General features: G+C 43.5%; 3 protein-coding genes across 5 annotated transcripts in view; 2 read left to right on the top strand and 1 right to left on the bottom strand.

Moving 5' to 3' along the window:
* nhej1 (nonhomologous end-joining factor 1) overlaps window positions 1–6,140 on the bottom strand; it is a 17,657-nt gene extending 11,517 nt beyond the window's left edge. Inside the window, exons 1-6 of one of the 3 annotated variants that reach the window (XM_080021702.1) lie at window positions 6,051–6,140; window positions 5,603–5,756; window positions 3,927–4,130; window positions 3,381–3,599; window positions 1,968–2,106; window positions 1,691–1,749 (exon numbers count right to left, since the gene is read on the bottom strand). In XM_080021702.1, the coding sequence (XP_079877828.1) occupies window positions 1,691–1,749; window positions 1,968–2,106; window positions 3,381–3,599; window positions 3,927–4,112 (603 nt within the window). In that variant the 5' untranslated portion in view covers window positions 4,113–4,130; window positions 5,603–5,756; window positions 6,051–6,140. Of the gene's footprint in view, window positions 1–1,690; window positions 1,750–1,967; window positions 2,107–3,380; window positions 3,600–3,926; window positions 4,131–5,602; window positions 5,800–6,050 lie in introns of all 3 variants that reach the window. The other 2 variants (XM_080021701.1, XM_080021703.1) reach the window with 2 other exon arrangements.
* Window positions 6,141–14,793: 8,653 nt separating this feature from the next.
* On the top strand, window positions 14,794–53,638 carry rpgrb (retinitis pigmentosa GTPase regulator b; the record flags this gene model as incomplete). Its single annotated transcript, XM_080023926.1, has 14 exons — window positions 14,794–14,847; window positions 15,249–15,374; window positions 15,601–15,693; window positions 16,656–16,718; window positions 18,470–18,628; window positions 19,937–20,086; window positions 20,750–20,908; window positions 21,381–21,536; window positions 23,949–24,073; window positions 44,497–44,694; window positions 45,902–46,088; window positions 46,891–46,985; window positions 47,829–47,888; window positions 53,414–53,638. Exons 1-14 carry the CDS (start codon window positions 14,820–14,822, stop codon window positions 53,636–53,638), a joined length of 1,824 nt encoding a protein of 607 aa, XP_079880052.1. The 5' UTR covers window positions 14,794–14,819.
* Window positions 53,639–54,031: 393 nt separating this feature from the next.
* Window positions 54,032–56,879, top strand: LOC307244986 (uncharacterized protein; the record flags this gene model as incomplete). Its single annotated transcript, XM_080020397.1, has 3 exons — window positions 54,032–54,281; window positions 54,467–54,576; window positions 55,901–56,879. 3 exons carry the CDS (start codon window positions 54,032–54,034, stop codon window positions 56,051–56,053), a joined length of 513 nt encoding a protein of 170 aa, XP_079876523.1. The 3' UTR covers window positions 56,054–56,879.
* Between the last annotated feature and the right edge of the window lie 3,121 nt (window positions 56,880–60,000).

Here is a 60,000-nt window from a genome sequence, read left to right as displayed (position 1 = left end):
AAAAACAAAACAAGTCAAAAAAAGTACTGATGCAAGTAAATCACACTGATTTACTGATGCATCACTCACTAGTATTGGTCAACATTTTACAATCCATTTCCAACAGTGGATACATTTATTTGGTGTTTATCAAGTCGGTCTTGTATTTGACTAAAGAAGTATCAAATAGGTGTCAAATACCCCGGCCAGATACCTTTAAATGCTCAAGCAACTGGGCTGATTAGCAGACAGACGGTGATGGAGGCACAAACGGGAAACAGATCTACTGTATAGATAAATACCGCACACACACGCAAAGCCCTATGGCCACACACACTCACACACGCAGACGCAGACGCAGACACGCACGCACGCACGCACGCACGCACGCACGCACGCACGCACACACGCACACACACACACACACACACACACACACAAGCAGCATCTCTCCCTTTGACATGCTGCAGTGACATTTTTCCCCCAGATGCATTTTCATTTCAGTTCAGACTCTGGGTCCGGAGGCGGCCTCGTCGAAGTCCGGTGGAATTTGCCACGCTCGAGAGAAGAAGGGAACAGAACAGAGTGTGTGGGGGGGCGGACAGCGCGGCAGGAGAGCGCTTTGACTTTTTTTTGTGACTTTGATTTGTTACAAAAAATATATATATCAGATTCTCGCGACTTACGAATGTGATGAGGAGCAAATCTACGGCCGAGGAGGCTAAAATCACATTCTCAAATAAGGATTCATCAAATGAGGCTCGTTTGGTGAAAAGCATGTTTTAGGAAGTCACCCGATGCAGAGAATAAAAGGTATAGCAACATCCTTCAGATATTTGATCTTATCGTAATAAATAATGACAGATTTGACATTGTGCAATGCCGTCGACGGTTAAATGCAGAGGAAACACCACGAAGATCCAGCATGGCTCCTTCCTAATTGCCCTCCCTCACTACTTGCCACGCTGTGGCCCCACAAGCTAGACAGTGGGCAAACAGCGGAACCATTAGGTGCCCTGCGCCTCCACTCACACCAAGGAAGGCAGGCACGCCTTGAGCATTCCACAGGGGGCTTTGAAATACCGTCGTGTATGCAGTCAATCAGTCACACACACACACACTCACAAAGACAGGGGTCAACAAAACTAGAGTTGAGAAATTCCACACCCTTATACAGTAAACACAGGAGATACAAGTTCATACGGGCGCGCTCTCACACACACACACACACACACACACACACACACACACACACACACACACACACACACACACACACACACACACACACACACACACAAAGACGCAAACAGAAAAAAATAGCCATTTGGAGTCAAATGTGGTGTGGATCAAGTGAGCGCGAGAGAGGGAGAGAGAGAGCCATTCCAGTGGGCAGAGAATTTTATTGTGTGGTGGCTGCCACACTCACCACATCCATTAAACATTTGGGGACAAAGTGGTGAGAAAAGTCCAATCAGGGGCCCTGAATCTGCCACAGTAGCATGACAACTACGAGAAGAATGAGTGATGGGGAGCGTGTGTGTATGTGGGGTTGGGGTGTCTGTGTGATTTCAGTGGGAGATATTAGAAGGACGGCCGACAACCTCATATGTACATTAGCCTTTAGGTCCCAGTGAGTGTGTATGCATGTGTGTGTATGTGTATGTATGTGTGTATGTGTGTGTGTGTGTGTGTGTTGCCGAACACCAACCTGCGCAACAAAGTCACATTTGTACGTTTGTTCGTCAAAAGCTTCCGTCTGCAGGCGCGCTGGATAACAAAGTCAGGGAGAAAATACATCTTAAGAATCCACATCGCAATAAATGTCATTTCCAAACAGTCCAATATCTAGAATTAGACGCAATAAAACAAATCTAGCTTTTAAAGGGAGTAAAAAAAAACAAAAAACTAAACTTTTCTAAATCTCACAACGAACTGCACTTCACAAAGACGTTCAACGCGCGTGGTGGTCCCATCTGGACGCCTACCTCGGCTCAGGGTGGCGCCGTTCTCCTTGTAGTCCTGGATCTCCCAGTCCTTCCTCGCCAGCAGAGCCCCCAGCTGCTCCACCTGCCGCTGCAGTAGCCGGCTCATCGACAGCAGGGGGCGCACGAGCTGGCTGCACACCTCGGAGCCACACAGGGTGCATAAAGTAAGTCAAGTTGATTTATACAGCACCTTTTTACAGACGCCCGTCACAAAGTGCTTCACAATCAGATGAAATCAAAGATAAAAAAAAACAACCCAAAAAAAAGATAAAACACACAAGTAAATACAACTAAATAAGTAAAATACATCATCTGGCTTATTAAGGTTAGAGACATAAACTGCATAAACTTTTGTTTCCGTTTGGGGTGGGAAGAAGTGACGTGAAGTTAAAATAGTCCCGTGAAGCCCAAGTCCAAGTCCGACCCCCAAAACAACTCGAAATCGGCCCTCGGGTTATCTTTATACGGACACTATTCCATCAATCTTATGCGAGTCAATTTGTTTCGGGTGCCAAAACCTAAACGTCTCCCACGAACATCTCCCGAGTGTCCTTGAGCGAGACCCCGAACCTCCTCCACTGGCTCTGTCATTACAGTTCACCTCAGAGAGGAGCCCAAGTTAAACCGCCCCCCTAATGTAAATCTAACACAGTGGTTATGTGGGAACGGTTAGACCGGCTGCTCCGGGCTTCCGAAAATAAAAGCCCGATTCACTTTCCTCCGTCGACAGTATTAAGTGAAGGGCAGCTCTGAACCTTGGATGGTGCATGGAATTCTCCACATTGAATCGTCGGCACAAACAGCTGGAGCTTCGAGGAAAAGTTAGGGCTGGGAATTTAAATTGGTTTTAATTTATGATATTGACCGATTTTCATCGATACTTTCCAGCATAAAATAAAATATATCGGTGATATAGTAAATAGGATTAGTAAATGTGTCATAAATGTGTATTTTGTATGAAGGGATTTTTTTTATTAAAGCTAGACAGGGATGTCATTTTATTATTATTATTATTATTTTATTATTATTATTATTATTATTTTTAAATAGTATTAAAGTGACCATATAAGGGATAAAAGCCATCCACACTGGTAAAATTGGAGCTTGACTCAGCTATTCTTTGGATGAAAGTCAAAAACTACGGTTTCCAATTAAAACCCCCTCTCAAAAGTGATGCATTTTACCTCTGCTTTGGATAGAGATTTCTTACAGTAACCGTACCGTATAGATCTTCTGGCATTTACTGGTATTTAAAACCATTAACCAACAGAAAAAGAAACATGATTTGTCATGAAATTGTGCGGAAGCACAGGCAACTGAGCACCTTTACATCATCCAATAATTTAGTTCTGCTTAAATAAAAATCTGCCACCGCACCCTACGTCCCCGACGTATGCGCACTAATAACCGTACCAATGCCACTGTGGGAGGGGTGCAGTGGAACTCCCAGCGGAAGGGCAGCCCCGCCAGCTCGCTCTTCAGCCTCACGGTGATGCCGCCGGTGCCCTGCCGCACGAGGGAGACGTGGGCGTGGGCCTCCACCCGTGCTTCCCCGGACAGACACGGCAGAGCCGCCGCCTGTAGGTGGGAGAAAAACGCCTCCACCGGCGCCCGCAGCCGCTTGTTCAGCGCCTGGGCAGGAAGACACGCCACGCGGGTTCATGTGCCACAATACTCAAAATAATTCAGAGGCTAGAGAATCATGTTAGTTTTAACTGATGTCTGTTTTTCAGACATTTTGAAATACACAAGTTATTTGTTACAATTGCTCAAACTGAGCAGCAAATTGCTAAGAAGTGGACCAGACCATTGACATCATCGTCTATTCCATGTTTTATCTGTTAATAAGGAGGTGAGTATCGTCTATGTAGGCAGCTGGCCGCATGGGAAATCCCCACTAACCAGAGCCAAAACTATTATTTCCATTCACTTTCTGGTTTAAACTCTCAGCCCACGTACCTGTGCTCTGTTCTGGATGGCTGAGGAGTCCATCCTCTCCTCCCATACATGGGTTATATCTGTCAGCAAGATGTGGTAGGTGGTGTCCCCGAACCAGGCCTTGGTGAGGAGCTGGCAGTCGCTGATACACACAGGCAGCCATGGCTGCTCTGACAGGACCTCGGCAGATGTTTGGCTGGTCTCCATCGTTGGGTACTAAGGGTGCTAAGGTATCAATAAGCCAGGCTTAATAAATAAGGTCTGTAACCAGATTAAATAAAAATTACATAAATTGGGCTAAAGTATGTACAGGTATGAATAAGCAGTGTCTAGTAATAATAGGCAGTGATAGTGCTGGTAATAGGCTGATATAGTGAATAGAGGAATTGAGATAAGCAAGAAAGTTTATGGTAACTTGATCGTTAAGGACGGCCAAACTTCAAAAATATACCTTTCAAAAAATGCCTTGGCTTGATTCAATCTGTACTTGCACATATTACACAACTGAAGAGCTATGACTACATTACATGACGTAGTTGAGCAGACACTTTTGTCCAAAGTGACTTGCAATAAGTACATGTTACATGTAAGAACATGTCGTTAGTAGTCAACTAACAGTAGATCATGGTCACAGCCAGCTCAACCTCATCTAGGAATAAGTAGTAGAGGGAGAGTAAACAGGAATAGAGATTCTTATGAGATAGGGGTAGAGAAGAGTAAAGGGGGACAGACATCCTTATGATGGAGGTAGAGAAGAGTAAAGGGGGACAGAGATCCTTATGAGATAGGGTTAGGGAAGAGTAAGTAGATCTTTTGAGACAGAGAAGAGTAAAGGGCAGGGACGGTTCTGAGCAAAGGCCATATAGACGGTCGCTTAGGGCTCCATTCATCCCCGGTGATGTGAAGCCAAGAAGAGCACATAAAAGAGAAAGAATGTGATTATGGAAGAAAATTTTAATATATTTTTAGAATACAAATGTTCATGTTTTAAGGAAAATAAAGTTGTTGTTTTTTAATTAAGAAAATTGATTGGTATGTTGTTGTTGTTGTATGTTGTCAAAATAAAAAATTGTCTACAGATCTTGCCTGGGGCTCCAAAAAGCCTAGAGACGGCCTTGGTAAAGGGGGATATAGTTCCCTATGATATAGAGGAAGGGGAGAGTAACAGGGGATATAGTTCCCTATGATATAGAGGAAGGGGAGAGTAAATGAGGATAGAGATCCCTATGATATAGAGGAAGGGGAGAGTAACAGGGGATATAGTTCCCTATGATATAGAGGAAGGGAAGAGTAACAGGGGATATAGATCCCTATGATATAGAGGAAGGGGAGAGTAAAGGGGGACAGAGGTCCTTATGATCTGGAAGAAGGGAAGAGTAAAGGGGGCCAGAGATCCTTATGATCGAAATCGATTGAGCAGGTCATGCCAGGATCAGTGTCACTACGAAGCTCATTTTTCTTGTAATTAAAACACATGAATATTGTATGGCTTTAATTGCAAAAACTAAAACAAAAAAATAAAACAAAAACGACAGCAAACAAACAAAAAAAAAAAAGATCACACACACAATAGATACTTTAGTGGAGGAAATCGAATGCGGGGTGTTAAGTGATTTCAGATCCTTCTAGGATCCGGCTGCCACTCTACAAGCCAGGCCCAAAGGAGGGCATACTTTTCTCTCCTTTTTATCACTCACCTCTCAGGAATGCACCGCGAGGCCTGGACCGAGATGTGTTAAAGTGGCGCTAGAGACGCCGTGTCCCTGCCGCATAATCACCACCTTCCAGGAGGGAGACCGCAGCGGCAGCTCCTGTGGGTTACCGGCGCCTTGCTGGTGATCTATAATGGGGCTGTTTTCGGGGAAAAAACGAGGTATTTCTCGTCATTCGCCATCTGAAACACAGGGCACGCTCTGGAGCTTGACTCAGACTACTTTAAACATCTCGATCTTCAAAATAAGACGCTTTTACGACTCGCGGTTTCATTACGCAGGCATCCGCAGAACAAAGAATTGATGTTGGTTTTTTTTTTTCCCCCCTTTCTTTCTTTCCGCTGGGGCGGGGACGTAGAATTGTCAACGTCTAGTCCAACAATTAAAATCTACAACAGTTTATTTTTTCGGTCTTAATAAAAGCTCCGCATACCAACGTCGGAGAAATAGGTGTCCCGCGCCACTTCCTGTTGTCGTCCTTGCGGTTTAAAACGCTCGGCGTGACACAACGGCCTCTATTTCGAAGGTTCCGCCTGGGGAGAAAAAACAAAACAAAACAAGACAAAAACAAAAACAAAAACAAAACACAAACTCGGTTTTGTGAATGGAGGTCCGTCACCGCCGCCCCCCCCCCCCCCCCCCCCGCAGGAAAACGCCCCTCAAGAACAAAAACACATCAGCGGGTCTCCGTGTGTTCGCACGGTTTAGTCCGTTCAACGCTTTGACACCGTTCGGTTGGCGTGGTTACCGCCCCAGGTCCCAGGTGTTCTCCCCGTGTTTGTGTGCGTTTCCTCCGGGTTGTGCCGGTTTCCTCTCGCCGTCAAAGGAAAATGTATGTTATGGCCAAGGCGCTGGCAAGGGAGCTGGAGTCGGTCCCCGCTGCTCCGAGGTATGGCCTGGGGGTCACATGTAGGCCACATGAACCATGGAGAGATTATTCTGTCCACTCGTGAAACGGTATAACATTTATTCGGGCGTCGTTCACATTCCGCCGGGTGGTAATTCAGTACGGCAAGTGAACTGCAGTAAATGGATTTGCTCCAGCAGGTAGAATGCAGCAGATATTAACAAATCATTTTTAGTCCTTACGAAACGTAGCAGGTTTTTTTCCACTCTGAATTTAATGTTGAGGGACTAGAGGGGAAGAACACGTCCTTGTGATTCTCATTTTATACTGCAAAACCAGATGTGCAAGTCTGTGAGTCTCAATCCTTATTTGAATTGCAGATAGAAAGCACATCTATTACAGGTGCATGGATTATAATACAGCAATATATTATCCCGTGCCTTTTTTTAAACCAAAATGGCAAAGGTAATCAAGCTATAAAGGAAGGAATCTGTCTGTCTGCGTGTCCTTCGGTTATCTCGACAACAGTTCACACTTGGCGGGTGCGTCGCTGGGGACCCGAGGGCGTGCAGTGTCGAATTTGATGCAATTTGTGTACGTGACACGTGTGATAATTAACTTTGAATAAACGCAGAGGACAGCGGGGGACGGGGCCTCGGGTCTCCCAAAGTGCGTCTTTCCCCGGTGTATGACTTTAACCGGCAGTTTCACCCTCCATTGGGGAAGACAGGCCTGAATCGTTGACATTTCGTTAAACCGCACCGTCCCATCTCTCCATGCCCCAGAGGGCCCGTAAAGAAGCGGGTAAGAGGGCCACCTTCTGGCTAAATGTCGGAGATACAGTTAGGACGGGCCTTGGAAGCCATCGGTCCCCTCACGTGTCAGTTGAGGGAGCGATTGACGTAAACGACAGATTTTTTTCTTGCGTCAAAGAATCCAGGAAAAAAAACAAAATTGAAACAGTGTAAGTGCAGTTTACCGTCTTCTGAAACTGGGAGAGAGAGAGAGAGAGAGAGAGACTTTGACTTTTAAGGTTCCTTTATTTTCAGTAAGTCATGTCAAAACAGCAGAGACTATTATGAAAGAACCAATAAACCACAAAAATAGAGACAAACCACAGGAAAATCACAGGTTAATAAAGAGTAGTACGAGTATAAACTCGTCAGAGATAACTAGGTACGCAAGGATCTGTTGATTTCTTCACCAGATTTGAGACAGCTGTTCACTATAAGGACAGCTCCCTTTTTTTAGCCCATATATATATATATTATGGATTACAAGCACCCAAAAGGACTTCAAGAGCATGCCCAAGAGCAAAAAACTTCCTTATCTGCTGGTCGAAATACAGGACTGTGCAAACACAGCAGCAAGATTTGTGAGCTGCTTTGAACGGAAAAGGGCGTTTAACGGAATACAAGCACCATAAAGAATGTCCAGCACATATGACTTCATGATATATTTGATAACAATAATTTGCAATGTCCACATTTAATTACAACACTTATATTTACCATTTACTTTGTATTTAACTGCAACTGTACATTTTTATATTCTACTTTATTTCTTACTCACTGTTCTCTCATGTTTGCACATTTACATTAGTTTTTCTTGTTTAATTTTGACACTTGCTTTGACAAGTCCCACTCCCTCTAGATCTCCACACACCACTGCCCTGTGTGTGTGTATTCCTAACCCGCTCAACATGCAAATTTGGTGATTATAATATTGCAATATATTATCCCGTGCCTGTCTTTTTATCTTACATCCATTTATTTTCATTTGTTTCCTGCATGTATGAGACAACATTTTGAAACACAACCTAGCTAAGGGACTGTCCTGCTCCGTACTGTTCCAAAAAAAACCCTGCTCCCCGCCATTGTCGGGACAATTGCTTTCGATTGCTTTGAGTTAATTTAGAAAAAAATTGATGTTTTTGTGTAAATACTTGATTGTAAATAATAAATCCTGCACTTCTGTAACGGGGAGAACGCATTTGTAACATATTATGTTCTATACGTACAAGCACCCCAATGCGCACTCCCCCGATCAAATTGTATATCGCCGATTGGAATTTAGCACAATCTAAGTCTAGTGGTGAGTATAGTCACTTTTATTTTTTTGCTATTTAAAAAGGATATTTTGAGAACACAGATGCTTTGTTAATACCCTTGCGCGGGTGGGCATGGGGTGTCAGTCTGTCGGAGCGGGACCTGGCTCCGGGCCTGCGGTTCATACCTTGCGCCCGCGGCCCGGGCTCTGTGCCTGCGCCTTGTGCCTGCACTTGGGGGTGGGTTGTATGTGTGCACCCCGGGGGTGCGGGGTCTCCTCATGCTCCCTAGGACTGGGTTGCGGCTCCCCGGGGCCGGGCGTGGAGGTTGCTTCATGAGCTTCCGACTTCTCTTGGGGCCTGGGGGCTTCTGTGGCTACAGGGCGGGTCGCTCGGGGCTTTCCTGCAGCTGTAGGGTGTCTATGGGTCTGAGGATCTCAGGGGTGGCTTCGGGGCTCTTTCCGCTGCTTGGAGACGCCACAACATAATATCGACCTTATACACCAGAATCAATTAGGATAAGTCCTGCACGCACGCACACTCCTGGTTGCATTCTTTTCATTTCCTCTCTCATTTACTGCCCTAACTATGACAGGAAGCGGCCACGTGCCCAATTGCTGTTCCAGTTTTCCTGGACCTGATTAACTCTGTTTTTCAATACATGTTTATGTTTCCGTGTAAATGTTGTTTGGTTCTATGTTTAATTGTCTCACCCGTGGTGAATCGCCCCCTCTTGGAGTAGTGATTAGTTGTTTATAGACCCAAACATGGTAAAATATTTCTCCAAGGAAGGGGGTTGGTGGCGACTCTGTATAACAAAAAGCTGTGCTCTTGTCATCCTACAGGTCGTCCACAGGACAGTTATTGCAGCAGTTCTTGATGATTAAAGAATGAATAAAGAGTCGCATTGCTGTTGAGAACTTGAACTCCACCTGCAGACTACCTTTGTCCTAGATGCAATAGCATACAAATACTCTGTTGTATGCCCAGCATGCTGACTGCACAGGTTAAAAAGAAAAAAAGGGGGATATCCTCATGTTCATTGATGCTCATTTGTCTTATCTGTTGCGGAGAAACATGTCAGCAGGAGAGTTTAATAGAATTGTAGTACAACAAAACATTGAAGTCTGCTTTCAGAAGACAGTTGTTGTTGGACTTTTGGATACAGCAACACAGCGAGTATCCTGCGCTTTCGGACAAGGCTGTGCGCCGTCTCCTTCATTTGGGACCACATACCTGTGAGAGAAGCTTCTCTTCAATTGCCGTCATCAAGATGAAACACAGAAGCGGTATGCATGTTGAGCCAGACTTGAGACTGAAGCTAACCTCTATTGAACCAGACATTGCAGCATGAGAGGAGAGGATACCACAAGTTTGTTGGAAAGTGTCAACGACAGGGTTGTCAGGGTGCTTCCTTTCTGTATACTGTCTTGACAGGGCATCTGCGCCACTTTGGAAAACCAACGCTGTTCTACAGCACCCAACTTGGCAGTCCTAAGAAGATTATTATCAGTAAACACAGCAAACCCGTTACCAATGAAATACTTGTGAAATTTGTCAGTGACCGCCCACTCTAGCCCCAGTAGCTCCAACTTCATGGTGCTGCAGTTTTCCATATTCCTTTCCCACGCAGGCCTCTGCTGGCATAGGCAACCGGCCTCCTCCTGCCACTGACTACTTGAGAAAGGGGAGCCCCCAGACCTTGAGGGCTAGAGTTGGTTTCCAGGAAGAATGGCTTAGCAAAATCAGCAAGTAAGACTTGTGCTGAAATGAGTTTCTGTTAAAGCTGAAAAGCATCTTCACAAGCAGGATTCCACTGCTTGAGGAACACCTGGGCAGACAAGGGGTTCGTCTTTGTCTTTGATGGGCCCAATGCAGAAAGAACATGAAGGGGAGCTGCTGAACTTGCAAAGTGTTTTACAAACCTCCTATAAAAGCTTGGAAAGCCCAGGAGAGATTTCAACTCTGACAAGATTCTGAGACCTTCTCCATACTGTTACCACACAGATCTTCTCTGGGATCCATTGAGACTCCATTGGCTGAAATAACATGACCGAGGTATCACACTTCAGAATGGAAGGAGGAACTCTTCTCCAGCTTGACTTTCAGGTTGTACTGCTCGAGGCGGGCCAAGACAAAATCAAGTCGAAGGAGGTGCTGTTCAAAGGTAGATGAGAAGAAAACTATGTCATCCAAGTAGAGTAGCAGGGACTGGAACCTTTGGTCCCCAAGAATCCTCTCCATCAACCGATGAAGCGCTCCCGGAGCATGACACGATCCAAATGCCATCCTATTGAATTCGTACAGCCCGAAAGGGGTGCAGAAGGTAGTTTTGTGTCAATCCTCCACCTGGTTGTAGCGGCTTGCGAGGTTGGGCGTGGAAAAGCACGGGGCACCACTAAAGGAATCCAATGACTTTTCAATGCGTGGGAGGGGAAACGCGTCCTTCCTTGTTTTGGCATTCAATTGTCGATAGTCAATACATATTCTAATGGACCGGTCATTCCCTCCTGAAAGGGTGGAAGGTAGGATACCAACTGGACTATAACCAGAAAGAGCTAGGTTGCAATGAGACAATTAATCAATGACATTTTGTTGTTTTTGAAGTGCATCCATAATATTGGTTAAGACCTCTATGCAGGGCTACATCACAAACGTTCTCTGCAAATTGGTCATATAAAACAAAATCACTGCACCAAGCTTCTTGCACCTTACAATGGTTAACCTCTTCCATTATGGCCATAAGCATGTGGGAGTATTCACGCAAAGACTCACCATCTCTCTGCTTTCTGTCAATGAACAGCTTTTGTAACTTAGTGAGTGACTGGGGCTGCCCATATATGTCTTAAGAATTTCAATAACCTGTGGTGGGCTCTGTCCTGTCCCCCTGCGGGCGATACTTTATCTCTTGGCTGGCCTCACTTCATCTCCTAGTTGTTCATAAATATATGCAGCTTTTTCTGCCCCAGAGTACCGTTGGTAACTCAATAAAGCATTAAGGTTGTCTAGCCACTCATAAAAAGAGGCACTAGACCCACCAGTGAAGACAACACTTTTTTCTTTGACATATAGATGATACATTCTTGGATTGTTGACCAATCTCTCACTAGTCCCTCCCATGCTGCTGGGGGGGGGTCTTTGGTCTGATGCATGGGTTGAGGGAGAATCCCCCCCTAGACTGAGTGTAACTGTTCCAATAATGTCTCATTTTTTTACTTTAATTATCATTGCTTCCCTATCTGCCCGCACCCTCTCCCAGAGAGCCTGAGAGCCTCAACCTGAACACCGTCATACATTTGAGATTGCCAGAAGGAGATAATATAGTTCGTGTCTGTCATTTAACACCCAGTTAAGTGAGCACACGTGCCTTTAATTGCTGCTCCGTTGTCCCATCGCCAAGTCCTCTGGTTCTTGATGTTTGTCACAGCTTTTTCCTAAAACACTATAACGTACACCTACCGCCAACACTGTGCCAGTCCAACCTGCATCTTGCTTTTAGAATGCTTTTAAAAATGATTCTGCCGACTACGCCAAACTAACACTCCTAAGGGGTGGATAGATATGTATAGGTCCTGGACCAGGAAGGGCAAGCAGTCTCAGTCTTTAAGTATAAAAAAGGTGCAAATTTATTTAGACAAAATATTTAAAAAAAATTCACAAGAGGCAAGTTGGTTGAAACAAAACAAAAGACAAAGTGCTTACGTGCAGTGCCCTACTGAGCCTCTGCTCTTGAAACACTGCTGACAAAATGCAGAGAGACACTGATGTTCTAATTTCTAGTAATTCAATAAAGTGAACTTAAAAAGGTCTATACTTCAGGTTGCTGGTAATTCAACAATGTAAACACAGAACTCCTGGTGTCTGACCAATTCTAGATCAAGTTTATATAAAGTGTATCAGTACTTTCGCTCACAGAGCTTCCTGTTTTAGCAGGCAAGGGACATTTCAGCGCTACTCCAAAGCAGTGACAAACATTCTGTAAGCACACAGAGAAACAGCATTAAACCCTGTAGCAATACATACACCCAAGCAAATAACAGTTACATCATGAATCTCAGAATATTCAAGAGGTTTATTTGTCACATACATACGTTCATACATAGATGCGGTCTCCCAGGTACTGCACACCATGCTCACGCACCTGGATGGCCGGAAGGGGGCCAGAGAATGCTGTTCATCGATTACAGTTCAGCTTTCAACCCCATAGTCCCCACCAGACTGGCTGTCAAGCTGAAGGAGCTCAGACTGAATACTCCACTGTGTGCCTGGATCCTGGAATTCCTCACAGCCCGGCCCCAGGTGGTTAGGGTGGGGAAGCACATGTCCAGCTCCCTCACCCTGAATACAGGATCCCCCCCAGGGCTGCGTCCTCAGCCCCCTACTGTGCTCCCTGTACACACATGACTGTGTGGCCAGGTCCAGCTCCAACACCATCATCAAGACGGCGACACCGTGGTCGTGGGCCTGATCACCGACTGCGATGAGAAGGCCTACCGCGAGGAGGTGGCTGACCTGTCACTCTGGTGCCAGGACAACAGCCTCCACCTGAATGTCAGCAAAACGAAGCAGCTGATTGTGGACTTTAGGCGAGGATTACAATCAAGGACGCACACGTCTTTGGTGATTAATGGGACTTCTGTCGAGAGGGTGAACAGCTTCAAGTACCTGGGAGTCCACATCACAGAGGACTTAACATGGACTTTACAAACAGACACTCTGGTGAGAAAAGTGAGACAGCGTCTTTACCACCTCAGGCAGCTGAGGAAATTCAGTGTCTCGGTGAGGATCCTCAAGTCCTTCTACTGTGGAGCGGTGGAGAGCATCCTGACAGGCAACACCACTGCCTGCTTTGGGAACTGTACTGCTCAGGACAGGCGGGCCCTGCAGAGGTTGGTGTGTTCAGCTGAACGTACAACTGGAACTGTCCTTCCCTCCCTGCGGGACTTATACACCAGGAGGTGTAGTAGCAGAGCCTGCAGGATAATTGCCTATCCCATATACATAAGTCCATCCCATATACGTAAGCCTATTCCCTTTTATTTTATTCTATATATTTTTATTTTATTCTATGAGTATTCGACTTACTGTATTACGTTTTAGGAATCAGTTAGTTGGTCTAGTAGAAAGAAATTTTGCCTCGGACATATTGTGTGTAATCACCGTTGCATCACCTTTCACTGCAGATATGTATGAAAGTATGTATATGTATGTGACGAATAAACCTCTTGAATCTCGAAATGTCTTTGCAACGCACCCGGAGATTATGCACAACAGTTACTAAACCCAACATAATAGCTAACCTAATTCCTACCTAGCAACTAACTGAAACTAACGGATTCCTAAAACGTAATGCAGTGAATAGAATAATATAAAATAAAATAAAAATTAAATAAGACTCAAAAGCGTAATACAGAGCGGGGGTACAAAATAGAAGGGAATAGACTTATGTATATGGGAGAGGCTATTTGTATATACAGATATGTGCAGTAAAGTGCACGTGAATAAAGTGAGTACGAGATATAAAGTACAGTATACCACAGCAATACAGTAACAACATAAACATGCATCATAAACAATATAATTAACAGCCACAATACAATGAACTCACCCACAATTAGAAGGGGAGGACGCAATTTAAAACACCAAGGCTCCTAGTTACACTCATCACAAGCAGCTTGGCGCTATAGGTAGAGGGCATGGGATTAATGACGTCACAAAACGACATATCCTTGAATAGACGATGATCGCAAATCATTCGCAGCACGTTCATGATTCTAAATACCTGTGCGGCGCTGTCTCACGCCCACCGTGCCCGACCCTGTCTGGCCGCAAGCCACGGCCGAGCCACACGGGCAGCGTCTCGCAGGGAAGCGGGAGCCACCAGCGAATGTCCGACGTGCGCCGACCCGGAAGGAACTCATTTGCCGCGGAGGCGGTGCGCCTCGAATTTCCTTCCTCCCGGACGAGAGCGCGCCCCTATTAGTTCCGCCTTGCTCCAACTGCAAATCCCGTTTTCCCCTTAATCTGTCGTTTTGGACATAGCAACGATATCTTTTCGTACATAGCGGTTTCCATCCGCACCATTTAACTCCATTTGGCTCCACCTTGTATCAACCACAGGACTCTTTTTTTTTTAATTGTAATAATCCGCCAACAAAGCCGTGGCGCCTTTAATGGTCACGTGCTTGGCGCTGTAGCCAAGGTGATCATTTGTTTACTTCCGGGTTATGGAAGGGGCGCCCACGACACGCCAGGCCACGCCCACGACAACAGCAGCCGCGGAGCAAAGCGGATTACGCCCCGGAGAGATGGCGGGGGACCCGGAGGAGATACCCGGTGAGATGCTATTGTCGTGGTTGTTTTTTATTTATTTATTATTATTATTATTTTTTATTGTAACTTCTGGGCTTAGTTAGTTCACTGCTCAGTCAGTTAGTTTGCATAGTCGCGCACAGGGGCGCTGCTGCAGCTGCTGTGCTTGGCGGCAACAGTTGAGCTTCCGAGGGAACTTGTGTGAAACGAAAACCGATCTCCGTGCCTTGTCTTGCCTTGTCTGCCGTTCCGTCTGCCCCGGTGTTTTTGGCTCACGGTTCTCTGCAAAACAGGCTTCAAAGTCACTGTGACATGTGTGTTACCCCCCGAAACTACAGATTCTTTGTCTTGGCTGTTTTTTTTGGTTTTAATATCTTTTTATACCCCAGCATGCCACCATCTACAGACTGTGTTGTGTGTTGCAGACTCTGGGGCGGTCTTCACATTTGGAAAGAGCAAATTTGCCGACAACATTCACGGCAAATTCTGGCTTAAGAACGGCGTTCCGCACAACATCGCCTGTGGAGACGAGCACACAGCCTTAATAACGGGTGAGGCGTTTGGTGGAACGTGCTACTTGAACCGCCCAACGTTGACGTACAGTTGCTTTACACTTTATATCTCTTAGCAAATCCCATATCTCAATTTTCTCCGGGCAAATAAAGATCTGCTTTACCGGCCATCGTTCGTGTGTATTTGTATTCGTACCAATTATAGAGGCACACGACCGATACCACATACTAGTACTTGACGTGCTGCCACCTTCATCTTTTACAGAAAATGGGAAGCTCTTCATGTTTGGCAGTAACAACTGGGGCCAGCTGGGTCTGGGGCTCAAAGCGAGTGTGAACCTTCCCACCTGTGTCAAAGGTCGGTCTGGACGTAGCTCTTTCCTTCGCATTTTGGTGCAAGAACTGTTTTCTCCGCTTTGAATCAGTGTCAGTTCTATTCGCCAGCTACATTAACTCGGAATTTGTTCTGGGGACTGAGGTTTGGTGCGTCTCTCCGCAGACAATTTGCATTACAAAATAAATAATTGTTATAATAATTCATATAATAATAAAAATAATAATTGTTATAAGACTATAAAAATCCCCCCAAAATCAGATCCCTCTTCCAGCTAAAGATGGAAAAAAAATATATATTTTTTTACAGTAACTGAGATTCACACATTTCCTGGCTACTCAGATATTTCAGCCCCTTAGCCACATTTATTATTGTTTTTATAACCAGAATACTTCTGCCAAAACGTATCTCAGTGCAGTGGGGAAACGTTAATATCCCATTACTGCTGTTCTACTGTGTGTGTCGGAAGCGGTTTTAACCCCCTTTATGAGTTCATTTGAGTACAAATGTTCTTTCTGGCTGTGGTCGTCATATCGTTTGACGTTCAACTGCTCTATCTGCATTAGGAACGCGCTCAGGCTAGAAGAGCCTCCCTCTTAATAGGAGAGTCCCAGATTTGTTCCGACCATGATCCCAATCTCAAGGGTCTATAATCTCAAGGGTCTATAATCTCAAGGGTCTATAATCCCATTTTAGCCAAAGGGGGAGAACAGATGAGAGGTGAACGAGAGCAGAGAAGCTATTAGAAACAGAGACAAAGCATAATGGTGGCGTCCTTTCATACATTATGACGCAAAAAGGTAAACACTTGAACGGTGCTTGGTTCATGCCAATCCAGTTTTTTTATTTCCTTGACCAGACTGGGAATGTCTTCTCATGACAACTTACCGTATCCAACTAACTCCATACTTGAATAAATAGGTCATGTACAAACTTCAGGTATCTAGATTTGCGTTCCAAAAATCTCTTCTCTGTTCTTTTCACAGCTTTAAAGTCGGAGAAAGTGCGCCTCGTTGCCTGTGGCAGAAATCACACCATTATTTGTACAGGTTTGTGTTTGATTTCATTTGACCACATCACAATTGTTGTTGTTACGACATTGCGGCACAATATGTATGTTTGACTTATGCTGTATGTTTGATTCATATATGAAGGTACAAAATATGTTGAGGCAACATAATATACCCCAACAACAGCTAGCTTCTACAAAAAAAACCTTGGTGAATCAAGCACTCAGACTAAGTCCAAATAGCGCAACACAAAATGACCATATTGACATTTGTACTTAAGTAAAAGTACACTTGGTCTGAAATGTACTTTAAGTATTTAAAGTAGGAGTTCTTATCCAGAGTCATATCTTTTACCTTGCTATAACAATTCTTAGAATAGATACTTTATTTGATCCCTGGAGGGAAATTTCACAGCAGCTCGCGTCAAAATTGGCAATTATAATAATAACGATATCAATGCAGGCAGCAATACACAGGGTCCAGTTTAGTCTTATTAGCTACATATTTGTTTTCTGGGTTCTCTGAAGCACAGCAGGAGTTGCAAATCTCCGAGCTTTTGAACACCGCATCGGCCCCTCCCGTGAGTGGTCTACACAGCGCAACTCTCCGAATGCGAGTGGCCACCCCGAGTCTTTAAACCGGACTTATAAACATGGGTTCATGATGTCACAAGTGGAAGTTCCCCTTAACATGGTTCCATTCAAACGGACTGAACACTGCATGACCCCCCGAGGCATTTCATTAACCTTTTAAACTTTATAAAAACACGATTCAGACTCGTTGCTCTGGAGCTGCAAGCGAGCTCCATGTGTGGGGACACAAACACGGAAGATGTTTTTGACTGACGTGGGGGTGAGTGAGGAATGTCAACGTTTAAATTCCGCCAGCTTACCATGCATGGCACGTGTAAATAAAATGATGCTTATTCATCACATTTCAGTCTTTTGTGATGTGTTTACTGTGAAAATGTTTATCGATATGTTCATATCGCGATGACGATGAAAATATGATCTTGGGTGCTCCAGAGGGAAAATATTTAAATCCATAGCTCGGGCATTTAAGTGGCACCGAAGTCTGCGTTCGATTCGGTCTGGTAGATACAATAGGGCCCCAATAGTAAGAATACAAGTACAAATAATATGGCAGTATGCAATAAACTTGAGGATTACCTGAAAATTGGCAATACACAGTAAAGCTAATGGTTAATGGACAGTAGAAAGAAACCTAACTATAGATGTAAAATAAACAATAAAAGAATGGCTATCACAATCTACTGATAGGCAGTAAGTGTAAACCTAGAATGAACAAAAACAATAAAATAGTCCAGAAATCAACAGAAAGCAAGATACACTAACCCAGAATTAACTTCAATATACCATATTATATTACCATATATATATATATATATATCCATCCATAAAAAAAAAAAGTAAACCTGAAGTAACTGAACAATGACTGATAGAGTATGTGGCAAATATACAATAAGCCTAATGATCACCAATAAATATTATCTCGAAACCTAAAAATTGAGTAACACAATAAACGTGACAAATAATCTCTTGAACTTGAACTACAATACGGCATCAAGTCTGCAGGTCTCCTGATTACAACATACCAAACTTAGTCAATTCTACACACACACACACCCCCACATACATACATACATATATATATATTTAAAAAATCCTCTTTTCTTTTAAAACCTAAAAGTAATGTAGTTGTGCCAGAAAGTGTTTTAAAAATGTAAAAACAATCAAATAAAACAAGTTCTCTTATTTCTGTGTTTGCAGCTCAGGGTAGAGTCTACGCCACAGGTGGGAACAACGAGGGCCAGCTGGGCCTGGGCGACTGCGAGGAGAGAACCGCCTTCCAATTGGTCAAATTCTTCAGCTCCCGCGGACCAATCAAAATGCTCGCTGCGGGCTCCAACACCTCCGCCGCCCTCAGCGGTGAGACCTCCGGCCGACATCCAACCAACATCTGAAATCTGGAAATATTTTCTTATAAAACATATTTTGCCGCTTAATTCGATGATTTATTTGTTACGTTACGTTTTTGCTGGAGCCTGTGTTTTTGTACACACTGTATTATTTTATCTGCATGTACTCTGAAAAGAATATCATTTATTCTGGAGTCATTGGAACAACTTTGATGTGAACATAGCTTTGCTTTGGACCAACATTGTTTTGTTTTGTCAAACCTTTACTTCTTGGTTGTTCTTAACTTAATAGCCATGTTTTCATTTGTACATTTTGAGTTGAAAAAAACTTTACGTTTTACAATACTGAAGTAGATCCTGCGACTCCATTTTATTTCAGTGTACTGGGATTGAAGTTCATTTATTTAGCATTAATCTTTTATAAAAAAAAAAAATGTTTTACTTAGATTTCCATTTTTAAGCGGTCAGTGTTTTGAAACCTTAAATTATAAAAAAAAAAATTCTTATGTCTTTTTAAAAATCAATATGTATTTGCATATGACTTAATACGGTGGTCTTCAACCGGGGGTCCGTGAGGGCCCCGCCATTCCCATCAAAAATAAAAAAAATATTTTAGTCAAAAATAGATTATAGAGAACTCACACCATTAACACAAGAAGATCAGTGTTTTGTTCATTTCAGTAATCAACTGAAGGCGACACTGTCCTGCGTGTGAAGCTGAACTTAGCACAAGCAGCTGATTCACACCTTCTGACGTTATGGTGCGTTCAACAACCTCGAGATTTTCGAGCAACGTTCAAAAACCTCTGAATTTTCAGACATAACCATGGCTGAACTTCAATAAAAACACACGGTAAATGGTTCATGTTATTGTATTGATATTAAACAGAATGTAAAACCCTATTTCGGGAAACAGAATAGGTGGATTTCAATGTTTTTTTCTACACGCAGGCCATTTAAGACCAAGTCTAGTTTAAAAAAAAAAAAGTAGAAGTAGTTGTCAAACCTTATAACAAAAAGCCTAAACAGCCTTTCAAACCCTTTTTCACATTTGTGAAACCTTTATTCCATTTTGTGAAAACAAGAAAATCCGGATTTCACTCTATGTTTTCCACACTGACTATATCTACTAAGAAAATCAATCTAAAATAAAAAACACAGGAACCGGAAGCATCAAGACAAGAGTATATAAATAAGTTAATAAGGCATTATAAATATGTTATTATAGGCCGGGGCTTAAAATCTTCTGGGCTTAAAATGGTCTGAAAAAAGGTTGAAGATCCACCATCTAACAGGTTCTCCATCCCATCCAACCTAGAGAGCGGAAAGCTGTTCATGTGGGGTGACAACACAGAGGGCCAGATCGGCCTGGGCAAGGAAAGCAGCGCCACCACCCCCCAGGAGGTCCGGGTGGGCCGCTCCGTGGCCTGGGTGTCCTGTGGCTACTACCACTCTGCTTTGGTCACGGGTGAGTACCGGAGCAGTTTTTTTTTTTTTTTTTTTTTTTTTTTAAACCGGGAGAGTACATTACTGTGTTAATGTACTCTGCGGTCATCACAAAAATAACTCCCGACTTAAAGCGGACTTCTTGACTGAAGGAGGTTGTTTTGCGACGATGGCCCTAGTTTCACATCATCCTGCTTAATACATGACAGAATATTGATTTTAAATTATTTTATGACTACTATTCCTAGTTCAAGAGCTTCCGATCAGAAAAATCGTCTACAACAAAGTACTGCAGCCAACGCTGCATGAAATTAGTTAAATCTCAGTTCGAGAAAGTGTCGCCCCTGGCAACCGACATTGTTGACAAATCAGCGGTGATTATTCAGAAAGAACTGAGCACTTGACCAGTCAGATTTGAATATTTCACAGAGTTGTGTAAATATACTGTATATATAGAAACGTGTAATTCATTGTTATCATCAGAAACATTCCGCACAATCAAACTGTGGCAACGTTTTCTTCTACTCAATTCATTTCACATAACCGTCGCCAAATAAACACCAGTGTGTGTTAAAATTTCAAAGACGCGATGCAAACGCGTGGTGCGATTCCTCGCGTTTCCCATAGAGGAGCTTATTTAGGAGATATTTAAAGGACGTACGGACCTTTTCCTGTTCTCTTCCAGTGGACGGAGGTCTGTACACGTTTGGGGAGCGCGACAGCGGCAAACTGGGGCTGGGCACCGACCAGCTGGCCGGCCACCGCCTGCCCCAGCTGGTGAAGGGCATCGAGGGGAGGGTGACACAGGTGGCGTGCGGAGGCGGCCACACCGTGGCACTCACGGGTACGTTGTGGGTCAAACAAGTGTAATGATCCTTGAGCAAACTGAATGGCTTGATTTAAGTCCTCATTCAACTTGTCATCAGTGTGTGCGTTAGAGGCAAATTCTGATTCGAAACTCAAGTTTGTTTTTTTTCTTCATGGGTAATGGATGTATTTGACGAGAAACATTGTTGACATTGCTGATATACAGTGTAACAGTACTTGGATGTTTTATAAAATAATAACACTTTTAATAATTATATAATTATTATTTTTTAATAATAATAATTATAATCATCATCATCATCATCATTATTATTATTATTATTATTATTATTATTATTATTGCTGTTGTTACATTTTATTCATATAGCACCTTCCATACAGATAAAAGTGCTTCACATTAAAAAAATAATAAATGGAAATGAGTATAGAAATACCTTTGTCATAGACACTAGACAGATTTTAAAAGGTGTTGCGTCTTTACTTGTCAGAGGAAGCCGTGTACTCGTTTGGGCTGGGTCAGTTTGGGCAGCTGGGCCATGGGACGTTCATTTTTGAGGCCCCGCTGCCTCGCCCTGTGGACCATTTCAGGAAGGGCCGAGTCCGTCACCTGGCGTGTGGAGAGAACCATACAGCCGTCATCACAGGTAGGCACACACGTGCATAAACACACGCATCAGACTTGGTTTTGGTTAAAAATGGTTTGATACCAATGTCACTTCAATACTGGTTCCTAATCGCTGATTTGGTCCATACCAAACAATAATAATAATAATAATAATAATAATAATAATAATAAATATAGCTGCAGGCAGCAATACACAAGGTCAGTTATCGAAACCAATTGCAAATTTCCGAGTTCCTATGGTACATAGCATCAGTTCGTGCTGTCGTTCGTCTTCACATCAGCCTTACGTCTAAAACGGGTTACAACTTTCAGAGTTTCCTTTGAACGCAGCATCGGCTGACGCAATGACGCGGTGGCGCGAGCCGATTTACGTGTTGCGTGTTATGACTTTATCCTAAAAGTTATAAGGTGGCTGTCTACTACTTGTGGTCCACGGAGTCCTGCCTCACGGTGTCTCTGGGGAAGGAAATGACTCCGTGTGGAAGTTCCCAACAACACTGTTCCATTCAAACAGACTAAACACTGCACGTCGCTCCGAGACGTTTCATCAACTTGATAAACTTTTGTGACTAAATTAAAATGGACACGATTCAGACCCGTTGCTCTGGAGCTGCAAACAAACTCCAGGTGTGAGGACACAAACACGGAATATGTTTTGGACGGGTAACAGTGACATCAAAATGTCTTAGAAAGTCTTACATTTTGAACGGGCATGTACTAGTCTACCACCTTGGATGATGTTAGCACAATGCAAAATGCGTTATAGCAGATTATGTCAGGTAGGTCCCGCCCAAACATCTTTTGTAATTTTGAAAATGAATTGTGGCCAGGCAAGAGGGAAAGAGGAAGGCCAAAGAGAAGGTTTGTGGACGTGGTGAGGGAGGACACGCAGGCGGTCGGTGTAAGGGAGGAAGATGCGCAGGACAGAAGGTGTTGGAGGCGGATGATCCGCTGTGGCCACCCCTAACGGGAGCAGCCCGAAGGGGAGGAAGAATTGTGGCCAGGGCGTAGCAAAGATCCATTGCATAAGTCTGGATATGCTTCGGTCCAATTTCGGTGAACATTGGACCAAATGAATCATTAAAAATGGCTGCTATTGAAAGTTATATGATTGCCATAGCGCCACCTATTGACCGAACAATGCCAATTTGATTGGCTGGTGCGGCCATTTTGTTTATTTGGACCAAATTTGTATGATGCAAATGATGCATTGACCAAAATACCCCTGATTTTTCACAGTTCCCCAGAGTCATATCCTGCACAGATCTAGCGGTTATGTAAAATAGGCCCCTCCCAGACAAAACTTTGAAAATGAATTGTGGCCAAACTATGGGGCATAGCACAAATCCATTGGATAAATTGTATTCGAGGCAGTCCAGACATGCTGTGGTCCAATTTTGGTGAACATTGGACTGAATTAAAAAACAAATTGAAAGTTATACAGTTGCCAAAGCGCCACCTATTGCCCAAACAATGCCAGATTGTTCACAGTGCCTCGGAGTCATACCCTGCACATATCTACCAAATTGGATGCCGTGGTCCAAGTTTGTTGAACATTGGACCATATTCTATAGGAGGAGTTGGGGGGGGGGGAAATTGAAACGGTGGAAAATCTAAGTCACTATGCGTAATAGGCTCAGTGTGACTCAAGTAATACATGGATGCGTTCATTTTGTTTCCACTGCAAGTGGTTCAGAAGTTTTCAGACAAAATGTAAAAGTGGTCGTTATAGCGCCAGCATCTGGCCTGATGAATCCCCTTTTTTGTGTTTCCTGGTTTCGAAACATTTCAAACAAACCCCCGATGAACTGCAAATTACTCAAACTCCTGTGAACATTTCACAGCTTTTTAAAGTAATAATTCCATGAATGTTGATGCAGAGTTGCAGTGAAAAGAAGATAAAGACAGAGGCGCGCTGTGTTTCACTCTGAAGCACAATGATTGGTTTACAGTACGTTGCAAAGTTATGCCTCGATTTTTTAATTCTTTTTCCTTTGCTGATCCGAAAAATTATCTGATCCGTGACTCAAAACCGCGATTCGATCCGAACTGTGAGTTTTGTGGCAATGAGACTACGATTGTATGATATTTTAATTATTTAAGATCACATTGAAAATGTATGATATTTGTTTTGCATTCCTTTAAAATGAAAAGATGATGCTTAAAAAGTACTTGAAAATCCTTGAATTTCATTTTGTAATGCCAGAATGAACCCTGTAATAATGAGAAAAAAAAAGTATATAAATACATTTAAAGATCATATACTGCTTTAAAATAAAAATGTCTGAAATCGAAGTACCCTAGAATATTTCCAGACTGCAGAGTATTGATTTGTGTTTTTGGATTGGTACAAAACAGATTCACTTGCACGGACACATGAGACCTAGAAAGACTTTTATCCTGATCGATATTTGGTTGCCATGGTTTCCAGACTGCGGCCTGCTGTACACATTTGGAGACGGGAGGCACGGCAAGCTTGGTTTAGGGGAGGAGAACTTCACCAATCAGTTCAAGCCCAGCTTGTGTCCTCACTTCCTCAACTACGACGTCCAAGCGGTAGGTGACGTGTGTGTGTGTGTGTGTGTGTGTGTGTGTTTGTGTGTGAAAATCTGTGATTCTCTTGGTATTTGAACAGAAGAACGCAACATGCAGCACTAAGTGCGGGAAATGTCTAGCACATTTCATTCACAAGGGGAATTCAAAGTGCTTTATATAAGACAGGCTGACAGATAGATATAGATCGATACTTTATTCCTCCCCAAAGGGAAATTGGACCCAGAAATTATTTTATACAATAACTAATGAAATAAAGCTAGCAGTGAACCAGAAAGCTGAACCTGAGATGAGGAAAACATTAAATAAAACATTAAATACAAGCCAACAAAAAAGAAGTTTTTTTTGACAAAAACAATATAAAGAAAAAATAGTTGCAGGCAGCAGTACACAGGGTCCAGTTGAGGTTTTTTTTTCTGAGTTCTCTGAAACACAGCACGAGTTACAATTTTCCAAGTTGACATTGAGCACCGCATCGGCTACTCCGGTATGCGGTCTACACAGCGCAGCTCTCTGAATGCGAATCACCGACGCATCGGTTCGTGATGTCAAGGTGGAAATTCCCATCAACGTGTCGTTCCCCAGAGACATTTAATCAATTTTAAACTTTTGGGACTAAAATAAAACACGACTCAGACCCGTTGCTCTGGAGATGCGAGTGAACTCCATGTGTGAGGACACAAACACAGAATATGTATTTGACTGACGTGGGGGGGGAGCAAGTAGTGTCAACATTTAAATTCTGCCAGCTTACTATGCAAGTATGTAAATATGATTTATCTTATTCATCGCGTTTCAGTCTTTTGCGATGATTTTATCGGGCGTGTTCATATCACGATAGCGATTAAAATACAATTTCTGGTGCTCCAGAGGGCAAATATTTAAATCGACAGCTCAAGCATTTCTATCGTGTTTTGATGCCCAACCCTAGTAACGAGTGGCTGAAATACCGCAAAATAAGGAGGGACACGGCACCGGGTTGGGTGCAAACAGTATGTGTTTATTTACAAAAAGGGCAATAGAGATTGTTAGGTCAACAGCTTTCTTCGTTGAGATTTTTCTTACGCACTTCTTGTTTTGCTGATTGCTTGCACTTACTTGGTTTTGTTGAAGTTGATTGTAGGTCTGTCCGGGAGGTTATGTGTGGATTGTGTGTGAGCGTGTGCATGCGTCAGCTCTGACATGCATTAAAATTAATCGAATGAACTAAAAGGTACAAATAAACAAAATATACGCTAATATCACAAATTTCTAATGGGGATATCGAAAGTAGCGTTCTAATACCTATGTAGCAAGTGTAGCGGGAGCGCTAAAGACTGTTTGCACACCTGAATGCAATCATTGACGGTGATTATAACACTGCCCGTCACTACGGCTGGTTAACACCAGGTGGAAGCATTGCTCATCTAAATGAGTTTAAAAGGAAAATGGCTCCAACAGAGATAAAATATCAAACTAAAAGCTGGGTGTTGTGTCAGGTCATCTCAACCCAACACAGATACCACCCAAAGCAACCACGACAGAACGATGGAGTGTACACCATCCACATCGTACGATGTGAATATGATCAAATTTTGATGAGACCCCAACCATGTCCATGGGTTCAGCAATTGTCGTGGGCCAAACACTTTTAGCCTGAAAAGTGCCAAGGAGAAAAATAATAATACGTAAAGCTGCAGGCAGCAATACACAGGGTCTTCTTTATTTGTTTTAGGTATGTATTACAGTTTGCCGGGTTCCAAAGTTACAAAAGTTACAAACACTGCAGACTTACGTCTGGACCAATCAACATGCATTCACGTCAGTATGTTGCTGTTGTGGCGTTCAATTTAAATATCCCTGAAGAATGGTTTTTAAGACATTACCATGGTTCCTGGATGTCGCAGTGCGGACACAAGAGAAAAGGTCGGTTCCTCCAATGGTAGGTTTAGAACTTCCTATGGTGTGAAAACATGAAAAGAATGATCAATTAGCAGAATTACCAATTTGCAGACTCGTTGGCGCAGTAGGCAGAGTGTCAGTCTCATAAACTGAAGGTCGTGAGTTTGACCCTCACACGGGGCACTACTTTGTGGCCACATCTGCTTAGATACGTTATTCAGTTGAGCACAAGTTACCATTTTTCTTGCAATGTAGCACAAGCGATGTTTTTGGATTTTTACAAACACTCAACAATAAAATGTAGCCTCGTTGGCGCAGTAGGCAGCGCGTCAGTCTCATAATCTGAAGGTCGTGAGTTCGACCCTCACACGGGGCACTGCTTTTGTGGCACGGTGGCACATTGAGTTCAAGCCTCACACGGGGCACTGTTTTTCTGGCCACATCTGCTTACATACGTAATCCAGGATTCAGTTGAGCACAAGTTACAATTTTTCTAGCAATGTTGCACGAGCCATGTTTTGGGATTTTTACAACCACTCACAGATAACATGTAGCCTCGTTGGCGCAGTAGGCAGCGCGTCAGTCTCATAATCTGAAGGTCGTGAGTTCGACCCTCACACGGGGCACTGCTTTTGTGGCACGGTGGCACATTGCCTTGCACTGCGGCTTCACAGCAAGAAGGTCCTGCCTTTCATTCCCGCCTGAGGCGCTCTTGGCACCGTGCTCTGGGGGGTTATCTCCTGATTAGGGGCCTTTTTGTGTGGAGTTTGCATGTTCTCCCCAGGCTCACTTGGGCTTTCCTCCATATAACATCATAAGAACCCCCACATAAAACATGCACAACAAACATCGGTTTACCAGCGATGGAAATGGAATTTTGTCCCCGGCTCCTGTACTTTTAGCTGCCCACCGCTCCTGGCCTGTCCCCCAGAGGAAGGACAAGCCTTGGGATAAATGCGGAAAGACATTTCAAGGCCTCCATCTGCGTCTGTGTGTGTGTGTGTCGGCCGTAGCTGCACGTGATGCCTGTGTCTTGTGGTGTGTTTGTAACAATAAAGACAAGCTAAGCTTGTCCTAACTTACAGTTTTCATATTTTCCTTTAAACGCAGCCCCGGCTCAAGCTGTCCGTCTAGATCTGCAATGCACAGGGCCTATAATCATCTTAGATACGTAATACAGTTCTCAGGATTCAATTTATCAATTGAGCGCACGTTACAATTTTTCGAGCAATGTTTTTTGATATTTACAGACACTCAGAGACGAAACGTGGATTTATATGGCATTGGTTCATAATGATACAAAGTCATGTGTTTTCAATATAACGCCAAATTTCTTACATTTTGGTAAATTTGTCAAGTTGTATCAATATTTCTTGGTGCAAATGCAGATTGGTGTGAATCAAACTTGGACGACAATATGTATGAAACGTCCCCATTTTAACGAGACCTCAACCAATGATCATAAATTCTAACGTGATATAATCTTTGATTTTTACAACAATAAATCTCTGATTGGTCAGTTATAAATAACTGAGCTAGCTGCCCTCATTTTGTTTATAACTTGTAAAATAGAGAGTATTTGGAAATGTGGACAAGAAATTACAAGACATGTAAGAAAATTGTTTTGTTTAACAGTTATCCAAAACATCTGGACAAGATAATCAAACAAATATCACAGTATTTATAGATGTCACGCGACAATTAATAAGTGTATTTTATTAAAATGGCAATCTTAAGAAAGGAAAAAAATATATATATGGACAACTTGTATGAAGTTGTCAAAGTAAATAGTGTTTATAAACACCGTGTTATACTGTATGTAGTTGTCCAACAAAAAAATGACAGTTTTTGGGATGCACATTCTATTCTGACAGCTTGCCATTTGTGATGTATGTGTTACAAAACGAGAAAAAAAAATGTCTGTGGGTTCAGCGATTATCGTGGGCCAGACTCTTTTAGCCCGAAAAATGCCAAGGAGAGAAATAATAATAATTATAGCTGCAGGCAGCAAAACACAGGGTCCTCTTTATTCGTTTTAGGTATGTATTACAGTTTTCCGGGTCCAAAGTTACAAACACCGTGGACTTACGTTTGGACCAACCAACATGCACTCACGTCTGTATGTTGCTGTTGTGGCATTCAATTAAAATATCCCTGAAGAATAGTATTTAAGAAATTACGACGGTTCCTGGATGTCGCAGTGCGGACACAAGAGAAGAGGTCAGTACCTCCAATGGTTTTTAGAACTTCCTCTGGTGTGAAAACGTCTTCCTTGACTGATGATTTTTTTTTGCAGCAGCAGAAGTCTCAAATTTGTGGCCTCGTTGGCGCAGTAGGCAGCGCGTCAGTCTCATAATCTGAAGGTCGTGAGTTCAAGCCTCACATGGGGCACTCTTTTTCTGGCCACATCTGCTTACATACGTAATCCAGGATTCAGTTGAGCACAAGTTACAATTTTTCTAGCAATGTTGCACGAGCCATGTTTTGGGATTTTTACAACCACTCAACAATAGCATGTAGCCTCGTTGGCGCAGTAGGCAGCGCGTCAGTCTCATAATCTGAAGGTCGTGAGTTCGACCCTCACACGGGGCACTGCTTTTGTGGCACGGTGGCACATTGCCTTGCACTGCGGCTTCACAGCAAGAAGGTCCTGGCTTTCATTCCCGCCTGAGGCGCTCTTGGCACCGTGCTCTGGGGGGTCATCTCCTGATTAGGGGCCTTTTTGTGTGGAGTTTGCATGTTCTCCCCAGGCTCACTTGGGCTTTCCTCCATATAACATCATAAGAACCCCCACATAAAACATGCACAACAAACATCGGTTGACCAGCGATGGACATGGAAGTTTGTCCCCGGCTCCTGTACTTTTAGCTGCCCACCGCTCCTGGCCTGTCCCCCAGAGGAAGGACAAGCCTTGGGATAAATGCGGAAAGACATTTCAAGGCCTCCATCTGCGTCTGTGTGTGTGTGTCGGCCGTAGCTGCACGTGATGCCTGTGTCTTGTGGTGTGTTTGTAACAATAAAGACAAGCTAAGCTTGTCCTAACTTACAGTTTTCACATTTTCCTTTAAACGCATCCCCGGCTCAAGCTGTCCGTCTAGATCTGCAATACACAGGGCCTATAATCGTCTTAGATACGAAATACAGTTCTCAGGATTCAGTTTATCAATTGAGCGCAAGTTACAATTTTTCGAGCAATGTAGCACGAGCAATGTTTTCGGATATTTACAAACACTCATAGACGAAGTAAATAGTGTTTATGAACACCGTGTTATACTGTATGTAGTTGTCCAACAAAAAATGACAATCTTTGGCATGCATATTTTCATTCTGACAGCTTGCCTTTTGTGATGTATGTGTTACAAAAACTAGGAGAAAAATTTACATTTACATTTAATCATTTAGCAGACGCTTTTATCCAAAGCAACTTACAAGGGAGAATAACATTCAAGCTACATTGCAACAACATTAGTGTAACAATAAATACTGCAAGGTGGTGCTACGTAATTGTAGGTTAGGAGAGGAGGTACTCACTGAAGAGCTGGGTCTTCAAGTGCTTCTTAAAGACAGAGAGGGAGGTCCCCACTCTGGTCATTTTTGGCAGTTGTTCCACCAACGTGGAACTACAAATGACAATAGCCTGGATTGCCGTGGCTGTATGGCCGGCAGAGCCAGGCGACGCTCATTTGACGAGCGCAGCATCCGGGGGGCAACATGTGCTCTTACAAGAGCATTTAAGTAGGCGGGAGCATTCCCAGCAATCACTCTATAGGCCAGCATAAGAGACTTGAACTTGATGCGGGCGGCTACAGGTAACCAGTGGAGCTCGATGAGCAGCGGAGTGACGTGTGCCCTCTTTGGCTGGTTGAACACCAGTCGCGCCGCCGCATTCTGTATCATCTGTAGTGGCTTCACCGCACAGGCCGGCAAGCCTGTTAAGAGGGCGTTGCAGTAGTCAAGACGGGACATCACCAAGGTTTGTACCAGCAGTTGAGTGGCATATTGGGTCAGGTACGGCCTGACTTTTCGGATGTTGAGTAGTGCGAAGCGGCAGGACCGGGAGACGGCGGCAACGTGGTCCGAGAATGTCAGTTGGTCATCAATAATGACACCAAGATTCCTTGCAGCCTTGGTAGGAACAAGAGATAGAGAGTCGATTTTATTATCAATGTTGTGATAAAAACCTTGTTTGGCCGTGAAGACCAGCAGTTCCGTTTTCGCCAGATTTAGTTAAAGATGATAATCCTTCAACCATGTGGATATGTCAGCGAGACAATCCGAGATCCGCGTCAAGACAGTAGGGTCGTCGGGCGGGAAGGACAGATAGAGTTGAGTATCAGCCGCATAGCAGTGATATGAAAAGCCATGTGAGCGGATGATCGGGCCCAGTGAGGTGGTGTATATGGCAAAGAGGAGGGGTCCTAGCACCGAGCCTTCGGGCACCCCTGTGGTGAGGTTGTGAGGCACAGACAGCTGGCCTCGCCATGTCACACTGAACGAGCGCCCAGTAAGGTAAGATTCGAACCAGGAAAGTGCACTGCCCGTTATGCCCATACTTGAGAGTATGGACAGGAGTATGCTATGATTGACAGTGTCAAAAGCAGCTGATAAGTCTAGCAGAATGAGAACCGAGGATTTGGCAGCAGCTCTAGCAGTTTTTAAGGCCTCTGTCACAGACAACAGGGCTGTTTCGGTGGAGTGACCACTTTTGAAGCCAGATTGAAGTGTATCAAGAAGGTTGTTTCTTGACAGGTACTCTGTAACCTGTCTAGAGACCGCCCTCTCTAAGGTTTTGGAAAGGAATGGGAGGAGAGAGACCGGCCGATAGTTTTCTACTTGATTGGGATCGAGTGAGGGTTTTTTGAGCAGTGGTGCGACCCGAGCCGCTTTGAAAGCGGAAGGGAAAGTGCCCGAAGTTAGGGAAGAATTAATCATATGTGTGATTGCCGGGGTGATAGTCGGTGATATGGCTTGAAGGCGGTTAGATGGGATCGGATCTAGCAGACAGGTAGAAGGACGGCTACATGTTAGTAGTTTAGATATCTCACTTTCAGCGAGGGGGGTGAAACCAGGGAACGATGAGCCTAGGGCTGGAGAAGACAGGTTGTGAGTAAGTTGTTTAGTGAATTGGCTGCTGATGGCTGCCACTTTGTGAGTAAAAAAGGAGGCAAGGCAGTCAACAGTGAGGTTAGTAGCTGGGGGAGGTGGTGGAGGGTAAAGCAGAGACTTGAAGGTGGCGAATAACTTACGTGTGTCTGTGGCACCGTTGATCCTATCGTTGAAGAAGGCCTTCTTGGCAGCAGTGATGCTGGAAGAGAAGGAGGACAGCAGTGTCTGGTAGCTTGCAAGATCCTCAATTGTTTTAGATTTGTGCCATTTCCTCTCGGCTGCTCTGAGGTCAGTGCGCGTTGTCCGGAGGGTGTCAGTCAGCCAAGGGTGCGACTGGGTTGATCGAGCAGGTCTGGTGGATAGTGGACACAGGCTATCCAGACATGAGCTCAAGGTGGAGCAGAGGGAGTCAGTGACATCATTTACCTGCAGAGAGGAGAAAGTGCCGTGGGGTGGAAGAGAAGAGGAGAGCACAGAGGAAAAGTGGGTGGGAGACCGGTTGCGGAGATTGCGGCGGTTGGTAACCATGGGTGGGGAGGTGGGGGGTTGTTTTGGTAGCTGGACATTGAAGTGGATGAAGAAGTGGTCAGAGAGATGAAGAGGAGTGACCCTTAGGTTGTCCCTGGTGCAGCTCCGAGCAAGAATGAGATCAAGCTCTTTGCCAGCCTTGTGAGTCGGTGGAGTCGGGACCTGTCTTAGGTCGAATGAGCGAAGCAAAGACAGGAAGTCAGCCGAGCTCGCACTGTCCAAGTGGATGTTCATGTCTCCGAGGACGAGCATGGGACACTCATGCTCAGGAATTGATGACAGCAGGGTGTCAAGCTCATGTAGGAAGTCACCTAGTTGTCCTGGTGGACGGTAGATGACGACCACATAGGCTTTCACCGGAGCAGTCACCAAGACGGCGTGATATTCAAAGGAGACAAAGTTGTTTAAAGGCAGCAGTGGATTAAATTTCCATGTGTTGGAAATTAGCAGGCCAGTCCCACCACCACGGCCAGATGGTCTGGATGTGTGGGAGAATGTGTAGTTAGTGGAGAGTGCAGCCGGGGTTGCGCTATCTTACGGTTTAATCCATTTCTCAGTGAGAGCAAGGAGCTCCAAGGAGAGGTGGTTGGCATGACCAGAACGTCTGCCTTGTTAACTGCAGATCGACAAAATAAAATAATGTCTGTGGGTTCAGCGATTATCGTGGGCCAGACTCTTTTATCCCGAAAATTGCTAAGGAGAGAAATAATAATAAGTATAGCTGCAGGCAGCAACACACAGGGTCCTCTTTATTCGTTTTAGGTATGTATTACAGTTTTCCGGGTCCAAAGTTACAAACACCGTGGACTTCCGTTTGGACCAATCAACATGCACTCACGTCTGTATGTTGCTGTTGTGGCATTCAATTAAAATATCCCTGAAGAATGGTATTTAAGAAATTACGATGGTTCCTGGATGTCGCAGTGCGGACACAAGACAAGAAGTCGGTACCTCCAATGGTTTTTAGAACTTCCTATGGTGTGAAAACGTCTTCTTTGACTGATGATTTTTTTTTACAGCAGCAGCAGAAGTCTCAGATTTGTGGCCTCGTTGGCGCAGTAGGCAGAGCGTCAGTCTCATAATCTGAAGGTCGTGAGTTCAAGCCTCACACGGGGCACTCTTTTTCTGGCCACATCTGCTTACATACGTAATCCAGGATTCAGTTGAGCACAAGTTACAATTTTTCTAGCAATGTTGCACGAGCCATGTTTTGGGATTTTACAACCACTCGACGGTAGCATGTAGCCTCGTTGGCACAGTAGGCAGCGCGTCAGTCTCATAATCTGAAGGTCGTGAGTTCGACCCTCACACGGGGCACTGCTTTTGTGGCACGGTGGCACATTGCCTTGCACTGCGGCTTCACAGCAAGAAGGTCTTGCCTTTCATTCCCGCCTGAGGCGCTCTTGGCAACCGCTCTGGGGGGTCATCTCCTGATTAGGGCCCTTTTTGTGTGGAGTTTGCGTGTTCTCCCCAGGCTCACTTGGGCTTTCCCCCATATAACATCATAAGAACCCCCACATAAAACATGCACAACAAACATCGGTTGACCAGCGATGGACATAGAAGTTTGTCCCCGGCTCCTGTACTTTGAGCTGCCCACCGCTCCTGGCCTGTCCCCCAGAGGAAGGACAAGCCTTGGGATAAATGCGGGAAAGACATTTCAAGGCCTCCATCTGCGTCTGTGTGTGTTTGTGTGTCGGCCGTAGCTGCACGTGATGCCTGTGTCTTGTGGTGTGTTTGTAACAATAAAGACAAGCTAAGCTTGTCCTAACTTACAGTTTTCACATTTTCCTTTAAACGCAGCCCCGGCCCAAGCTGTCCGTCTAGATCTGCAATGCACAGGGCCTATAATCGTCTTAGATACGTAATTCAGTTGTCAGGATTCAATTTATCAATTGAGTGCAAGTTAAAATTTTTCGAGCAATGTAGCACGAGCAATGTTTTTGGATATTTACAAACACTCAGAGACGAAGTAAATAGTGTTTATGAACACGGTGTTATACTGTATGTAGTTGTCCAACAAAAAATGACAATTTTTGGCATGCACATTTTCATTCTGACAGCTTGCCTTTTGTGATGTATGTGTTACAAAAACTAGGAGAAAAATAATGTCTGTGGGTTCAGCGATTATCGTGGGCCAGACTCTTTTCGCCCGAAAAATGCCAAGGAGAGAAATAATAATAAGTATAGCTGCAGGCAGCAATGCACAGGGTCCTCTTTAGTCGTTTAAGGTATGTATTACAGTTTTCCGGGTCCAAAGTTACAAACACCGTGGACTTACGTTTGGACCAATCAACATGCACTCACGTCTGTATGTTGCTGTTGTTGCATTCAATTCAAATATCCCTGAAGAATGGTATTTAAGAAATGACGATGGTTCCTGGATGTCGCAGTGCGGACACAAGACAAAAAGTCGGTACCTCCAATGGTTTTTAGAACTTCCTATGGTGTGAAAACGTCTTCTTTGACTGATGATTTTTTTTTGCAGCAGCAGAAGTCAAAACTTTGTGGCCTCGTTGGCGCAGTAGGCAGCGCGTCAGTCTCATAATCTGAAGGTCGTGAGTTCGACCCTCACACGGGGCACTCTTTTGTGGCACGGTGGCACATTGCCTTGCACTGCTTTTATTCCCGCCTGAGGCGCTCTTGGCAACCGCTCTGGGGGTCATCTCCTGATTAGGGGCCTTTTTGTGTGGAGTTTGCATGTTCTCCCCAGGCTCACTTGGGCTTTCCTCCATATAACATCATAAGAACCCCCACATAAAACATGCACAACAAACATCGGTTGACCAGCGATGGACATAGAAGTTTGTCCCCGGCTCCTGTACTTTGAGCTGCCCACCGCTCCTGGCCTGTCCCCCAGAGGAAGGACAAGCCTTGGGATAAATGCGGGAAAGACATTTCAAGGCCTCCATCTGCGTCTGTGTGTGTGTGTGTGTGTGTGTGTGTGTGTGTCGGCCGTAGCTGCACGTGATGCCTGTGTCTTGTGGTGTGTTTGTAACAATAAAGACAAGCTAAGCTTGTCCTAACTTACAGTTTTCACATTTTCCTTTAAACGCAGCCCCGGCTCAAGCTGTCCGTCTAGATCTGCAATGCACAGGGCCTATAATCGTCTTAGATACGTAATACAGTTCTCAGGATTCAATTTATCAATTGAGTGCAAGTTACAATTTTTCGAGCAATGTAGCACGAGCAATTTTTTTGGATATTTACAAACACTCAGAGACGAAACGTGGATTTATATGGCATTGGTTCATAATGTTACAAAGTGATGTGTTTTCAATATAACACCAAATTTCTTACATTTTGGTAAATTTGTCAAGTTGTATCAAAATTTCTTGATACAATTGCAGATTGTTGTGAATCAAACTTGGATGACAATATGTATGAAACGTCCCCATTTTAACGAGACCTCAACCAATGATCATAAGTTCTTTTTTTTACAACAATAAATCTCTGATAGGTCAGTTATAAATAACTGAGCTAGCTGCCCTCATTTTGTTAATAACTTGTAAAATAGAGAGTATTTGGAAATGTGGACAAGAAATTACAAGACATGTAAGGAAATTGTTTTGTTAAACAGTTATCCAAAACATCTGGACAAGATAATCAAACAAATATCACAGTATTTATAAATGCCACGCAACAATTAATAAGTGTATATTATTAAAATGGCAATCTTAAGAAAGGAAAAAAATATATATATCTGGACAACTTGTATGAAGTTGTCAAAGTAAATAGTGTTTATAAACACCATGTTATACTGTATGTAGTTGTCCAACAAAAAATGACAGTTTTTGGGATGCACATTCTATTCTGACAGCTTGCCATTTGTGATGTATGTGTTACAAAAACTAGGAGAAAAATAATGTCTGTGGGTTCAGCGATTATCGTGGGCCAGACTCTTTTAGCCCGAAAAATGCCAAGGGGAGAAATAATAACAAGTATAGCTGCAGGCAGCAATACACAGGGTCCTCTTTATTCGTTGTAGGTATGTATTACAGTTTTCCGGGTCCAAAGTTACAAACACCGTGGACTTACGTTTGGACCAATCAACATGCACTCACGTCTGTATGTTGCTGTTGTGGCATTCAATTAAAAAACCCTGAAGAATGGTATTTAAGAAATTACGATGGTTCCTGGATGTCGCAGTGCGGACACAAGACAAAAAGTCGGTACCTCCAATGGTTTTTGCAACTTCCTCTGGTGTGAAAACGTCTTCTTTGACTGATGATTTTTTTTGCAGCAGAAGTTCCAGGTTTGTGGCCTCGTTGGCGCAGTAGGCAGCGCGTCAGTCTCATAATCTGAAGGTCGTGAGTTCAAGCCTCACACGGGGCACTCTTTTTCTGGCCACATCTGCTTACATACGTAATCCAGGATTCAGTTGAGCACAAGTTACAATTTTTCTAGCAATGTTGCACAAGCCATGTTTTGGGATTTTTACAACCACTCACAGATAACATGTAGCCTCGTTGGCGCAGTAGGCAGCGCGTCAGTCTCATAATCTGAAGGTCGTGAGTTCGACCCTCACACGGGGCACTGCTTTTGTGGCACGGTGGCACATTGCCTTGCACTGCGGCTTCACAGCAAGAAGGTCCCGCCTGAGGCGCTCTTGGCACCGAGCTCTGGGGGGTCATCTCCTGAGATGATTAGGGGCCTTTTTGTGTGGAGTTTGCATGTTCTCCCCAGGCTTAGTTGGGCTTTCCTCCATATAACATCACAAGAACCCCCACATAAAACATGCACAACAAACATCGGTTGACCAGTGATGGCCATGGAAGTTTGTCCCCGGCTCCTGTACTTTTAGCTGCCCACCGCTCCTGGCCTGTCCCCCAGAGGAAGGACAAGCCTTGGGATAAATGCGGGAAAGACATTTCAAGGCCTCCATCTGCGTCTGTGTGTGTGTGTGTGTCAGCCGTAGCTGCACGTGATGCCTGTGTCTTGTGGTGTGTTTGTAACAATAAAGACAAGCTAAGCTTGTCCTAACTTACAGTTTTCATATTTTCCTTAAACGCATCCGTCTAGATCTGCAATGCACAGGGCCTATAATCGTCTTAGATACGTAATACAGTTCTCAGGATTCAATTTATCAATTGAGTGCAAGTTAAAATTTTTCGAGCAATGTAGCACGAGCAATGTTTGTTGATATTTACAAACACTCAGAGACGAAACGTGGATTTATAAGGCATTGGTTCATAATGTTACAAAGTCATGTGTTTTCAATATAACACCAAATTTCTTACATTTTGGTAAATTTGTCAAGTTGTATCAAAATTTCTTGATACAATTGCAGATTGGTGTGAATCAAACTTGGATGTCAATATGTATGAAACGTCCCCATTTTAACGAGACCTCAACCAATGATCATAAGTTCTAATGTGATATAATCTTTGATTTTTACAACAATAAATCTCTGATTGGTCAGTTATAAATAACTGAGCTAGCTGCCCTCATTTTGTTTATAACTTGTAAAATAGAGAGTATTTGGAAATGTGGACAAGAAATTACAAGACATGTAAGGAAATTGTTTTGTTAAACAGCGATCCAAAACATCTGGACAAGATAATCAAACAAATATCACAGAATTTATAAATGCCACGCGACAATTAATAAGTGTATATTATTAAAATGGCAATCTTAAGAAATGTAAAAAATATATATATAGACAAATTGTATGAAGTTGTCAAAGTAAATAGTGTTTATAAACACCGTGTTATACTGTATGTAGTTGTCCAACAAAAAATGACAGTTTTTGGGATGCACCTTCTATTCTGACAGCTTGCCATTTGTGATGTATGTGTTACAAAACGAGAAAAATAAAATGTCTGTGGGTTCAGCGATTATCGTGTGCCAGACTCTTTTAGCCCGAAAAATGCCAAGGAGAGAAATAATAATAATTATAGCTGCAGACAGCAATACACAGGGTCCTCTTTATTCGTTTTAGGTATGTATTACAGTTTTCCGGGTCCAAAGTTACAAACACCGTGGACTTACGTTTGGACCAATCAACATGCACTCACGTCTGTATGTTGCTGTTGTGGCATTCAATTAAAAAATCCCTGAAGAATGGTATTTAAGAAATTACGATGGTTCCTGGATGTCGCAGTGCGGACACAAGACAAAAAGTCGGTACCTCCAATGGTTTTTGCAACTTCCTCTGGTGTGAAAACGTCTTCCTTGACTGATGGTGATTTTTTTTTGCAGCAGAAGTCCCAGATTTGCGGCCTTGTTGGCGCAGTAGGCAGCGCCTCAGTCTCATAATCTGAAAGTCGTGATGTTCAAGCCTCACACAGGGCACTATTTTTCTGGCCACATCTGCTTACATACGTAATCCAGGATTCAGTTGAGCACAAGTTACAATTTTTCTAGCAATGTTGCACGAGCCATGTTTTGGCATTTTTACAATCACTCAAAGATAGCATGTAGCCTCGTTGGCGCAGTAGGCAGCGCGTCAGTCTCATAATCTGAAGGTCGTGAGTTCGACCCTCACACGGGGCACTGCTTTTGTGGCACGGTGGCACATTGCCTTGCACTGCGGCTTCACAGCAAGAAGGTCCTGGCTTTCATTCCCGCCTGAGGCGCTCTTGGCACCGTGCTCTGGGGGGTCATCTCCTGATTAGGGGCCTTTTTGTGTGGAGTTTGCATGTTCTCCCCAGGCTCACTTGGGCTTTCCTCCATATAACATCACAAGAACCCCCACATAAAACATGCACAACAAACATCGGTTTACCAGCGATGGCCATGGAAGTTTGTCCCCGGCTCCTGTACTTTTAGCTGCCCACCACTCCTGGCCTGTCCCCCAGAGGAAGGACAAGCCTTGGGATAAATGCGGGAAAGACATTTCAAGGCCTCCATCTGCGTCTGTGTGTGTGTGTGTGTGTGTGTGTGTCGGCCGTAGCTGCACGTGATGCCTGTGTCTTGTGGTTTGTTTGTAACAATAAAGACAAGCTAAGCTTGTCCTAACTTACAGTTTTCACATTTTCCTTTAAACGCAGCCCCGGCTCAAGCTGTCCGTCTAGATCTGCAATACACAGGGCCTTTAATCGTCTTAGATACGAAATACAGTTCTCAGGATTCAATTTATCAATTGAGCGCAAGTTACAATTTTTCGAACAATGTAGCACGAGCAATGTTTTTGAATATTTACAAACACTCAAAGACGAAGTAAATAGTGTTAATGAACACCGTGTTATACTGTATGTATTTGTCCAACAAAAAATGACAATTTTTGGCATGCACATTTTCATTCTGACAGCTTGCCATTTGTGATGTATGTGTTACAAAAACTAGGAGAAAAATAATGTCTGTGGGTTCAGCGATTATCGTGGGCCAGACTCTTTTAGCCCGAAAAATGCCAAGGAGAGAAATAATAATAAGTATAGCTGCAGGCAGCAATACACAGGGTCCTCTTTAGTGTTTTAGGTATGTATTACAGTTTTCCGGGTCCAAAGTTACAAACACCATGGACTTACGTTTGGACCAATCAACATGCACTCACGTCTGTATGTTGCTGTTGTTGCATTCAATTAAAATATCCCTGAAGAATAGTATTTAAGAAATTACGATGGTTCCTGGATGTCGCAGTGCGGACACAAGACAAAAAGTCGGTACCTCCAATGGTTTTTAGAACTTCCTCTGGTGTGAAAACGTCTTCTTTGACTGATGATTTTTTTTTGCAGCAGCAGAAGTCAAAATGTTGAGGCCTCGTTGGCGCAGTAGGCAGCGCGTCAGTCTCATAATCTGAAGGTCGTGAGTTCGACCCTCACACGGGGCACTGCTTTTGTGGCACGGTGGCACATGCCCTTGCACTGCGGCTTCACAGCAAGAAGGTCCTGCCTTTCATTCCCGCCTGAGGCGCTCTTGGCACCGTGCTCTGGGGGGTCATCTCCTGATTAGGGGCCTTTTTGTGCTGAGTTTGCATGTTCTCCCCAGGCTTACTTGGGCTTTCCTCCATATAACATCATAAGAACCCCCACATAAAACATGCACAACAAACATCGGTTTACCAGCGATGGAAATGGAATTTTGTCCCCGGCTCCTGTACTTTGAGCTGCCCACCGCTCCTGGCCTGTCCCCCAGAGGAAGGACAAGCCTTGGGATAAATGCTGGAAAGACATTTCAAGGCCTCCATCTGCGTCTGTGTGTGTGTGTGTCGGCCGTAGCTGCACGTGATGCCTGTGTCTTGTGGTGTGTTTGTAACAATAAAGACAAGCTAAGCTTGTCCTAACTTACAGTTTTCATATTTTCCTCTAAACGCATCCGTCTAGATCTGCAATGCACAGGGTCATAATCGCCTTAGATACGTAATACAGTTCTCAGGTTTCAATTTATCAATTGAGCGCAAGTTACAATTTTTATTTTATTTTATTTACAGACACTCAGAGACGAAACGTGGATTTATATGGCATTGGTTCATAATGTTACAAAGTCATGTGTTTTCAATATAACACCAAATATCTTACATTTTGGTAAATTTGTCAAGTTGTATCAATATTTCTTGATACAAATGCAGATTGGTGTGAATCAAACTTGGACGACAATATGTATGAAACGTCCCCATTTTAACGAGACCTCAACCAATGATCATAAGTTCTAATGTGATATAATCTTTGATTTTTACAACAATAAATCTCTGATAGGTCAGTTATAAATAACTGAGCTAGCTGCCCTCATTTTGTTTATAACTTGTAAAATAGAGAGTATTTGGAAATGTGGACAAGAAATTACAAGACATGTCAGATAATTGTTTTGTTAAACACTTATCCAAAACATCTGGACAAGATAATCAAACAAATATCACAGTATTTATTGATGTCACGCGACAATTAATAAGTGTATATTATTTAAATGGCAATCTTAAGAAATGTAAAAAAAAAAATATATGGACAACTTGTATGAAGTTGTCAAAGTAAATAGTGTTTATAAACACCGTGTTATACTGTATGTAGTTGTCCAACAAAAAATGACAGTTTTTGGGATGCACATTCTATTCTGACAGCTTGCCATTTGTGATGTATGTGTTACAAAACGAGAAAAAAAAATGTCTGTGGGTTCAGCGATTTTCGGGGGCCAGACTCTTTTAGCCCGAAAAATGCCAAGGAGAGAAATAATAAGTATAGCTGCAGGCAGCAATACACAGGGTCCTCTTTATTCGTTTTAGGTATGTATTACAGTTTTCCGGTTCCAACGTTACAAACACCGTGGACTTACGTTTGGACCAATCAACATGCACTCAAGTCTGTATGTTGCTGTTGTGGCATTCAATTAAAATATCCCTGAAGAATGGTATTTAAGAAATTACGATGGTTCCTGGATGTCGCAGTGCGGACACAAGACAAAAAGTCGGTACCTCCAATGGTTTTTAGAACTTCCTATGGTGTGAAAACGTCTTCTTTGACTGATGATTTTTTTTTGCAGCAGTAGAAGTTTCAGATTTGTGGCCTCGTTGGCGCAGTAGGCAGCGCGTCAGTCTCATAATCTGAAGGTCGTGAGTTCAAGCCTCACACGGGGCACTCTTTTTCTGGCCACATCTGCTTACATACGTAATCCAGGATTCAGTTGAGCACAAGTTACAATTTTTCTAGCAATGTTGCACGAGCCATGTTTTGGGATTTTACAACCACTCGACGGTAGCATGTAGCCTCGTTGGCGCAGTAGGCAGCGCGTCAGTCTCATAATCTGAAGGTCGTGAGTTCGACCCTCACACGGGGCACTGCTTTTGTGGCACGGTGGCACATTGCCTTGCACTGCGGCTTCACAGCAAGAAGGTCCTGCCTTTCATTCCCGCCTGAGGCGCTCTTGGCACCGTGCTCTGGGGGGTTATCTCCTGATTAGGGGCCTTTTTGTGTGGAGTTTGCATGTTCTCCCCAGGCTCACTTGGGCTTTCCTCCATATAACATCATAAGAACCCCCACATAAAACATGCACAACAAACATCAGTTGACCAGCGATGGACATAGACGTTTGTCCCCGGCTCCTGTACTTTGAGCTGCCCACCGCTCCTGGCCTGTCCCCCAGAGGAAGGACAAGCCTTGGGATAAATGCGGGAAAGACATTTCAAGGCCTCCATCTGCGTCTGTGTGTGTGTGTGTGTCGGGCGTAGCTGCACGTGATGCCTGTGTCTTGTGGTGTGTTTGTGACAATAAAGACAAGCTAAGCTTGTCCTAACTTACAGTTTTCATATTTTCCTCTAACGCATCCGTCTAGATCTGCAATGCACAGGGCCTATAATCGTCTTAGATACGTAATACAGTTCTCAGGATTCAATTCATCAATTGAGTGCAAGTTAAAATTTTTCGAGCAATGTAGCACGAGCAATGTTTGTTGATATTTACAAACACTCAGAGACGAAACGTGGATTTATATGGCATTGGTTCATAATGTTACAAAGTGATGTGTTTTCAATATAACACCAAATTTCTTACATTTTGGTAAATTTGTCAAGTTGTATCAAAATTTCTTGATACAATTGCAGATTGGTGTGAATCAAACTTGGATGTCAATATGTATGAAACGTCCCCATTTTAACGAGACCTCAACCAATGATCATAAGTTCTAATGTGATATAATCTTTGATTTTTACAACAATAAATCTCTGATAGGTCAGTTATAAATAACTGAGCTAGCTGCCCTCATTTTGTTTATAACTTGTAAAATAGAGAGTATTTGGAAATGTGGACAAGAAATTACAAGACATGTAAGGAAATTGTTTTGTTAAACAGTTATCCAAAACATCTGGACAAGATAATCAAACAAATATCACAGTATTTATAAATGCCACGCGACAATTAATAAGTGTATATTATTAAAATGGCAATCTTAAGAAGGGAAAAAAATATATATATCTGGACAACTTGTATGAAGTTGTCAAAGTAAATACTGTTTATAAACACCGTGTTTTACTGTATGTAGTTGTCCAACAAAAAATGACAGTTTTTGGGATGCACCTTCTATTCTGACAGCTTGCCATTTGTGATGTATGTGTAACAAAAGGAGAAAAAAAAATGTCTGTGGGTTCAGCGATTATCGTGTGCCAGACTCTTTTAGCCCGAAAAATGCCAAGGAGAGAAATAATAATAAGTATAGCTGCAGGCAGCAATACACAGGGTCCTCTTTAGTCGTTTTAGGTATGTATTACAGTTTTCCGGGTCCAAAGTTACAAACACCGTGGACTTACGTTTGGACCAATCAACATGCACTCACGTCTGTATGTTGCTGTTGTTGCATTCAATTCAAATATCCCTGAAGAATGGTATTTAAGAAATTACGATGGTTCCTGGATGTCGCAGTGCGGACACAAGACACAAAGTCGGTACCTCCAATGGTTTTTAGAACTTCCTATGGTGTGAAAACGTCTTCTTTGACTGATGATTTTTTTTTGCAGCAGCAGCAGAAGTCCCAAATTTGTGGCCTCGTTGGCGCAGTAGGCAGCGCGTCAGTCTCATAATCTGAAGGTCGTGAGTTCGACCCTCACACGGGGCACTCTTTTTCTGGCCACATCTGCTTACATACGTGATTCAGTTGAGCACAAGTTACAATTTTTCTAGCAATGTTGCACGGGCCATGTTTTTGGATTTTTACAACCACTCAAAGATAACATGTAGCCTCGTTGGCGCAGTAGGCAGCGCGTCAGTCTCATAATCTGAAGGTCGTGAGTTCGACCCTCACACGGGGCACTGCTTTTGTGGCACATTGCATTGCACTGCTGCTTCACAGCAAGTAGGTCCTGGCTTTCATTCCCGCCTGAGGCCTTCTTGGCTAAGAAAATCAAACAAATATCACAGTTTTTATAAATGTCACGGGACAATAAATAAGTGTTTATTATTAAAATGGCAATCTTAAGAAATGTAAAAAAAAAAAAGAATATGGACAACTTGTATTAAATTGTCAAAGGTTATACGGTTAATCAACGGTTATGTCAACGGTTATACCGTTTGTAGGCGTCTAACAAAAAATGACAATTTTTGGGATGCACAGTTTTATTCCAGCTTGAAATTTGTGATGTATGTGTTACAAAAACTAGGAGAATAATAATAATTATCTAAACAAAACCAGCAGTGTTTCCACATTTCGTCCAGGCCGTTACAGAACGGGCAATAGAGATCAAAGCCCACCACAGCAAAAGCCGCCATGTCGCGGCTCTCAACATATTTTCAAAACCGAGTTTGATTCAGTAGAAAGAAGTAGAAAATGTTCAACCGTGAAGTTAAATATTCCCGTTAGATTTCACGGGGAAACACAGTTCACTTACGAGACGCAGAACAGCGCTGAACAACGCCGATCGATTGTTTCTTTTAATCGACCGTCCAGGTGAAGATCATTCAAGTTTTTTAACACCAACATTTGACATGAACGGTTAAGGTTTTTTGGGGTTTTGTAAAACGCAAGTTATAGTTTTTTGATCAACTGAAACGTCCCCGGTTCTAACAAGACCTCAACCATGTCTGTGCGTACTGCGGTAGCCATGTGCCAGATACTTTTGGCCCGCAATAACGCCAGGAGATTAAAAATAATAAATAATAAAAATCTGAGCAAAAAACAGTAGGTGTCCAGCCCTAGTAAACCTAAAATTAAACAGTAAACAGAATGGCAATAACATCAAAAATGAACAATAACATTACATTATATCGACAAATTCATTTTTTTTCTTTTTCTTTTTGTATACATAGGTATAATATAGGTATAGAGTGTACACCAATATTTCAATAATTTAATTAGTCTGGATTACCACAACAATTCTCAAATAACTCCCAGGATATTCCTATATTCAACATATCTGTAGTCGACCACTGGCGGACTGAGGCCGCAGTTGACCAACGTCGTGCTACTTTGGTCAAATTTTTGAAACATGTTTTACGTCTAAATGCTTTCTTTTCGGGCGGATCTATTTTCACACACACACTCACGCCAACCAGGCGGCGTGCGGGGGCTGTCACCTGGTGGTGCTGGCGCGGCCGAGGGACCAGGGCCACGGCGGCCGCATCACCCTGGAGGACGACGACGTGACGGAGGACTACCTGGAGAAGTCTTGCACGCTGGAGCCCCTGGGGGACTCGTCTTCCTCCGCCACCCTGCAGCGGAGCCTCTCCGCCCGGGTCCGCAGGAGAGAGAGGGTGGGTCACAGAAAGGAAATTTCGGTGTTTACAGCAGCACGCATCAAAACAATAGGAAATAATAATGTTAAGTACAAGACGAAAATATGCAATATGCAACAAATCTTGAAATTAACAAAATAAAAACAAAAATTGAAATTATACAATAAACACATCTATAAATGAATGCAGGTTACTAAGTTAACTTAAATTGAATTAAGAGCTGGTTCGATTTGTGGGTCCTTAAGGTATAAATTTGTCAACTTTTAGGAATCCGAACAGCATGATTTGAAGCGCTGCAAATGTTTTTCAATCCAGAAACGTGGGTTCTTTAATTGTGAAAAAGTCTCTAATAAAGCATTTAATTTCCTAAAAAAGTAATAAAACAATAATAAAAAAGGTGTGTTTACACATATATACACACACACACACACACACACACACACACACACACACACACACACACACACACACACACACACACACACACACACACACACACACACACACACACACACACACACACACACACACACGGAAGGACATTGATTCCGGTATACTGTAGTATTACCTCACCACTTTTGTAGTCTTGCATTTTCTTAGACAAACAAAGAACAGAATTCCTGAGAATTCTGTTGGAAAACTGAAGTTTTGTAGAATATCGGGGCGAATTGGAAATGGAAACTGAGGCGACCCAGTTAACATTATGCATACATCATGGGTGCGCTTCAGACAATTAGCATTATTATTATTATTTTAATATTGTATATGACCGTATACTTCATTTTTTGGACATGACCTTTTCATTTTTCTGTTCTTTTTCAAAAAAAAAATTGTTCTGTTATCTTAGGTTATAACTGTTGTTTATCATTAGGTTTAGTGTATATATCAGATTTTTGATATATTATTGCGTATACTATAGAGGAATCAAAAATATAATAAAATAGAATAAAAAGTGAAGTAAAAAAAAATGTAATGAAATAAAATTGTCACATTTGCAAATGATACAAAAAAAATACAAAACAGAAAATAGTCATAAATATATACATATATATATGTGTGTGTATACACTGTATGTGTGTGTATATATATATATATATAATTTGTATTTGCATTAGTATATACAGTAGAGTTTGTGTGTGTGTGTATGCATGTGTGTGTGCGTGTGTGGGTGTGTGTGTGTGTGTGTGTGTGTGTGTAAATAAACAAATAAATAAACGCTGCACAGGAGTGGTCCACCGAGCAGTTTGGCGCCATGTTCCAGACGCTTCCCGCCAGGACGCTGGGCCATCTCCACCCCCCGCCCCCCGTCTCCGCCCAGACCGCCCCCACCCGGCTGCCGCCCGCACAGCTGGCCCCCAGAAAGGTGCACAACGGCACTCACCAACACAGGAGCGCAGGGTCAAACCACAAGGGTACCTACCTCACATCCACCTTCATCTCCACCCTCCCCTTCCTCCCGCTCTTCCTTTCCTCTCACTTCCTACAGATTTGGACAAAGATGGAATATGGCTCAAGGCAAATTTAATTCAAATAATTCATGAATTTTCAAATATATTCTTTTCATTCCTTTCTGTGTTTGTACTCCTCATGTATATCATATATATCATGCATACATCCATTTATTCAAAATCTTAGAAGTTTGGATGTTGTGGAGACACAAATGAACAGATTATGAATCCCATTTTTCGGTAAAGAATGGGAATATTTTCCTAATTTGTCCCAAAAGTCATTTTTTTCTCCTAAAGCTCAATACCTCAGTAATGTAAACCCAGTGTCCAAGGCTATACCTCTGGGAAGACTCACCTTCATTCACTCTTACTTAAATGCTCCAAAATGTACACTGTTGGCGATCCTGTGCTGCAGCTTGCTGCTTTGGAATAGGGTTCATGTTGGCACTGATTCCAGCCTGATAACATTCCTACCAGACTGCCCGCTGGGGTCAAAAAGTTCCCAAAAGGTCACGCAACGCTGATTTCCCTGCATCGTCTCTCCGGGAGACAAACGTCTGTTAACGAATTAATAATCTGGCCATTAATGAAGAGAAAACGTTCGATGGACCTCACTTCGGATTATCCAATAACGGACCTCTAGCGTCTTTGGGGGAGGTTAGAATGTAATTAAGATCTGTTTCCCTCATTTTCAGAAAGTCCGACCTGAAGAACCCTGTATGAACGACAACTGATTGGAGTGAAACCTTGCTTTGTGTTCTTTCAGACGAGGCACACGGTGAGACAGACAGTGTTGTGGAGAGCTTGACAGACGTAGACAGCGTCAGAGGCCTGGGGGAGACCACAGACTTCCTCAACATGGTAAAAAAAAACACGAAAACTTTATTTAGGGTGATTCCTGACACTTTTCCCCCAGACTCAATTCAGGGTTCTTACCGGGTCCTTGAGCTGCCGCTTGAAGTGCTTTAATTTCATCATCAGAATTTTAAATACTGGAATACCTGGAAAATTGCCCCATTTTGTGGGGCTTGAAAGTGCTTGAAAAATCCTTGGTCAAAATAAAACGTGATCATTGAGAACCTGTGATATCCAGTAATAGAAGACGGTTACACCTCACAACACCTTCCGTTTTGGCGATGCCCTGACCCAGTCGTCTAGCCATCACAATTTGGCCTTCAAAGCCAAAGCTGCTCAGATCCTTACGCTTGCCCATTTTTCCAGCTTCTTAAAGTCCTTGAATTTATATATATATATATATGTCTATATATATATATAATGGAACTCCCTCCATTCTCTGTAATATAGTAAAAGTAGCGTATGCGATTCTTAAATTCCAAATGTGGAATATCTGCACTTTGACCAGTAATGTCATTTTTTAAAGAACAGAAATGTCCTTTAGGCTCAGTCTGTTGCTTATTGACCTAAATGTGATTGTAACATGTAAAATCATGATAATAAAAGGGAAATAAATAGAGATATCAACCTTTTCGGGAGCGAGGTTAGGTTATCTGTTCCTTCACATTGAGGGTAACAAAGTGTTTATGTTTCATTGTTATTTTTCCTCTACATAATTTTTGAATGAATAATGGGCTGGATTTTGGCATCTTGGTATTGAAGATGTATTTATTGGTTCATTTGTTGACATATATTCAGTAAAAAAGGAATCCATTTATTTTACTTTATTAATTTTATTTTTATTTTCAGACACATGTAATGAAGCTGGACCCGAATGATGAAACACTTACACTCTCCCCTGTCCAGAAGGTAACTTAAGTCGTCTGTCTGTCTGTCTGTCTGTCTGTCTGTCTGTCTGTCCGTCTCAAGCTTCTTTCTGGGGCAGAGCAGAAAAACTGCTATTGGTTCATTCATAAATACAAATTTACAGGACATTTAATGTCTACACTATATCCAAGCAGCTCTCATTCTGTCTTATCTTCAGTCCTCCATTATACTGTCATGAACAAGAAGGGCCAGACCTGGGCCAGTAAAAAGTCTGGATCTCTGGACGATGTTTCTATCTGTTCTTGCCTCAAAAATTTAGGAGAAAAACACTGGAACTGAGCAGAGTCTGATGCAGGAAAGTTTATTGTGTGTCTGAGAGTCAAGGACAGCAATAACAGTGAGTGGCTCTGGAAAACTGACTGACAAACCATTCTTTCGGACCTCCTTATATAAGATGTTCCCTCCTCCTAGTACATGTCCTGCCCCTTTCAGTGCAGGGAACCAATCACAGTCTTGGGGGTGTGTCCCAAGGAACCAATCACAGTATGGTTACTCTGAACTAATGGTGTCATGTTTCAACATGTTTGGCCGTGTACCCGTGTTTTAACTGTCTGGCCCATGTTCTGTTCAGGCATGTTTTTGTAGACTAAAAAGACCAATTTCCCCATAGTTTTGGGTTTTATAGCATACTTTCTTTAATACATATACCTTGAATTTTTGCGGTTTAGTACAATATGTAATCAGTTTCTTGTTATAGGGGGGTTAATAATGAACCACAACAATACATTTATTTATCCTGTGTTCTGTCTTTAAGTCAATCGTTGACAATTTTCTCCCCTCTGCGTTCTTTGCGTGTCTCCTTTTCATTTTAACACTTTCCTTTCTTCCATCCTCTGCTTGCATACTCGTGCCGTGGGAATAGAGGAAAGGTCGTCATGGTAAGGCCATCAAAGGTGGGGTGGAGAAGGAGAATCAGGGCCGTGGTGCCCGTTTGCTTACATCCCAGAGCCCACGTCACAGGAAGGCACCGGATGGGGAGACCCAACGAGCAGGTGTCGGCAAAGAGAACATGGTGTCTGGTGGCACAAGAGATAGAACCCCAAGAAACAAGCCTCCAGAACAAGGGGACGCTGGCAAAGCCAAGACCAAATTGCAGCCCAGACCAATCCAGAAGAAAGACATTGCGTATTTTAACATAGGGGAGAAAAAGAGTTCAACCCAAGATAAACGGTTAGGGGTCAAGGAGAATCCTTCGGGGGTCAAGTCCAAACCTACAGAGGTCAAGTTCAAATCTACAGAAGTCATGTCCAAACCTACAGAGGTCAAAATTCAGCCAAAAACGTCTGAGGTGAGGGGCAAACCGTTAGTGGTTCAAAGTCAACACACTGGTAGTGACTTGCCAGATTCCTCAAGTGATTCTGGTGCTGGTATTGACTCACCTGGCTCCGTAGGCGCCCCGGGTTTCGATCTCAGAAATGCTTTGGAGGGAAGAAACTCAGGAGGTTGTCAGTCACCTTCCAAGGACAATGTCTGGTCAGAAAAGACCCCTGGGGCCAGGCGACCTGCCCTGGTCTCGACCAAAAACCCGCCAAGATCGAACGACGAGAGAATAGAAAATCGCAAGAAAGCTTTCCAACCTAAACCAACCGGGAGGCAAACCAAAGCTGACCAAACGCCGGAGGACACCCGAAGCCACCTTCTGACAGGTGTGACCTCCGTGTTGGCCGCATCAGGGTTGATCACGCACCTGGCGCTCAAAGGCTCAGACTCGGACTCGGACAGCCAGGGAGTCTCCTATGAGCGGCCGGCTGGGGTGCCCTCCTCCTGGCACCATGATCCAGAGTCGGAGTCGTACGGCTCCAGCTCCGGCAGGAGGACCGTGGTGAGCAGCAACATCATACCGGCGCTGGAGAGCTCCAAGCCGCGGGACAGCATCTCCGATGGAGGAGCTCAGAACCGCAGGGAGGAGAAGAATAAGGAGGAGGAGGAAGAGGAGGAGGAGGAGGAGGAGGAGGAGGAGAGCCAAGGGAAAAGTGAGGAAGAGAGCAAGGAGGCGGGGAACGGCAGTGACGTTGACATAGCAACAGCTGATTGGGAGGAGGAGGAAGAGGGAAACGAGGGAGGGAAGAGCGGGAGCGAGGAGAAAAGAAGCCCCAGCAGCTCGACGGTCACGGCAGGGGGAGAGGAGGAGCAGGAGGAGGAGGAGGAGGAGGAGGAGGAGGAGGAAGCCAAGAGCAGCGATCTGCAGCCGGAGGAAGAGGGAGATACCGAGCGGCAGGTGACCGAAGGAGAGGAGACGGACGGAAAAGACTCTAGTTGGGCGGAGGTGGAGGAGGTGGAAGAAGAAGAAGAGGAGGAGGAGGAAGAAGATGAGGAGAAGAGCGGGAGCGAGGGAGAGATGGACGAGGCGGGAAGCGGAGGAAGTGACATCGAGGCGGAAGAGGAGGAGCAGGAGGAGGCCCGGAACAGCGAGGCGGAGAGCGAGAGCGCCGGTTCTGAGGAAGAAGAGGAGGAGGAGGAGGAGGAGGAGGAGGAGAGCGAAGAAGGCGGTGCGAGCGAGGCGGAGAGCGAGAGCGCTGGTTCTGAGGAAGACGAGGAGGAGGAGGAGGAGGAGGAGAGCAAGGGAGACGAGGCGAGCGAGTCGGAGAGCGGCACCGAGACGGGGCAAAAGGAAGTGGAGAGCGAAACGCAGAGCAGTGTCCAGGAAGAGGAGGAGGAGCGCAACGGGAGCGAGGAGGAAAGTGAAGTGGAGGAGGAGGAGGAGGAGGAGGAGGAGGAGGAGGAAGGTGAAGAAGAGGAGGAAGAAGGAGAAATTGAGGCGGAAACGGAGGAGGGAGAAAGTGAGGAAGAGGAGTCCGAGGGGCACAAAGGAGAGGATGGAGAAGTAGATGAGGAGAAGGACGATAAAGAGGAAGAAAAGGAGGAGGGAGAGGAGGATGAAGATGACAACGAGGAAGAGGAGAGTGGAGAAGAGGAACAGGAAGAAGACGAAGAAGAGGAGGAAGTGGATGACCAAAATGAGGAAGAGGAGAGCGAAGAAGAAGAAGAAGAAGAAGAGGAAGAAGAAGAAGAAGAGGAAGAAGAAGAAGAGGAAAAGGATGACCAAAATGAGGAAGAGGAGAGTGCTGAAGAAGAAGAAGAAGAAGAAGAAGAAGCAGAGGAAGAAGAAGAGGAAAAGGAGGAGGAAGAAGAGAGGAAGAGTAAGAAAGTTCAGCGCTATGCCAGGAAGGGCCTGGCATCGGGCGAGCCAGAGGAATTCTGGGGCGACGTGCTGCCTCAGTACCTGAATCTGAAATAAAGCCAGAGACCAAGATATAATAATCGGGGTTCTTACCAGATGCTTGAGGTGCTTGAAGTGCTTGAAGTTCATCCTCAGAAATTTCAGCACTGGAATACCCTGAAAAGACCGCCGTTTGTGCTGAAGCGCTTGAGAAGTCCTTGAAAAAAATCCTTGAATTTTTCTCTTGCAAGAACTGCTTTTACGACATAGGAAGACACTTGTAACAGCAGATGACAACGAGATGAATAACATATAAAAAACAGACAATGAGATTGAGGTTACATTCTGTTTTAATTCATAAACGTCACATTGAAAATGAGTTATTATTGCTTTGAGTCCTTCAAAGTCCTTGAAAATGAAAGAATAGTGCTTTAAAAAAAAAGTACTTGAGAGTCCTTGAATTTCATTTTGTAATGCCAGAATGAACCCTGTAATAGTATATCTTCACCCTTTGTTATATTTATGTGTCATATATACTGTATATTATTATATATTATTTATTGTCTCACGACCTCGTCAAAACGTGGCCGTCCCTCCGTCCCCTCGACCTCCACCTCTCCGGGAACGACGGGAATCTGCCATTTTCGCCGGTGTGCTCAAGAAAATGGACGATCCGATTTGATTCCTTAATAAGATCAATTAGCATTTGTAATTGAGTATTTGAAATTTAAATTATAAGTTAATAATTGACGGAAATGCATTCATAATCGTCACGACCTTTGGAGATGCTCTGGTCACAAACGGAAGTGACGTTGCCACGGAGTGCCTCCTTTGGTTTTGAAGTTGGTTAAATAGAGTAGTATTTTTATTTGTGTTGTTATGTAAATAATTGTATTAATATTACTGTTTATATTTTGTTTTATTTGTTTTCGTTGCCTCCGGGGTGTATGAGTGTTCATTTTTGTCGTTGCGTTTGTGTTTTGTTTCAGAATGTGGTCAGGCTTCCTTCCGTCTTTGCCTTTGAGCTACAGTGAAATCACCAGATTGATAAACAGAAGAGAGACTTTACACACTATTCTGACTATTCCGCTTCAGCTTTCAGCTCATGTGCTGATGCTTTTTTTTTTTTTACTCCCTTCCTGGGCAGCTGGAAAATAATTATTTCTTTGGCCAAAGATGTAATTTATCTGCACTAACTAACCGAGGTAGTAATAATATAATCCACAAACTGGCAAAATCCATATCTAGTTATTCACCTCTTTACCTGCTTCCTTTAAGAATGACTAGTTGACTAATTTAAGCAGTAAGAGTAGTTTGCTCAGCCATTTACCATTTTCCATGAATGGCTTCAAATAGTGTTTGCAAAGTGTGTGGAAAAAAATGTCTAAGTGTGTTTACTTGTCTTGGCTTATCTTCTAAAAGAAGTTGACTAGCTGTTGCGATAGTAGTACTATGACTGATAGTAGTGTTGGACCCAAACTCTGCTCAGCTTTTGGTGTGCGAAAGGCGGCTGCGTGGGAATGAACGTCCTGTCTGTCCGACGTCGACGTGTGAGTCAGGCTTCAGTCTCTGCGTCAGATGTCGTTTCAAACTTATTTTTATAAATATTTTTTATTTTTGTTCGACTCTTGCTTTTGTTTGGAAATAAATACATTAAATGACTTTATTGTCAGGAAAAACGTTTTTCCATATCTGCAGGACGGACATGAGAACTCACTGAAAACTCTTATTTTTACTTTTTAGGTGGCGTTTTTTTCAATCGTTTGCCTGCAGTGTTCTCCGTCATTATCCATACGAACCTAAAATGCATTTGGCCAAGCCCTCGTAATGTAGTACTGATTTCATTGAAATGGTCATTAGAGTTGAGGTGTAGAATAGATGAGTAGATCTGGGCGGCCGACGTTTGTTATTAATGAGGAGCCAACTTCTGACCCTTGTTTCACGCCCCCGTCGGAGCGTTTCACTGGTGGGTTCCAGGTTGCAGGTGGGACTTTCTTTTTTCTTTCTTTCCTCCAGTCACCTCACCCCTGTTCGTGTTGGTCGTCCCTCTCGTGATCCCTTTCTATCCCATAGTGTCCCGTCCGGAATAGATTAAAAGGCTTGCTTTCCATCCAGTCTACTTAAAAGCAAAGAATATTCCGTTCAAAATATATATATATACATAATGTATATAGTGTACAGACTGAACTGAAAGTAAGCTCATCACTATGTAGAACGAGAAATGTGTGAGTCCCTAGAGCCTCCGTTGTCATGGCGACCGCTAGAGTAGCCCGGTTTATTGTCTATAAATATAAAATATATAATAAAACGGAAATTGACCGTACATGTGCGCATGTCTACCAATCAGGTGTTGGGCATTGATGAAACCACCAAGGACGACGAGGAGGAGGAGGAAGAGGAGGAGGAGGAGGAGGGAGGTGATGAAGAGGAAGATGAGGAGGAGGAAGAGAGTGACGAGCCCGCTGAGACGGGGGAACCGTCCCCACTGAGCTCGGACGTCCCGACGGGGAAATCGGAAGTAACGACGCTGCCGCACGTTCAACTGTTGCTTTTCTTTTCTTTTTTTTTTTAACTGAGGCCGGAGTCTACGGAAGCACGTATGGAGCTTTATTCAAATGTGGTTTTCGGATCGGGAAATTTAAATGTGATTCCACAATTATTATTATTTTTTTTTTTCAAATTGCGGTGGTACGGCAACTTACATCAGAACAATAGGCAATACATAATATAATAATACAAAGGAAAAAAACTGGCAATGTACAATAACAAAAATGTGGAAAAAATGGCAACATATATAAAAGCTTCAAATTTACTAAAATATAGAAAAACTGGCAATACACAATAAATCTAAAAATGTTCTAACAAAATAGAAAAAAATAGTAATATACAATAAAAAATGAACAACCCATAAAACACAATGCATAATAGAATGCATGTTCTGCAACACATTGAAAATGTCACGTAAATGTCATCAGAATTTCTCCTTTCAGAGGCTCCATTTCAAAAGGCCGTGTTTGTAACAGCGTCGTTGGCAAATAGAATAGAACGCCGTTTTAGTATTTCCATCATTAAATCATGGCACCCGTCTCCAAGCGGTTCAGCTTTGCCGTTCACGTCGCTGAAAGTCACGTTCACGTTTGCACGTGGCTTCCTGTGTTTGCAGGGACCCGAGGAAGTGAAGGAGGCGCACGTCCCCGACGGCAAAGAACCCAAAGGTGAGCGGCTGGGTGGAGGCGTGCGGGCTCCAGCCGGGCTGTCGAATGTACCAGGCTGAGAAATAGACTTGATCCGCCTTCGTCTCCTCCGGGATCTTACTCAAAGCCCAAACTGTATTAACTTCTTTGAGCACAGTGAAGCTAATGACACGTTTAAACCGCCGCCGCGTTTCTGACGCCGACAGCTTCCGAAATCACCCAGGATGTTGGCACCGTCGGGGAAGAGAAGCCGGATCTGGGCGTCAAACCGGCCAACGGTGCGGCGTCGATGAACCAGTCGGGCTCCGGCAAGAAGGTACCGAGCTGCTCCTGGTGGGAAAACACGGGAAATTCACCTCCTGTCAAAATACTACACCTGTAAAATATACATTTATTCAGCAACATTTTGACAAATGAATCGTTTTTATATCAATATAAAGCCAAATTAGTGTGAACGTGTTGAGCCAAAACCAGTAAGCATCAAACAGTATGTGGAAGTACCAGGATGACGTATCATGGCCAATGAAGTACAGGTACTCCTCACTTAACAACCTACCTGTTCAACCACCTGCCTGTTTAAAGACCTGCCTGTTTAACCACCTACCTGTTTAACCACCTGCCTGTTTATCCACCTGCCTGTTTAACCACCTGCCTGTTTAACCACCTGCCTGTTTAACCACCTGCCTGTTTAACCAAGTGCCTGTTTAACCAAGTGCCTGTTTAACCACCTGCCTGTTTAACCACCTACCTTACACTACCTGGACTTAGGAGCAGCTCTCTGACCAGTCTGTATTGTACACTGTGTACAATACCACGACGTCTCAGCGTTAAATATCTCATCACGCATCACCTTTTATATGCTACATATAATATATATAATATAATATACTACTATACACTATGTATACTATATATACTATATATACTATATACATTATATATACTATATATACTATATACTATGTATACTATATATACTATGTACATTATATACACTATATATACTGTATATACTATATACCCTATATACACTATATATACTATATACACTGTATATAATATATACACTATCTATAGTCAATGCACTAGATCCTATATATACATTATATATACTATATACACTGTATATAATATATACACTATATATACTCAATATACTAGATTCTATATATACACTATATATACTGTATACATCTCATCACCGTTCTCAGTGTCAGTTTCGCTCCCGCAGTCTGTCAGTATTCACTACACTAGTGTTCACAATGGCCACGTCCCCTTACTGTGAAATAACACTATATACACTATATATACTATATATACTATATATACTATATATTCCAGCCACATCCCCTTACCATGAAATAACTATATACACTATATATACTATATACACTATATATACCAGCCACGCCCTCTTACTGTGAAATAACACGGGTCCTCGCTTATCGACCAATTGGCTTAACGACCTGGTGCTCGGAACGGAGCTCGGTGGTTAAGTGAGCAGTACCAGTACGCCCACTGAGCCTGCGAGCGTATCCCACAATGCACCGTTAGTGGCGAGAAACGCCGGTAAAACAAAGGGATATCCTGATGGCACAGCTCCGGCGCTCCGTCACCGGCCTCTCCTCTGCTCCCCTCAGCTCTCTCTGTTCCGGCGGCTGTCCTCCTCCCAGTCCAAGCAGCCGCGAGAGGAGGGGAGTCCCGCCACGGCCACGGCAGCAGACCCGGCAGACGCCGCCGCTCCACCCGCCGGCCCCAAGGGCCCCCGCTCCGGAACGTGCACCGTACTGTGACACCTCCCAGGGGGGGGCCATCGACCGCTCACTCTGGGGAAAGGAACGGAAGGGGCCCCTCACCTCTCACCCCCAGCTGCTCTGCGGGTGGTGCGGCGCCCCCAGCTGCTCTGTGCCTTAAGTCGCAGCCACTACGTTTCAACCGGCGCGACAAAGCCATCTCCAGTCCACGTCGTGCGTTTAAGAAAAAAAAATACACGCGGCAGCGAGTCCGTGGTAGGACTGGTTGCCGTGGTGGAAACATTTTAGGGTGTGGTCCCGGCGTGTGAATTACACTTTTTTTAGACTTCATTTTTCTATTTTTTTTAAACCTAGCTGGTAGCTGATGTTTTGATGCTGTGCGTGCGTGTTTTAAACTCTCCCGATGTGAACAATGTTATTTATTGTGAGTGTTTCCAAGCACTTTGCACTTTTGATCAGGTCGTGTTTCCAGGAAGCCGATCATTTTATGAGTTTTATTGAAATCAACATTGCACTCATAAATGTTCTTGCTTTTGATGACTAACTTTTTTCAATATGTATTTATATATATATATATATATATATATATATATATAGTGATATAAATCCTGTGTTGATTCTTTTGTCTATGGATGGATACCTTGTGCCTGTGTTTTGTTACAGTGCAAGTACTGTAAGTTGATGAGTCAGGTGATCATGCACGTAATCCTTCGACAATTTTGCCAAGACACATTCCCATGATTTGTGAATTTCCTGGAGCGGAAGTGAAAATTCCGCTCTTTTATCTCACGGTGGAGAGGAACGTCGTCCTGTGCTTGACCGGCGTCCTCAAAAAGTCTTAAGATGTCTTACTTTCACAAATGTTCGGCCTTAAAAGCCATTAAATTGCTCAAGTTTGATTCTCCACACGAATAAGTTGTCTGGTTTTATTTATCCACACATTTATTTTTTGTCAATGTGAGTGAAGTCTGCAATGTCATGCACTTAAATATAATCAGTCTTGGAGACGTCAGACTTTTCTCCACTATATTTCAAAGCAAACGTCTCACAAGGCACAGCCGCCTCGTTGCATTACTTTAGGAAGAAAGAAAAATACTTACTTTTAATACCTGAAGTACATTTGAAAGCAAGTATTTATATAAGATTCAGTGCAGACCAGTGACGTGCAGTGAGGGTTGGGTTTGGGGAGGCACTGACTCACAAGTCAGATTTACAAACATACAGTAGGATGCCAATAGGATAGGATGAGAGAATAGGAGTGAATAGGATGCTGAAAACCATTTTAAAACACCAGTGACACTGTATATTGCAGTATATCTTACCTTTACTTGTAAATGAAGTCCATTCCCCTTTCCTTCTGGACGAAGATGTCCGTGACTTTGTTGTAAAAGTCCTCTTGTTGTCCTCTGGCTCCTTTGAGTTTTAAAAGTCTCTCTGCCTCAATTGAGATAACTGCCAGTGAAGAAAGCCGTCCTTGGTCAGTCCGATTTCGACTGTATGTTTTGATCCTTTTCAATGCAGAAAACGACCTTTCCACAGACGCCGTTGTTGCAGGTATAGTGAGCACAAGCTGGAGTAACTTTGTTGCCTCAGGAACAGTCTGAATTAAATTATTCTGGGCTAAAAAGTTTAAAAGCTGTACAGGAGATTTGCACTCACTCCTCACTTGTTGTGAACTATACAGTCCAATAAGATCTGACTTTAGCCTGACAAAGTCAAAATACCTGGCATACTTTGACAAGCTCTGCAGTTTGGTGTCATCAAAGTGTTGTGACATTTCATTAAATTTTGCACAATCGACCAATCCAAGGAAAGCTAGCTCACCAAAATGATCAAACCTAGCTTTCATTTGAGTACTGACATTGTCCAGAATGTCGAAAAACTTCCGTTTCCTCTCATCTTTGGCTGGCGTTTTACTTTGGCTTCTCTCATTATCTGTCAGGCCAAGTGCAGAGCATCTCTGCTCAAACCGCTCATAGAAATTGTCAAACTCTTGTCTCATATGCTCAACAACTGCAATTGTGTCACGTATCCGTGCACAACAAAATCCAATGTCCATTGCCTTGACCTGCAGCACTATAAAGAGAGAGTCAGTATGACAGAAAATTTCTTCATATGCCATAATGTAAAAGCATGTTGATGCTTTTGATAACCACCTATCATATCCACTAGCCATCATCAGGGTGTCATTATCCCAGTTGTCAGGATTGTCGCTCATGATACGGAATACATCACGCAGATCACTTTGGTGCATACTTATCGATTGCACCAGCCTTGAATTTGAGCTCCAACTAGTGGGCGCTGCTCTAGGTAAACACCGCTTCACAACTTCATCCATTAAGTGAGTGCGTTTTGTTGACTTGCTGAAAAATGACCCTAGTCCTTCCACTGTTTTAAAAAACGTTTTACACTCAGGCATGCATTTTGCAGAATGCGAGAGCACAAGGTTTAATTTATGTGCATAACAGTGGGTAAACATGGCCTCTGGGACCCTTTCTTTTATTTGAGCCTGCACCCCATTAAGCTCTGATGCCATCACAGACGCTCCATCATATGTCTGGGCTACCAGCTTTCTGACACAGTCGTACTTTTCCAAAACTCCAAAAACATACTCAGCTATAGCTGCAGCACGTCTATCATCACTCACATCACCAAATCCCAAAAATGCCTCCTTAACCTGACAGGCTACTTCACCTGAATCACCTGTAGTTGTAGCCACGTAACGTAAAATGACAGACACCTGAGCTTTATTTGTGACATCAGTTGTCTCATCCACTTCTACCGCGACAAACGGGGCCGCATTAATCTCTTTTTTAATGTCATTTCTGATCACATCACCGACTGCTTCGATTAAATCACTCTGTATTCTGTTTGATAAGCCAGAAAACAAAGTGGCTGTCTCCAAGTGTCTCGCTAACCTCTCATCTTTCTCTGCAAACGCATGCACTAATTCCACATAGTTTCCACGATTGGAAGAGGTCGCACTCTCGTCGTCACCACGAAAGGCCAGCTCCTGTTTCGCTAAAAAGCAGGTTGCATCTATGAGGTCTTTCAAAGTCTCACGATTTTCCTTTACCCTGCCATTGTGGAGGCTGATATGGAGTCTTCGTTGTTCATTCAGAGCCAGATCAATGCGCGAAGTTCCAGAGGTTTTTAAAGAAATCTGATGTTGAATGTGAGCAGTTGATCGTTCATGTTTGTCAAGGCTTCTTGGCAAGTTTTTCAAGTCACAGAATCCCGTACGGGTCCACACGGACTCACCCGTTGAGAATAAGAGGCAGGGAAAGCAGAAAAGACGGTTTGTGACAGCGCAGCCACAGAGCCAGTCTTTACGCGTATACCAGTCCGTTTGAAAAGAACGAGTAGCTTCCCGTCTCTCCCCGACTTCCGTCGTTTGAAGCAAACCTCGCAGTTCTGGCGTCGGTCTCCCAGCGTGTATGACGTCTTGCTTCGACTGGAGGTCCAGCTCTGAAAAGTGTCTCCGTTTGGAAATCAAGTCGTCCATTTTCAGGGCGAGAAACGGCAGCTCGCCGCCGAGCTCCGCAGCGTCGCACAGCGCGCTGCTGGTGTTGACTTTTTGCACACGGGTTGGAGTTGACGCGGCCCGGCTGCTGGCAGGCTGCTCACTACCGCCGCCCTCCCTGGGGCAGAGGTACTGCCTGCCTCAAGGCAAGCGTTTTCCCCGTGGATGGATGTCACATCGATACGATGTAAATATGACACACACGCGTGAAATACATGACCGAGCACCGTGGAAAAGAAGACGTGTACTTTTATGACATAAACGTGTCCTCAACCGTCATTACTGGAAACATACACAGAAATGGGAGCAAAACACATTAAGAACCACACCAAACTCGTAGTCCAGAGGACAAACATTAATACCTGTGTTAGTTTATTATTTCGCTTCTTTTTCCTCTCATGATGACCGCACGTCACTGCTGCAGACACTTGTAAGACGCACTTGAGCGTCTCCCACATCGCGC

The sequence above is a fragment of the Zeus faber genome (genome assembly GCF_960531495.2).
Source record: "Zeus faber genome assembly, chromosome: 2".
Taxonomy (NCBI): Eukaryota; Metazoa; Chordata; class Actinopteri; order Zeiformes; family Zeidae; genus Zeus; species Zeus faber.
The sequence above is the reverse complement of the archived record's forward strand: the minus strand, read 5'-3'. Positions and strand labels throughout refer to the sequence as shown.